Here is a 70794-nt window from a genome sequence, read left to right as displayed (position 1 = left end):
ATATACCCTCATTGTGGGATTAATAGAATTATCGAATTAACCTTGAATTGAAGTATTCTTTTCTACTGTGGTATCTTTGGCATGCTAGAAATCAAATCAGATTTGAGAGTAGGGCATTTTCAGTTCTTGGAGTTTGTCGCCTAATCTCAGGGCACATCCAAGGAGCTAGTCGACTTGCAACAGGTCATATGCATAATACAATTCAAGATCTACGTATCTTGAAAAGTTTTGGTGCTTGTTGTTGACCGCGATTGATGCGGCTGAAATAGCCTCACAATTTAACCCTGCAAAATGTAGTTGTCAGTATAGGATAAGCAGAGATCGTTCAGTCCGGGGATTGTAGGGTACACCTACAAAAAAAGGTCAATTAACAAATAAAAGAATAAAATGGGGGTTTTGGAATTTGGTTTCTAATCTACTAAAAATAAAAACAAAGCAAATAAAACTATATACAATGATCGACTTCCCTAACCTAGACCAATACCACTCGGAAATTACTAAGTGTAAAAACAGAAAATTCATTTCAACATGCTACAAAAATGTGCCCACCTTAAATGCCTAGATAAGAGCCAAAATGAAAAGCCTCAGCGGATCAATCCATTTATCTGATTCGTTCTAATGTAGGTTTGGATCGGAAAAGTCCTTACCAAGCCTAATACTACTAAATTTCGAAAACACTCAGCGTAATTCTCTTAACTAGTAGTATTATCTAACCCTCGAATCAACTCACACGTGCAAATTAACCATTACACATAGAATTTAACACGTAATTTCCAGAATCATTTAATCATTAAAGCATGATTTTTACCACTTTTTAGAACTAATTGCTACTTGTTTAACTCAGCGTCTTAACAAATAACAATTACTCTTGGCAAATTAAGCAAACACACAAAAACTCTCACCGTTATTCTAGCATGCAAACTTATGAACCTAACTCTGAAAATTACCAAAACACATAAAAGGGCACAAGATTGTAACATGCATCATAAAAGAAGTCTCAAAATTAACTCAATAATAAACTGAAAATCTCAAAAATATTAATAAAAATATTCTGAAAATTTCATGTCTCCAATTACACAACTCACAAATTGAAACACACAAAACCGAAACAAAAATTATAAGTAGAGTCATAGTTACACTTTGAAGCTTTCCTCAGCGGCTTAGCAACATGGTGATGAACTCGTCTCTGCGATGGTGGTGGAGCGTCCTTCACTCAGCGCCTTAGAGCTTTGTAGATTGATGGATGGATGGTGGTCACGGTCTTGTAAGATATGGAGGTTTGAGGAGTGAATTGGGTAGTCTTGGAATGATCTTGGCTGGGAAGTGATAGGCAAGGAATTATCTTGGCTGGGAAGTGATCTTGGCTGGGAAGTGATCTTGGCTGGGAAGTGATAGACAATGAATTATCTTGGCTGGGAAGTGATGCAAATTCAGTTCTGGACGTTGCCTATTTATAGGGGAGCATTGGTTGGCTTTCCCAACTGAAACGTCTTCTTTATGGCCTTAACTCCTCTCATAATGGGGCAATTCCTTTAATTTCCAAGCTGAAACATCTTTCTCTTATTTATTTTTCCAGCTGAAACATCTTTTTCTTTTATTCCTCAACTGAAAACGTCTTTTCTCCTTTATTCCCCAACTGAAAACGTCTTTCTCTTATTTATTTTCCAGCTGAAACATCTTTTTCTTTTATTCCTCAACTGAAAACATCTTTTCTCCTTTATTTCCCTTCTTCATTGCTTGGTCAATTATCTTAATGCTTTATTTTATGACTCCATCATTGCTGTTTCCAAGAGTTCAACCAGGCAACGTTTCCTACAACAAGCAGGAGAATATCAGAATTTTCTAGAGAAAATAAAGGGAAATTAAAATGTAAAGACCGCAAAAATAGTTGACAGTTAGGAATCCTGATCTAGCTAGGATTTTGCATGAATTTTACTTTTTCCGCCTATTTCACTCCAAACACTCAACAAGACTCTCAAAATGACTTACTGACTCAAAACACTAAACTTAAGGGAGAAACAAAGCTAAAATGGGGCAAATAATCAATAATATAGTCACACTTTTTTGCTCCTATCAACTACCCCACACTTAGCTTTTGCTAGTCCCTTAGCAAAACAAAAATACAAAACAAAACAACGACTCAACAAAAAAACAAGTAAATGACTCTACTTCCCCTAACTGTTGTCTCAGAGACTCCAAACTCATGGCTTTCACGTTAAACACTTAATCAAAATTGCATAGATAATTCCATGGTTAATAAACCTGTGACATTCATATGACTAAGCAAGATATGGAGAACTTAAGTTATACAGTGAATGATAGCATGTTTCGAACAAGTCCAATCCAAACTCACAGGGCATACTCTCGATTTTTCTCTCAGAAATGGCTATGCTTAAAAGCTTCACTCTCAAGTATATGCAAGAGAATAAATTGTAAGGCAACAAACAGCTTGCATATTTCATCAATAAATGCATTTTGTGAAGAATTATTAAAGACCTCATGAAATGACTAAGTGCACAAATGGACCTAAACCATAAGCTCGACTGCGTACCTGACTCCACTAACCAAAGACTGCCCATCTCAAGGATCAAGTCAGCACTTAAAACAGGTTGTAATGGGGCTAAGCTAGGGTTTTCGAAATGAAGATTAAGGATACAAAAATCCTAAGGACCTAGCAGAGCATATATGGACCACCTTATGTCATCATTTTTGTAGACCAAATATCATTGTTTTGGGCCAAACCTTCACTCTAACCAACATGGGAATGGACAAAGGCATAATTTTCAACTTTGAGCCTTCTACAAATTTGAAAGTCCAAAACCACAGTTCAACAATTTCCCAAGAGTTTTCTTTTCAATTTTTCTTCTATTTTGCCGCTTTTCTTTCTTTCTTTTTCATTTTCATTTTCTTTCATTTTTTTTTTTTACGGCAAATTTTTTTTTTTCTCTTCTTTTTTTCTTGGATTTTCCCCACCCCACACTTGTCTTTCATCGTCACCCCTACATACTATGTCATGCTCTACTAAGTCCCTAAGACAAGGGTAGAGATATCCTGTACTAAGCTCATGGTAGGGTAGTGAGGGTGATGAAACAAAGGTTTTCAACGTAGGCTCAAAGGGGTTCATTCTAAAGAGTCCCACGACGGGCACAATTGGGGACACATGCTTGTTTGGCTATGGTGGTTACCCTAATGCCTTCTATCCTATCCAGGATCAGTGCATATTATGGCATACAAGTTTTGACAGTCACAACAGCCGAGTTCTAGTACTCTCTAGTCCATTAAAATCTATGGCACATGATCATTGGATTTTCAAAGAATGATGAGGTTTTGCAAATACAGCCATGAAATTTTGAATTTATCAATAAGCACTCGAAAAGAAAGTATTTTAGCTCAACAGCTCACTTAGGGTAAAATGAATCAGACTTAATCCTAGCATGCTTAATGAACCAAGTTACAATCCTATCTCAAATCTTCATACAAGCATTACAATGTCGATTAACCATAGAATTCAATTAAGTCCTATTTCGATTGTGAAAACCTTCAGCCATGAATTTAGAGACATGTTCATCCTAGACGTTAGGGGCATCCTAAGACTCAAACACACAAAAAGACTCTATAAAACCAACAAATTTTTTTTTTTTTTGAATTTTATTTAAAAAAAAAACTAAAATAAAGGTGTAAACCCACCCCACACTTAGAATCTACATGGTTCTCAATGTAGGCAAAAAATATGGTATATAGACCCTAAATATGGGGGGCTACGAAAATAAGGGAAATGTAAAATAAACAAACAAACAAAGACACAAGTACAATTCAACCTAAGCAAGTGAAGGGATAGAAATGTCAAACTCTCGTTGATGGCTCCTCCACAGCTTCGGTTGAAATGGGTTGCCTCCCATGTAGCGCTTAATATTTATAGTCCTTCAGCCTGGACTCTTCTCCTTGTTCACACGTGCTCATTCCCTGGGTGCCTCCTGGAGGGGTATCTCTTCCAATGTGTGCTCCACAAAGGACTCACCAGATCAAGTGTTAGTAACATATACAAGGTTAGGAATACAAACATTATGTCTTTCCTACTTTCTAAGTTACTTTACATACTTAGGTACTGGAACAGAGGATCCAATATACCTTAAGCATGTCACACAACACGTTTTTTTTTTTTTTTTTTTAGTTTATTGTAAACATAGTTAATATCTCAATTGATTCCAAGTTGTAAGTCGAGCCCAATAGAAACCACTACTATTGGTGAGATACGATATAGAGATAGTCGCCTAGACATAAGTCTCTTTCCTTTGTTTCAGAAGGCCGAATGGCCAGATTAAGAGGTAAGTGAGAGGGAGGACTCATTTTAGTGATACTACGGAGGCTACTCCCTCATTGAGGTTTAGGCCCCTATCGGCTACTCCCACATAGTGGTTTACGCTCATTCTATAGTATCTCTGAGATCCAATTGAACCCATCACCCAGGGTCTCAACCTAAGACACCATCCGTATGCGCCCCTTACTCAGCTGGGAAATTAACTAATGTGTTAGACCGTTCTCCAAGTGCTAATAAAGGCCGCCCTCAACCTCAAGAGACCTGAGCAAGGTACTAATGAAGGGTTTAGGCCAATATTAACAAAAGGGCCCTTGTCTACTCATACGATTTTACACACTTACAACAATTAAGTATTTAGCTAAATTCATAACCTAAGTATATTAATCTAAGTGAAACACATACAATTTACAACATACTTAAAAAAAAACTTCTACAAATTGTACAACAATGATAAAAGACATGCTTAATTTTGTAACACTCATAAAACTTAAACTAAATCACAATTAAAGCTTGGCCTAACCGAAATCGCAATTTGTCACCATTCCACAAGTGTAGTACAAAAATTAGCATGCATTCTATATACAACAAAATCGATGACACTTTAAGTGCAAGGAATTTTAACAATCCCCGGCAACGGCACCAAAAATTGATGCGGCTGAAATAGCCTCACAATTTAACCCTGCAAAATGTAGTTGTCAGTATAGGATAAGCAGAGATCGTTCAGTCCGGGGATTGTAGGGTACACCTACAAAAAAAGGTCAATTAACAAATAAAAGAATAAAATGGGGGTTTTGGAATTTGGTTTCTAATCTACTAAAAATAAAAACAAAGCAAATAAAACTATATACAATGATCGACTTCCCTAACCTAGACCAATACCACTCGGAAATTACTAAGTGTAAAAACAGAAAATTCATTTCAACATGCTACAAAAATGTGCCCACCTTAAATGCCTAGATAAGAGCCAAAATGAAAAGCCTCAGCGGATCAATCCATTTATCTGATTCGTTCTAATGTAGGTTTGGATCGGAAAAGTCCTTACCAAGCCTAATACTACTAAATTTCGAAAACACTCAGCGTAATTCTCTTAACTAGTAGTATTATCTAACCCTCGAATCAACTCACACGTGCAAATTAACCATTACACATAGAATTTAACACGTAATTTCCAGAATCATTTAATCATTAAAGCATGATTTTTACCACTTTTTAGAACTAATTGCTACTTGTTTAACTCAGCGTCTTAACAAATAACAATTACTCTTGGCAAATTAAGCAAACACACAAAAACTCTCACCGTTATTCTAGCATGCAAACTTATGAACCTAACTCTGAAAATTACCAAAACACATAAAAGGGCACAAGATTGTAACATGCATCATAAAAGAAGTCTCAAAATTAACTCAATAATAAACTGAAAATCTCAAAAATATTAATAAAAATATTCTGAAAATTTCATGTCTCCAATTACACAACTCACAAATTGAAACACACAAAACCGAAACAAAAATTATAAGTAGAGTCATAGTTACACTTTGAAGCTTTCCTCAGCGGCTTAGCAACATGGTGATGAACTCGTCTCTGCGATGGTGGTGGAGCGTCCTTCACTCAGCGCCTTAGAGCTTTGTAGATTGATGGATGGATGGTGGTCACGGTCTTGTAAGATATGGAGGTTTGAGGAGTGAATTGGGTAGTCTTGGAATGATCTTGGCTGGGAAGTGATAGGCAAGGAATTATCTTGGCTGGGAAGTGATCTTGGCTGGGAAGTGATCTTGGCTGGGAAGTGATAGACAATGAATTATCTTGGCTGGGAAGTGATGCAAATTCAGTTCTGGACGTTGCCTATTTATAGGGGAGCATTGGTTGGCTTTCCCAACTGAAACGTCTTCTTTATGGCCTTAACTCCTCTCATAATGGGGCAATTCCTTTAATTTCCAAGCTGAAACATCTTTCTCTTATTTATTTTTCCAGCTGAAACATCTTTTTCTTTTATTCCTCAACTGAAAACGTCTTTTCTCCTTTATTCCCCAACTGAAAACGTCTTTCTCTTATTTATTTTCCAGCTGAAACATCTTTTTCTTTTATTCCTCAACTGAAAACATCTTTTCTCCTTTATTTCCCTTCTTCATTGCTTGGTCAAATATCTTAATGCTTTATTTTATGACTCCATCATTGCTGTTTCCAAGAGTTCAACCAGGCAACGTTTCCTACAACAAGCAGGAGAATATCAGAATTTTCTAGAGAAAATAAAGGGAAATTAAAATGTAAAGACCGCAAAAATAGTTGACAGTTAGGAATCCTGATCTAGCTAGGATTTTGCATGAATTTTACTTTTTCCGCCTATTTCACTCCAAACACTCAACAAGACTCTCAAAATGACTTACTGACTCAAAACACTAAACTTAAGGGAGAAACAAAGCTAAAATGGGGCAAATAATCAATAATATCGTCACACTTTTTTGCTCCTATCAGCGATGTCCTCCTAGAGTGGTTGAGGTTAATTGGCATCCCCTCATTATTGGGTGGATCAAGATTAGTTCTAACGGCGCTTGGAAACATGAAGAGGGTATTGGAGGTTTTGGAGCTGTCTTTCGTGATTATAAAGGTCAGTTTATTGGTGCTTTAATCTGGATATTCCTAGTTCTATTGCGGCAGAAGTAATGACAGTTATTACTGCTATTGAGATTGCTTGGCTTTGCGATTGGAAACACATATGGCTAGAGGTAGATTCCTCTACTGTTTGGATTATATTCGCTCTCCTTCTCTTGTGCCTTGGCAACTTCGAGTATGTTGGTTAAATTGCTTATATAGGATCTCACAAATGAACTTCAAATCTTCACACAAATTTAGAGAAGGGAATAAGGTAGCAGATGCTCTAGCTAATCGTGGAACATCTTTGTTGGAGCAAGTATGGTGGGGTATGCCTCCTCCATTTCTCTTGTCGTTCTATGAGAGTGATGTTTTGGGTCTTCTACAATTTAGATTTCGTTGACTTGTTTGTTTCTCTTGTTTATTCTGGAGGTTTTGGTTAGGTCCCCCTCCAGTGTCATTCACATTTTTTGACTTAATAAATTGGAGTGTTAGAGAGGTTGCTCCTCTGCTATCACTCATTGCATCAAAAAATAAATAAAAAATAGAAGAGTTTAGGAACTTTAAATCTCAATGTGATTTGTCTCTGCCATAGAGTCAGAACGTCTTGCTCTTTAATGGATCCCTTAATGGGTATATAAGCAAGGTGGGATCGTCTTCTTGGGAGTTCCGATCTCTGGGTAATGGAAACTGTCCTAGAACCCAGAGATGGCTCTTTTTCAGGATGGGAGTTCGCAAGGCTGGCTTAGAAGAGTGCAACGGTGCAACCTGTGATAGAGCACCGGCTCTCTACTTGAGGGGCCTATATATCACATGAGATTCATTTGTACAATCAACTTTGGATATAAATGGGATCATGTTTTTATCTAATAAGCAACAATTATTAATATATAACACTCTTATATGACCGTTTTCAGCTGAACTTCTGGGCTTCCGACCGTCCATGAGTCTCTTAAATACTTTAACTACTTATTACAAACAAACAGTAGTTGAAGTAGTTTGTTTTAATGAGTACGTAGTTGATGTTGTTTTTGGGAGCACGGTTGGAAACTCATAAGTTCAGGTGAAATAGGAGCAGGGTTTTATGAATAATTGGTGCTTAATAAATAAAGGGCTAAAGTCTGTTTAGTCCCTGTATTATGTCTCTTTCATCGTTTCAGTTCCTGACATTTCAATTTAATCTGAAAAGTCCCTGAGGTCTCAATTTCCGTCTAATAGGTCCTTTCCACGGGTGAAATGTCCAATATACCCCTCAGTTATTTCTTTTTTCTTTTTCCTTTTTAATTTCATTTTTCCTTTTTTCTTTTTATTTTTTCCTTTTTCCATTATAATTTCTTTTTTTTTTCCTTTTTTTTTTCTTTTTTTCTTTTTTTCTTTTTCCTTTTTAATTTCTTTTTTCCTTTTTCCTTTTTAATTTCTTTTTTTTTATTTTTAATTTCTTTTTTTTCCTTTTTTTCCTTTTTAATTTCTTTTTTTCCCTTTTTATTTTTCCTTTTTAATTTCTTTTTTGCTATTTCTTCTTGTTCCTTTTTAATTTTTTTTCCTTTTTAAGTTCTTTTTTCTTTTTCGTTTTGCCTACTTTCTACTTCCTCAACCCACCAATCCCATTCCGATCAAACTCCACAACCCATCTGTTTCCCAATCAACTCGGAAATTCGCCGCTAAACCACTCCCCTCTTGTTTTCGCAGCCTACTTCTCTCTCTCTCTCCCACTCAAATCCCACTTTCTCTCTCCACATCAAGCCTCAATTTGGAAACTTTTCACTGAAAATTACCATTTTTTAACTTTTCACTGAAAATTACCATTTTTTCAAACTCTGAGGTTTTTGGGTCTTGCCCAAAATGGTGATTTGGATTTTGGGTTTGGTTGAAATGGTGGTTTTTGATGGCCAAGTTGACAAAATCTAGAAGTGAAGAAGAAGAATAGTGATGGAAAAGAAAAATGGCCGCTAGCGTGGAGAACAAGAATTGGGGTTTCGGGTCGATCTGGATTGGTTCGCCGACGTGGCGCTACTGATGCAGCAGTATACGATGGTCATTAAAAAGGAAAAGAAAAAAAAATTAAAAAGGAAAAAAGAAAAAAAAAGGAAAAAAGAAATTAAAATGGAAAAAGGAAAAAAATAAAAATAAAAGGAAAAAGAAAAAAAGAAATTAAAAAGGAAAAAGAAAAAAGAAACAAGAAAAAAAAGAAATTAAAAAGGAAAAAGAAAAAAGAAAAAAGAAAAAAAAGAAATTAAAATGGAAAAAGGAAAAAAATAAAATACAAAAAGGAAAAATGAAATTAAAAAGGAAAAAGAAATTAAAAAGAAAAAAGAAAAAAGGAAAAAAATAAATTAAAAAGGAAAAAAAAGAAAAAAGAAATAACTGAGGGGTATATTGGACATTTCAACCACAGAAATGACATATTAGACGGAAATTGAGACCTCAGGGACTTTTCAGATTAAATTGAAATGTCAGGGACTGAAACGATGAGAGAGGCATAGTATAGGGACTAAACAGACTTTAGCCCATAAATAAATCAATCTCATTCATATGCATCCGGCCACAATTTAAATTTTCAATATGAGCCAGTTGGTGTTCCGGATCCAAATTCCTACAGCTACTGCTTCTGTAGATACAATTGGTGTTCCAAGGGAATGCTTACTGTTGAGAAATATGTTTGATCCCAAAGAAATTGAGGTTTGTGTGGTGGACGCCCTAAAAAAAAAAAATTCATCATTTTGATTCCATTAGTGGTTGTATTATATAATTGTTGGTTCCCTTTTTGAGGAGGCTAAACCAGATATTGACATAATGTCCAAGGAAGATGTTCAGGAGGAATGTTCAAAATGCGGGAAGCTGAAACATATATTTGTTGACAAGTTTTGTTTGCATTAGTGCATGTGTCCTTTTTTCCGTTTAGAGTTTTATGTCTGACTCTTGTTACACGTTTAATGAGCAGGAATACTGCTGGTTTTGTGTACTTGAGATTTGAGAACACACAAGCTGCAATACGTGCTCGACAAGTTCTCCATGGAAGATGGTTTGCTGGGAAGAAGATCACAGCCACTTTCATAGCAATTACATGTTATCACGGCTGTTAACAGAATCGTCGTGCCTTGAAGAACACGTCAAAATCCTGTAAATGATTCCAGCCTTTGGAGGCCAAGTCTACTTGCTGCCTAAGCTTAGCCTATGTAATCTCTTTGTAAATCTATGTGTTTAATACTTACCTTTTTTTTTTGTTGAGAAAGAGATGAAATTTATCCATAGCCAAAAGGCACGTACATCATATGTTGTTTTACACTAAATAAAATATAAATGATCTAAGCTACCAAGCACATGATAGATAATCCTCATTGTGAACAAAGTGAGCACAATATTTAGACCTAGTCATATGAAGGCAAATCCAACAGCTAAATGCTTGCTAGAGTAAACCCTAAACGTCTAGAGACCTCAATTGATGTACAGTTAGAGAAACTAAACTTAAACAGCAACAAACTTGAAGCGTCAAATGCTAGGTACCGAAAAAAGTAAGCAAAGAGATTTCTTTTGCCCTTATCCTTAAGGGTAACCTCCCGGGTCCCAGATCCAGATTTCTGGAGAAGTGAAGCCCAACATATGATCCCAAACTTGGGCCCAGCAGCAGCCCAACTCCTTAGCCAGGTTTGATCTGGGCACCCAGCACGCCAACTCAATGCTTCCCAGTTCCCAATGGCTGCCATCGACCGCTGCCCAACACTAACGTCGTCTGCCCGCGACACAGCCACCGCCAACTGCCTCCCTGGAATAGCAGACCAACCCAGAAACTGACCAGCCAAACCAGCGACGTCGGCGCCGTCTGCATCAAGGTCGTCTCGATCCACGCAGCCACCGGAGTTCTCCAACCCAGAAGCCAACTAGAATCCACGCCACCACCCCTGGATCCCACAAAATTCTTGGAGCAATTACACCGAACAAGACCGGCATCCACATCTCGGCAAGAATAGCCAACACCGAAATCAGATGGAAGGAGAGAAAGGAAGGGGTTGCTTTTGCCTGAAAAAGTCGAACATCTCGAAGGACAAGGAAGCCGCGAGGCCTCCTCGAACGAAGGCAAGCAAAATTGCCAGCGATGATGGAGAGTAGGGAAGCGGCGACCATGGTCCTGCTTGGTTGGCTCGACGCTCTGCATTGCGCCGCTAGGGTCAGAGGAGTTGCAGAGTTGGGAAGAAGGGAGGTATGTGTTTAATACTTTCCTTGTTACCTGTATCTGATGTTACATAAATAAGCAATACAATTGGTCCTCTCTGTTCTCTTTCTGTTATCTTTCAGTTTATAGATTGTTGATATTGCTCCATATTCTCTCTGAAAAAAATTACTTCATTCATGCAGTTGCCTCAGACCTATGAGACTAAATTCCCTGAGTGCCGGTAGGATTATATATATATGCACATTGGGAATGTGAAGAAGGCAGCTGGTATGGTATGCCTGTTAATTAGGTCCAATTTTCAGACGAGGGAGTATTTAATTGTTCTCGTGGCTGTGTAGCAAGAAAGAATGTCATGTTGAGATGGAATTTTTCAGTCAGTGCAATGTGAAATTACAGATACTGTTTGTAGACAAACTTATGCTCCCATTTGTGTCAAATTTTCGAGTTTTTCAATTATGAATGGTTGTTGCTAGATTTTATCGACTCCTCGAATCTACAGGATCACATCCAATAAATGCTCATGCTGTATTCTGGGCCTCAGTTACGCTTCAAGCGGTGTAGCATCAGGACACTCACAAAGCCAAAATGATATGTGGTTTTGTCTGCTTGATACTTGAAAGAAATAAATGTAGTCTGAATAGTCTTATCATCATTCTCGGGGTAGTATATGTCCTTTCTTTCATTTGAACTGGAATAAAACATTTACGTAAACGAATTTAGTCACTGCGTTTTGGTTTCTTAATTCTTATTTCATCACTGATGTAAGACGCCGCTTTTTGGTTTCTTAATTCAAATTTTATCTAACAGAGAAAGCGGAGAGATTCGACGCAGTTGCAAAGTACGCATTCACTTCTTTTTAAAATAATAATACTAATAAAAAAATAATTGCTGCTAACAGTTGAAAGGCACACAGATAAATAACAATGATTAGTTGCCCAGATGATTTGAGTTGTAATAAAAACAAGAAGTGCAGTCAAACACGACCACTAGTGTCTTCGTCATCCCCTTCGTCATGTAATTCTCATCGCTTAGATTTAAATACCCTATGAATCCAGAGTTGTCAGATATCTGTATATATCTTCGTATAGCTTCAGAGAACAACCGAAAACCATGCAAGTAGTAGAGGACGTCGTGATTGTAGGAGCTGGAATTTCTGGCCTCACAACCGCCCTGGGACTTCACAGGTACTCTTTCTTTCTTTCTTTCTTTCTTTTATCTCACAAACATAGTCAAGCTCACAATGTGCATGTCTGTGTTTAATGATATGAACCCGAAATACATGATGTACAATACCTAAAGTGAAATTGAACTTTTGGTGCAGGCTGGGCATTAGGAGCTTAGTGCTGGAATCGTTTCATAGCTTGAGGATAACAGGGTTTGCACTCACAACATGGACTAATGCGTGGAAGGCTTTAGATGCCATTGGTGTTGGTGATTATTTACGGCAGCAACACCTGACTCTTCTTGGGTAATTTTGACTCATTGGTTACTTCAAACTAGTTCAAAGTCATTTCATGCAGTCAAGCTTTCAATATGAGCAAGTTAATTAAAAGATGAGTGCTTGTTTAAATACATAATATGCCGTCCTTTTTAAAAACATTACATTTACGATTTGAAAAAGTTTCATGGTTCATAGGCCTAGATATAGAATCTGTTATCAACCCATATCCATAAATATATTGTCTCCACAAAATTGAAGAATTGAGATTGCAGCTCCGGGTTCTTTTAAAATATGAACATTTGGCTTTGATAGTCTAGCCAGTCCTTTTAACAATACTGCAATCAAGAGTAAACAATGACTCTTAATTTGTGAGATTTATTTATACTTACTTTACAAGAGCGTGTGGAACTAATTGCATAGTGTTGAATACAGGAATGTGGTTTTCTCGAGAATTTCAGGGCTTCAGACGTTTGAGATGTCATTTAAGGAGAAAGGAAAATAGTAAGTCTACTAGTAGTCTAGGAGCCTCACTATATAGCTGATATTCATATTCCTATACTAGTAGACTTTTCAACTGCAGATATTTCTTGTTCTGCTTTTAACCTCTTCAAAATCACTCATAACAAGTCACTTAAGTGCTAAAGAAAATAACTGTTCCTACCTTTGGTGGTGCCTAATCCAATTGTTCTCTAATAATATTAATCTGTTTCTGTTTAATTGATTTTTTCATATACTATCTGTATTTTAACATTCAGTTTAAGCATCCTAGCTCTGATAATTTAGAGTATAAACTAAATATTGTGCAGTGGAGACCATGAAAATCGTTGTGTGAAAAGGAAGTTGCTGTTGGAAGCCCTTGCAAGTGAACTTCCTAGTGGCACCATTAGGTTCTCTTCAAAGGTTGTTTCCATTGAGGAATCAGGCTACTTTAAGCTGGTGCATCTTGCTGACGGAACCATCCTCAAAGCCAAGGTATAATAACTTTGCCTTTTTATCTCCATCTTTCCTGTTCTTAAAACCATGACTAGTGTTATTAATGTAGTGTGCTCAAAACGCAACTCTATTCCTCTGTTTCATTCCCAAATGTGACAACTGCTTTTGGGGTTCTTACATTTGACCAGTGCAGTTGAACATTCTATAGTACCAGAGCAACCATAAACATACATGCAAAAAAAAAAAATTTCCAGTTATGACATCTTTTGACTGAAACATCATTTGGTCCCTCAAATCCTGAAGTTGAACAATCTTCCCAGAGTTAACATAATCATTACTTGACTCCCTGGCTCATTGGCCAGAAAGCATGGATCCTAGACTCCTCTCTTCGTACACTCTCAACACTACTGTTTTGGTTATGATCTTCCCTAATTAGTTTGGTTCCCAAGCATAGTTTCATGACAAGTATGCAATTAAGATTTCTGTTGATGATCATCATTGCTCGGCACTATATATTCTTAACTGGACCATCTTTTGATGGGTGTAAAACAACAGCATTTGCATTTTAGATGGGCATAATCATATTTATGGGTTAGAATTATCGCTCATAATGTCAACACTATGACTGAATAGATTTTGGTTGGATGTGATGGAGTAAACTCAGTGGTTGCAAAATGGCTGGGCTTCAAGCCGCCGGTCTTTACAGGAAGATCTGCCATTCGAGGTTGTGCTGAGTTCAAGAGCAGCCATGATTTTGATCCCATGTTCATGCAGTACTTTGGGAACGGTGTTAGATCTGGTGTAGTTCCTTGTGATGATAAAAATGTTTACTGGGCCATCACTTGGACTCCCTCGAGCCAAGGTAAGCCTTTCACTCAAGTGTTGGAGATTATATGCTTTCATTCGCACTGGTCCTCAAGTTTCCAGTACTAGTAACCTTACAGGCCATTTCTTCATTGCTTTAAAAATGGTGTTCATCTCTTAATTTCATAACAGATAACAAAAACCAATGACAAATTGTTTCATAGTATTTTACTTCGACAACTTCAGAAACCTTATGAATGTACGTACCATCCATATTAGTAGTTACCTAAAGCAGTGTGTGGGCATCTCATTTTTTGTCTATACTTGCATGTCTTGTAGAGAAAGAGCTAGAGGAAAACCCAGCTCAGTTGAAGCGATATATGTTAAGCAAGCTCGGAAAGGTATCAGATGAAGTCCGGGCCGTTGTGGAAAACACCGATTTGGATGCTTTTATATCCTCTCCATTGAGATGTAGGCATCCTTGGGAACTTATTTGGGGAAATATTAGTAAAGGTAATGTATGTGTGGCGGGAGACGCGCTCCACCCCATGACCCCAGATATTGGACAAGGTGGCTGTGCTGCATTAGAGGACGGTGTTGTATTAGCAAGGTGTCTTGGTGAGGCTTTGTTGAAGAATCGGAGCCAAGAAATTAGAGATGAAGGTGAACAAGGAAAAGTGGAATATAAAATGATTGAAAGAGGGTTGAATAAGTATGCCAGTGAGAGGAAATGGAGAAGTTTTGATCTTATTAGTACAGCTTATGTGGTTGGTTTTATACAGGAGGCTGATGGAAAAATAATGACTTTCTTGAGGGACAAGTTTTTCTCTCCAATCCTGGCCGGGTTGCTGTTGAAGAAGGCTGATTATGATTGTGGTAAGCTCAGAAGCTTTTAACTGCAATGAGCAATGATACATCCTCTGTATAATGTTTATCAAGATTGCAAGTATTATTATATATCTGTCATATTTGTAATTCTAATAATCCTATGTAATATGAAGAATAAATTACTATTGGAGTGCACTAGGAAAATGGTTTCTGTATAAAATCAAAACTTGTATATCTCTTATTAATTAAATGGATGTTTAAGTATGAGATATTTTGAGAGAGATTGATGAGAGAATTGTGTTTCATTATTGAGAATTGGAGTCCTTTATATAGGGATTACAAAGTGCATGTTCTAATGTTACAAGGAAATGATTAGTACTAGGAATTCTAAAACCTTGTCTCCTATCACAACCATGAAACTAATTCTAGTTTAAATAGGCACACAAAACTGATTTTCCTTTGCATCCTTTAAGAAATGATTCTGGGACATGTAACCTACATTTCAATCAAAATTTGTTCGCTTTGGGGGACATGAATGTCATTCTGGGATACATCTAAACCTTCCCAATATATCTTCCTCATTTGGACAACACAAAGTAAAAAATTGTTGTATGACATTTTGCAAGCTACACTCATATGTACAACATATACAAATAGACTGTTGTACTATAGATGAGGGAAGTTTGAGCAGAAATAGGAGGGAAATGTGCCTCTCTCTTTTTTTCCATTCACACAACAGACCTTTCTTATAAGTATTGTGCAATGAGTTTCTAACTAAGAACTTTTGAATTTTAACAACCTTATATGACGAAAGTTTCTCAAATGTGTTGTATGATTCACTTTCCTTCATCACACAAAAAAAAAAAAAAATTCGTTGTGTAAAAAGTGTTGTATATTGACGTTATTGGCCTAGTGTTGAGTTCTTTCTGAGTTTCTACTGTGCAAATGTGCAATTGTTGTGGGTTTAATTGATTATTTGATTTCAATACTTATCAAGGTCAGTGGGTTTACTTAAAGTATAACGGGATTAAGTGAATGGCAAAGGGATTCTGTCAGTGGGTTTACTTATGAATTGGAACTACGAACCGGAACACAAAGGGATTAAGTGAATGGCAAAGCTTGAGTCTACTGCTTTCCGAGGTACTTTTTTCTTTTCTTTTCATTGTGCATCAGTGCATATAAAATTGTGGCTTATATTGTGGTTTTTTTTTTTATAGATATGCATTTGAAGGGTAAGACTCACTACGACCCCCCCCGACTAGGTGCACATTTTTTTTTTAAATTAATAAAATTCTCTCGCACCGTTGAGATTCTCCATAATATATATATATATATATATATATATATTTATATAAACAACAAGTGCAGCCAACCCTGCATCACTCAAGTATGATGCTTCCAATCAGTATCTCCACCATTTTTTTAGACTGATAGGAAGACAAGGACTGATATTGATAAGCGTAGCATCTTCACCAACTCTCTCATTTTCTTGAATTGTTTAATCTCGACACAATTTGCATTCAGAGTTTCCACCTTACCAAAGGCACAGATCAACAAGTTTCACTTGTAATGAATTAACTTTTGTCTATTGCATTACTAATGTCACGCCCCTGATTTTATACACAATAAAAATCGATATATAACCCCATAATTATATATGCGTGAAACGTTCAGCCATCAATACAAAATATTTAGAAACTTATTTCATTTTAACCCAAGTACATATTGATGCCCTGAACCCACAATTTCAATATTGACTCGCTCCACAGAGTCACATAATGCACGAGTTTACGAATTAAATTGTCAATAACAAAATAAAACGTAAATGCTCCTTAGAGCTCACTACAAGCGGAAGTCTTTATAATGGTAAAGTCACAAAATTGACTTCTTACCGTTAAGCTGCAAGCACGCTACCTCAGCATCAGCCACGATCAACCTCACCTGCAGAAATAACCCCTACACCATTGGAATGGTGTACCGGGTTGCCACACAACAAACCCTGTAAGCTTTTGCAAGCCCGTATGAGTAACTCAAAACCACATAGCAAAACACATTTCTTAAGTCACCCCAACCTAAACAACGATAAGCATACATCTCACACCTACAGCCATCTGCTTCACTCTTCCATCTCATGCTTACGTAGGTCAACTCGTGACTAAACTACATGCTCAGATTCTCAACCTAGCATCTCATTACACAAATTCCCCGTCAAACAAAACCTCCTTAGATAATGTTTGAAAATCCCTTGACACACAACAGTGAGTCACAAGGATCACACTCATTTTCTTCCCACCGGAAACCTTGTCATCATCATGACATCAAGGTGAAAACAATGAATCACATTCCTATCCTCACATAGAGCACAATAGTCACCACTATAGTCTTCAAAATAAATCAAACCATCAATCAATCAAATCAAGAAGAAAACAAGGCAATCACAATTTAAAACAAACAAAACAATTCATGGTAACCCCTGCATATAATTTAGTTCAGGAGGTCACACTAAGTCAAGCAATTCAAATCATAGTACTCATTGTAATCTCACACTCTGACGTCTATAGGTAGCCCTGACCATCACAGCAGTCCTCTCGATCTTTGTTAACTTAATAACAATTAAACTCCGCTACTGAGCTGTCATCACACTGATCATCACACAGATAGCCATCATCCAACTGATCATCACACAGATAGTCATCATCCTACTGATCATCACACAGATAGTCATCATCTAACACACAGATAGCGATCATCATATAGATTCATTGCTAATCATCACACAGATAGCAATCATCACACAAATATCCTTACACAAGCTACACAGAAATTCCGATACCCACAATTTAAATTCCGGAAAATCCTCGGAAAATAAATATGAATTTCTTGGGCATCACAACTAAGGTGTGCTTATTTTGAATTTTTGAGTGATTTCGACATTCTTAATGCTTCCTTGCATAGCTACTTCCATGTGGCTTATGGATATAGCTTTTTTTTTTTTTTTTTTTTTTTTTTTTTTTTTTTTTTTAATAATAAGGGATTAGGCGATATTAGTTCCTCGGAGACAGACAATGTAGGGAACAAGTCCCACCCTCAATCCCGAAGGAGAAGGGTCTGCCACACTCTGGGAACCCACCCCCATCCCCCTATTTTATTAGAATAGAAAAAGACCAATACAAATCCGTTGGGGGAACCAAGCCAAAACCCAACCTGTAAAAACAAGGAAGAGACAAGTCCTCTTTCCTATGCATAGAAAAACAAACGCCAAAAAGAAATAAACAAAATAACAGAATTACAAAACCCATCAACGAAACCTATAGTTAATCATAGAAGACAAATCCCGCCCATAAGGCCTAGCTATAAAGGTAGGCACATCATCCCACCAACTGTAACCCTCGTTTAGCGCACCATGATTAGCAAGAGCATCCGCCACGGTGTTCCCTTCCCGAAAAGTGTGAGAGACCTTAAAATGAATCATACGAGTGAGATACAAGCAGTTATACCATGCAATCCGCAGCCTCCAGGGGATCAAGGTTGGATTCGTAAAATACTGAACAACAAGAATAGAATCTGTTTCAAGCCAGATGTGAGTCCAACTCTTAGCCCAGGCAATCCTCATAGCCTCAATAACTGCCAACACTTCTGCATCAATTGCACACGGAGCTTCCACTTTTTGGGCAAAAGCGCCTCTAAAATGACCCTCATGATCTCTGAAAATCCCCCCAAATCCTGCCATCTCAATGCTGCGAAAAGAACCATCAGTGTTAACCTTCAACCACTGAATTGGGGGAGGAATCCATTGCACTGGAACGTACTTTGGGGCCTTTACAGTAAGGGAAGAAAGGCCAAGAACAGCAAACAAGCCTTGCATGGAAGAAGCATTAGAACATGGCATAAAATGAATGGATGCAGACTCTTTCAAAGAAGTAAGAAACCAATGCTTGAACCTTGCTAAATTAAAAGTAGCCTCTTGGAACCTGATTTTATTCCTCTCTGTCCAAATACACCAAAGAGCATTGCAAAAAGCAAAGGTCCATAGAATTTTTGAAGAGCTAGCTAGCCCAATGAACGTGTCAGGGGAAATAAGATCAACTAGAGATGCACCTGGCAGCAGGCGGATTCGGAAGAAAGAGGCAAGCCAAACCCAAAATTCATGAACTAAGCTGCAATCAAAAAACAGATGATGTAAAGACTCACCTTGAGACCGGCAGATAGAACACTGAGAGCATAGATAGATTCCCCTTCTTACTAACCAATCATCTGTTAAAATCCGCTTATTTAAAACCTTCCAAGCCACCAAGCTTTTTCGCGGTTGCAAAGCTTTATTCCAAATCAACTTGCACCAGTTTACCTTCGGCTTAGGGGGTGAAATAAAATCAAAAGCTTCCTTTGAAGTTAAAACCCCAGCAGCATTATGTGGCCAAATAACCTGGTCCACCCCATTCTCCAGAGGCAATACCACTTTAGAAATTCTTGAAGCAAGGTCTGGGAAGAAAAAATTAAAGGTAGAAGAAATTGCCCATTGCTTGTCCCTAATGAAATCACTGACCTTGACAGGCATAAGGGACCGCACCACCGGCGTGATTCTATGCATGGATGAGATTGGAGTACCCAACCAATTGTCTGACCAAAAAGAAATTCTACTACCATCTCCCACCAACCATTGAACAGATGCATAGAAGGAATCCCATAATTTCTTAAAGCCTGGCCAAACAGAGGAACGCTGATAATACTGCAAAAGACACAGGTCGGAGGAAAAGAATCGCGCCCTCAGAAAGGCTGCTGAAGAGGAAGAGGAATTGACAATGTTCCAACAATTCTTTAGGAGCAGAGCACGGTTGAAATGAAATAAATTCTTTAAACCCAACCCACCTTGATCAAGTGGACGACAGCAAGTATCCCATGCAATAAGCGCTAAACCTTTCTTTAAAGGATCCCCAGACCAGAAAAAATTCCGTGTCCATTGTTGCACCTTCAAAAGAAGAGGCCGCGGCCAAGAATATACTTGAAAGCTATGCAAGAGCTGACTCTGAGTAACAGAAGAAATTAATTGAAGTCGGGCAGCCTGTGAGAGTTGCTTACCCTTCCAAGAAGAAAGGTTGCATCGCACTTTGTCTGCAATGGCTCTGAAGTAGGACGGCTTAGGGCATCCCTTAAAAATAGGGACCCCCAGATAAGTAAAAGGCAACGATCCTTCTCTGATGCCCAAAACATGCTGAATAAAAACTTTGCGGCGCTGAGCATATTTTCCCAAAAAAACAGATGACTTATTCTTATTCACTACCTGACCCGAGTTAATGGCATATTCTTCCAAAAATTTCATAAGAGCACGAAGACTACGAGGGTTACCTTGCATAAACACCATTACATCATCAGCAAAAAGGACATGGGAGGGAGGGTTAACTCGTCGAGGGGCGGCAATGGGATAGATTTTACCCTTTGAGACCATCTTAGACAAACCGCGACTTAATACCTCTTCTGCTAAACAAAAAAGTAGAGGAGAAAGGGGATCACCTTGGCGAACTCCCCGTGAGCATTGAAAAAACCCACATGAGTTACCATTGATTTGAACTGACAACCAAGCAGACTGAAGAACTCTGTGAATCCAGGAAATAAAAGTTGGAGCAAAGCCAAAAGCTTGAAGAACCCGAAGTAAAAAAGCCCAATCTAACGTATCAAAAGCCTTGCTGATGTCTAATTTGATTGCAAGATTACCCCATTTACTTTCCCTGTCAAGAAGGTTCACACATTCAGAAGTAAGGATAATAGGATCAGCAATAGAGCGACCCTTTATAAAGCCACTTTGATTGGAGGATACAATTCTGGAAGCAACCAAACCGAGCCTGTCAGCCAAGATTTTTGTGATCACCTTGAAGGTGAAATTTGCCAGTGCAATGGGACGGTAATCTGAGATACTATCAGCCTCGTCCTTCTTGGGAACAAGGATAATGAGGCTGGAATTGAAATGTGGAAGAATGAAGCCATTAACAAAAAAACTAGTTACCGCAGCAATTACATCCAAAGCAACCACTTCCCAACACTGCTGAAAAAAAATACCCCCGAAACCATCAGGACCTGGCGCACTAGAACCATCCAAATTCAAAACCGCCTCATGAATCTCCTCCACTGTGGGTCTAGTTGTTAGACTCAAATTTTCAGCCTCAGTTACTAGGGCAGGAATTGTGCGATTCACTAACCCTGTGTCAGTAATAGTAGAGTCCCTTCTGAACAAAGCCTCAAAATGGTGTACCACTTGTTGAGAAATCTGGTCCTGGCCATGAAAGACTTGAGAACCAACTTTGATTGATGTTAGAGATTTATGAACGCGACGTATCTTCACCAGATTATGCAGGAAAGCCGTATTTCTATCCCCTTCAATTAACCAACGAACACGTGCTTTGCTTCTCAGGAAAGATTCCTGCAGTGATAAGTCTGTTTGGTAGCTCAGAGTGGCCATCTCTTCACACCTAATTCTGTCCTCTGTAGGCCCCAAATCTGAAATTTCTTGCTGCACACTATCCAAAGTAGCCCTAGAAGCTTTAACTCTTTGATTAATATCACCAAAGGAAGTAATGTTCCAGGCCTTTAGCATAGCTTTCAAAGCGCGAAGCTTAGTTGCTAGAATATACATTGGGCAACCATAAACTGCAAGACTAGTCCAAAAATCCCTCACCATAGCAAGAAAACCCGGATGCTGCAGCCACATACCTTGAAATCGGAATGGAGCATGGGGAATAAAATTCAGCCGAGAACAAGAAACCATGATAGGGTGATGATCAGAAGAGGCCTTGGTAAGGGCACGACACTCAATGGTGGCCCATGCTTCAAACCAGTCTGAATTTCCAAAAGCTCTATCAAGCCTAACATCAGTTCTGCCATTCGACCAAGTATAGAAAACTCCTTTGGTGTCAATATCTAGCATGCCACAAGAAGTACACATTTGCTGGAAATCACGACAAGCTATAGCATTAGGCACATTTCCTCCCCGTTTTTCATGTGCACCAAGAACACAATTAAAATCACCAAGCATCAACCACGGCCCCTGAATTCCATTTTGATGAATAACCGACAAATCATGCCATAGCTGACGTCGACCCTGAATTGTAGTTCTGGCATAAACTGCTGTAATGGTACAAGTAATACCTTCTAGAGAGCAAGAGATTGTTATCTGCTGGTCAGTTGCAGAGAGAAGGGTGGGCCTGACATCAATAGGACATAACAACCACAGATTTGGGGATTGTGACCCCCGATCATTAGTAGCACATAAACTAAGATTTAACATTTTCCAGAGAGAGCTGGGAAGAACTTCAGGAACAACAAAAGGTTCCGAAACAAAAACTAATTTAGGCTTATAGCTACGTACCAGATTATTTAATACCCGCTGCGTGTCTTCATTTGCGAAGCCCCGGGCATTCCAGAAAACAACATTCATTTATAAAGCTTTTGCTTTGCCCCCTTGTAGAGAGGACATACTGACGTTGCTTTACCTGCCTTAGGCTTCAAGACTGCCTCATATTTCTTCAATTTTTTGTTTTTCTTGGAGATGACTGGAGTGAACTCTCCCTCTTCCACTTCCACGGCATGGACACAGGCAGAACTCACTTCATCCAAGGGAACCAACTCTTGTGATGTTCCCGGCAAAACTCTTTGAAAACCTGGAGGCACACTTAGCGAGGAGGAGGCCTGCACTTCCTCTACTCTTTGCACTTGCACGTCTACTGCCTGAGCCCTAATGGGTTCTGCAGACTGCTCAATAGTCTGTTCAGTCTGCTGTAAGGCATTGTGCTGAGAAACATGGGCAATGGTGCGCGCATCCGGCATAGAGGGTAGGGAATCAAAGCCTGGGATTACAACCTGCGTTGATGTATATATTGGGACTGCAGCAGAATCAACTGCAATATTTTTCCTTGACTCAGATGGTTGCGCCGATTGCGAACATATAGGGGCTTGGCCAGAGTCACGCTGCTTACTCTTATGTGATCTAGCTTTACGGCGCCTACGAGTAGTTCGCTCCACTGACCGTCCTCGCAGATTTGGTATATCAATACTAGCTCCCTGAATAACCTGACAAGAGGAAGCAACATGGCCTACAATCCCACACTTACTACAAACAGCCGGCACAGATTCAAAGTCAACTCCAATTATTACCACTTCACCATTCGCTCTAGTTATTCTAAGTTTATCCGGGGGCGATTGCGAGAAGTCTACATCAACGAGGATTCTGGCATACAAACCATTCGTACGATTCTTTGTACGGGGATCGAGCTTCAAAGGAGTACCAATCCCTGAAGCAATTTCGAAAAGGGTTTGCTGATCCCAGTATGCAAAACTCAAATCCCACAAGCGAATCCATACTTGGGCAAAGGAGTTTTTGTACGTTAGTGGAGAGAAGTCAGGCGACCACTTGATTAAACGAAGCATCCCAGAGCTGAGACGGACAGAACCCAAGGACCAAACTCGTTGCATGTCAATCAAAGTGCTAAACTGAAGCATGAAAAACCCACGTCCAAGCGGCGCTACAGTCCAAGGATTGAGATTAGACCAAAGCGATTTCAGTTGCTGAACCAATTCTGGAGTTTTGGTTGGTACAGTGGCGCGACTGATCAGGTTGGTCTTGCAGCGATCAAGTCCCCGGAGAAATGGCTCTTCAGAAATACGAACAGAGACCATGCCATCTTCTGTGAATGGCGCGGGCAGATCAGCTATTGCAAAAGGAAGAGGGGAATCAGCGGCTAGGGTGGCTGCATAGGAGGGCTTTGGGGTTATGGGGCTGCCGGCCGCCATGGGGAAAAGGCGGGCGACCTAGGGTTTATAACACTAATATAGCTGGTAGAAGGTAAACTCTCTTTCTATTATTACTTTCATTTTCATAGAATTTGCACACTTTGAAAGTATGACTGCATGAGTAAATATTGTAACTATTAATCTGAATCTAAATATCTTGAACACCATAACTTAATTTCCTTCATCTTTCTCCTTGTAGGTCATTGTTGCTATCCACATTACCAATACTGATAGTGGCGCTTGCTTTACTAGTGTTTGGCAGCATTGTCAACTTACACTACACCAAAAACGTTAACAAACAACACTTTTTGCACAATGAGAAAAAAAAGTGTTGCATGATGAAGAAAAGTGAATCAGAAAACATGTTTAGTAAACTTGCGTTGTATAAGGTGGTTAAAATTCTGAAGTTTTTATCTAGAAGGTCATTGCACAACCATTACAAGAATAATCCGTTGTGTGAATCAAAAAAAAAATTGTGGCAGATTTCCCTCCTAGATGGACTCAAATTTGGCTCCAAATTGTACCCTAGATGCCACTAAATTTGTACAACAGTTTAGTTACTTGTGTTGTAGGAGTATACTTGCAAATCATCATACAATGGTTTTTAATGTGTCGTTCTGCAAGTGAGTTGCAAAATTTGGAGAAGTTTCCAAAATGACATTCATTCCACCCCCAAAACAAGCAAATTAGACTTCAATGGTTTGTCATGCTTGCAACTTCCTACAACACAATGAACTATTTCTGTTGTATGAATGAGAGAAATGCCTAGCCTAAGCGCCAAAACTGGCATTTTGATTGTACAAGCGGGAAATTTTCATCTTTTATTCCCTCAGCTATGTAGCAATTCAGAAAATGTAAATGTGTATATACGTTGTCTGAGTAACTAAAAAGAAGAAAACAAAGTTATTGCTTAATGCCTGGGACAACTGAGTGCACATTTAAACAAAGTTAGTGCCTCAGCTGTTTTTCATGTCTGAGAGAAAAACTCCGAGCTTTTCTTCACTTTAAGCAAAACCTGGAGCTCTGCTTACCATCTTCTCAAAAAACTTAGCCATCACAAATCACAACCTTCTCACCATCGTTTAAGTCTGGATTAGGGGAGATGGAGAGGAGAATATTGGTTGTAGTATGAGTCTTTTTCTTTTCTTATAATTGAAAAGGAGGTTCGATTCGATTTCATAACCTCTCAAATCTCTTCTCTCAAGACTCCCAACACTCATAGCTCCTCATCTCTCTCGTGAAATCTCCGTCCTCTTCATCATTGAACTCTCACGTTCTACTCTCTCTCTCTCTCTTCAGATCGCTTCTCTCCCTGTCTCACTCTCAGTCTTCTCTCGCTCTCTTCTTCGTCCAACTCTCTTCTTTACCCAGAAATCATAGTCTTCCTCTCTCTTTCATTCTGAAATCCCAAATAGGGAAACCCCCAATCTCATATTCCCTTAAATCAACCAAATCTCTATTGGTCGAACCCTCAATCTAAAACCCAAATTTCATTGACCTAACTCTCGTCTCCCAATTAGCCAGATTTACACCACACAACCATGGGCTAGGAATTTGAAGAACAAGCAGCGCCGCCGGTCATCCTCAGATGGCAAGATTTGGGCGAGTTGCTGGAAAACGAGCTGATTATTAAGGCTCCTGAAGACAAAACCCCTCCTCGTGGTATGTAATTTCTGTTTTAATTTTAGGGTTTTCAAGCATTATATGTCATACTGGAGCGATCGTTTGATTTTGTACCTAATATTTATCTTGGGTGATTATCTAACAAGGAAAGGGAACAAAGGGAAAGTGAAAGCATAGGTAAGTGATGATAAGGAAGGATGACCATTGGCTAATTACATCAAACTAAGTGAGTATTTCCTAGCTTGTAAGATGTGTCCTAATCCAGATTTGCACCGAACTATTCAGTGCCCTAACCTCACTCCTGGTATGTTTGCTTTAAAATTTTTGTTTTAGGGTTTGTCATGAGCAAGATTATGTCAACTTTACTTGGTTTTGGTTGCTGCCTGCTCTGTTTGTGTGTGTGTTAAATAATTCTCCTTTTGATTCTACTTACTGTTGGTTTAAATTGAGTTTATTCTCCACAAATGGTTTGGTCAATGTTTGGGAATATGTGCATCGTGTTTCTTAGTTTGCTATGCAAGCTTTGCTATTTGAACAAAGTCTGTATTTCTCGGTTACCTTAATATGTTTTTTCTAGCATTGTGCTCTGCTGGGAGTTCACTTTATATATGTTTTCACAACTTCATACATGCATGTGAGTTTGTGGCAAGAAAGAATTTAGCCATTCGTACTAACACCTCAAACATCCAGTCCCTTACTTTAGTTTTGCCTATAAGTTGGGAGGTATGGTAATGATTTATTGCTACTGTCTCAGAGGCAAAATTGTGCCAAAATTTTGGGATTATTCTGATTTTTGAAGATAACTACATTAGTTAGTCATTTTAAATGCAACTATTTGTTGATTGGGTGGTTAATGTCATTCTATTTAATCTGCAGTTTTTTTTTTAGTATTATCTGTTCCTCCTGAGAATCTTTCATTAATTGGTTACAAAGTTGTATGTTGTATAAGGCAGTGAAGTATTACAATAGATAGAGTTGAAGTGTTAAGAAGCAGTTTCAATTTTTCATAGCTATACTCATTCCTCTACGCATGATTTCATTGTTATAAACGTTTGTCAGGTTACCTGTCAAGTTTGTTCCACAACAAAGAAATCCCACACCACGAATATAAGATCTACTCTTATGAAGCTCAATCTTCTGGAGGATGGAATGGTTTCTATGGTATAACTATCCACATGTTGAAATAATTTTTTAGTAAACAGTTTATTTGTCTTATCTATATAGTATTTACATGATTCTCAATGTTGAGATTGCTAAAAACCAATTTATATAAGTTGCTGGATCTCTTTGTTGTTCGCAAGTTTAACTTTAGAATCTGGGTTGGAATTTTGTTAATGATTCCATATTCACTTGGCTGTCGATTTGTTTCATATTCAATCTCTGATTAACAAGACTTTGTAGGTACGCATGAACATGATGTTAGCAGGTGGAAAAAACATTTCGTCTGACCTCATGGCACTAGTATCCCCCCTTTCCTGGTAGTTGTTCATTTTCTTCTGTGGTGCCCTACTTAGTATTTGTGTCTCATATAGACAATTACTGTTGTTCTCTGTTACCATTTTGTAGCTGAGACATACTTAGGCATTTACCTCTTTTGCATAAAGAGGCTCTGTCTTCCTCCCAGTTTTGTGTGAGGCTTTCACATACCATGGTTGTTGCTAATAAAATGGTATGATACTGTCCTTATTTAGATAAATATAGGAAAAGTCACATTGCATGCTCAGGAGTACTGTTAAGTAGAAAACATGAGTGGCTTGGGATAATGCACCATATCACATACATCCTATTCAGACTTCTCTTCCACTGATTAGGACTAATCTGCTGTCACTTTTGTACAATGAAAATTAGGTAAAGGTCGAGTGATGAACTGTTTTCATGATTCTGTGGTTAACTATTTTAGAACTTGAGCTAGGGAAGCATCTAATGTGTTCATATTATATGTTTATCATGTTTAACTGAAGTATGTTTTGTACCCTTGGGATTCCATGACATAGGCAACTGATTGAATAGTTGGGAAATATTTGAATGGGGGGAGACCGAGTCATAGGTACTCTCCTGGTCTGTAACATTTGCTTTCGCAGTTGTACCTTAAGCTATACTACTATTCTCAGGATGGTATAGTCAGACTTTCCAGCACTGAATTAATCTCTCTTTTTTTTTTAATTTTTTTTAATTTTGAGTTTAGGTCAGTTTAATAACTCCAATTCAATTCTCTTTTCCTGACTTCATTTTTTGAAAATATCAATTCTATTTTGTATACTTTTTTTGCTTAATGGCAACGTGGTTCCAAACTAACTGTTTTCAAACTTTGAGTTATTCAATGTAGGATTCTATGTTTGTTTGGATGTATTAAAAGTAATAAAAATAAAGTTGTTTACTAGTTGGTGTGTAAAATGAATGGGGCTAATCAAACAAGGTGGACTTAATTAAAGAAGTTGAGGCCTATGATATAGAAGAGAATCCAGCACCCAGATAAGCGATATCGATTCAACTCCTATGATATTTCCTGATGATTTTTATTTGAGCAGGAATATTTATGTACCTCATTCACTGCAATGTTTGGAGCTCTATGTGGTTAAATTTATTAACCAGCTTCTACTATGATATTTCCTGATGATTTTTCTTTGAGCTTAATATTTATGTACCTCATTCACCATGAACCGGTATTGGGTTTGCTTATTGCGCTATTACTAAGGCTTCCAGACTTATGGAATTACTGGTTGTCTTTTATCAATGTGGAAAAATAGATGTTGGGAGCCTTTGATGTGAAGTATCTCTATGATTTTGTGAAGTAGCATTATGTTCAATATTAGATTGCATTAGACCAAAGGCTCTATGACCATCAAACTATTGATTGCTTGGTCTGAAATTGCAGAAATAGATGTAGGGATTCACTTTCTAGATTAAGTTCTAGTGTTTCTGCTTCCATAATTCTTGAACATGTTTCTGTAATCATTAATTTCACAAGAAAAAGATATTGATTTGTTTTGGTTTTTCAACTTGGAGAGGCCTGAAATTAGAGTTGAGTTTTCAACTTACCAAATCGTAGATGTAGCTGTCATTTGCAATTCTGGAACACAGAAAGTTGTTAAGAACTGGTAGCCTCTATGTTTCTTTCTCTGGATCAATTTGTTTTTCTTATGTATAGTATACATGATCATTGATTTGATTGGGAACCAACACAGCCTTAAAAGAATGCTATTTGGCTTTTTTAGGTCCCTATCCCATTCTTGTGCTGCCTTGAAATAATTCAATGCTGAAAATGCTTTCTTGGGGATCCTCTTCAACAAGGTCAGATTTTATGATTCTACTTTTCATATTTTTTAAAGTTAGGGGTTTCAGTGATAGCTGAATATGATTTTAAAGAAGTGCATTTGCTTGTATGTACATTTATATTACTAGTGGTGACTTTGGCTAATTGTTTTTAAAGTACTCATGCATTTCACTTTTGTTTCATACATAAATGATCACTATATCGATTCGAAGTTTGTAAGTAACATTGGTTGGTTTTATATTAGCATGTATCAATCAAATCATATTAACAGTGTCGCAAATGACTAATATACAGCTCGGAGATGTATATGACTTCTATTTGGACAACTTGACTTGCAACTTTCAATAGTTAAATCATAAGCATAACAATTGGATATATGCACTTTTGGATGGCATGCAGAAGGTTGTGTTTTGATGGATAGAAAGAAATTTCAACTTTCTGATGCTTATTTGTTTGTATATAGGTTCTGGACTGGCTTTTTTGGCTGAGGTGTCTTTGGTTGGACATTTGGACAGAAATTGCAAACCACTCGCTTCAACTTTAAAGGTTTGACATCATGGCTGCCTGCACAGACTAAGTTCCTGGAATAGTGGGTAGACAAGAATTTGTATCAATATGTTGAATATTGAAACTAAGTTCCTGCACAAACTCTATATGTGGCATGTTTTACGTAGTTGTATTAGCTTTTGGGAAATGCTTTTAACATTAAGAGATATATGGAATATGTTTGATTACTCATTTGAGCATTTGCAATGTGTTTTCTTTCTAATTGATCAACGATCTAGACGTACCATTATTTAGGTAATAATGAACCATTAATTTTGCCTAATTCCGATCACACAATGATCAAGTAACAAAAATGGGACAAAAACACATTGTAATCAATCATATCACACATCGGTTTTTAACAAATCAATGTCTTTTGATTTATACTCAGACAACAGAATTAATTAAACTTTGTTGTCCTAAAAGTTAATCACACAACAGAATTAATTAAACTCTGTTGTCCTAAAGTTAATCACACAACAGATATAGTCTAAGAACTGAAGTGTGAATGTCAATCAGACAACAGACAAAATTAAAAAATGTTGTCTGATAAGCTTAACATACAACAGATTAAAACTGGCACTGTTGTCTGAAGACAGCGCCTCAACTGTTGCGCAGCTGCGCTTGGCATCTGCCAAGCCATCTGCCGAGCTATCACACAACAGTTATAACACATACATGTTGTCTGTTTGTTTCTCACACATCAGACAACGGCTCACTCTACAACGGTGGGTCTCCAAATCCCACAACGGTTTTCTGCCGTTGTCTGATAAGATTTTTGGTGTAGTGATTAGGCACTATTTGGACTGCAACAATATCCACTGCTAGTGTAGTGGTCTACCTCTGCTGCTTCGTCATGGGCTTCAGGGTAATCCCAAACATTCTTTGTGCAGAGATCTTCCCTACTCGCGTCCGTGGCCGCTGCATTGCAATTTGTGCTCTCACTTATTGGATTGGAGACATCATCATCACTTCCTCATTCCCTGTCACGCTCTCCTCCATTGGTTTTGTTGGTGTCTTTGGAACTACGTTGTCGGATGCATCATCTCCTGGATATTTGTTTACTTGAAAGTGCCCGAAACCAAGGGCATGCCTCTAGAAGTGATTTCTGAGTTCTTTGCTTCTGGAGTAAAACCAGCTTCAGATAACTAATTTCACTCCCTTGAAATTTTGGTTTAGTAACTTGTTTGTACTGAGTTGAAAACATTGTCTGAAGTTGACATACATAATTACATACATAATGTGAATGAGTTGTTTTTTTATGGAGATGGTTTCTTTGCTAGTGGCTCGTAAATAGTCAACACAATGTCAATGGGATACTATTTTCTGGTCATATGATCATATCAGTTGACTTATGTGACAATTGACTTATCTGATCATAGATCATATCAAATTATCAACCTTTCTCATCATAGTGTCTCCATATCGAATTCTTTCCCTACCATTGCCGGAAAAATTGGTCTTCAATGCACTGAGCCCCGAGATTGTTGCCCTACCAAGCTTGATACTTGCCCTACCGTTCAACTTCCTCTTCCTACAGTCACTTTCATAATGTATCTGGTAGTTGATGGTTATCACTTGTTTCTCAGAATTCAGTGGCTTTGTACTTGAATCCGTCCCCCTCGTTAATGCCGCTGCACATGCACTTTGATACCAAAGAGAGTCAATCCTCTTGAAGATTTTCCATTAGAGATCTATCAGAATAATTGCTTTCTGTATCTCATACTTGAAGATTCTCCACTATAGACTAGAAGCACTGCAATTGTGTTAAATACAAGTGCTTGCTATATTCTGTTTCATAGGTTTCTCCTATTAACCTTGAATTACTTGAGTTCCAAATTAATCAACTCTACGTACTGTGTTTATAAGAACCCTTCATGCTGATTCAAAATTAAAGTCGAGAAATAGCCAATTCAAATTGTGGAATCCAACACTCTATTCTTAAATTTGGTGAAAGAATAAATCTAACAATTGAAAAATCTGGAACATCACATATTTTCAAATTCATAAAATGAGTCATCTCGTGAATATCTATACTTTGTAAAAAAATGAGACCAATTCATTGAAAAAAAATTGTTTTATCCATTCATTCAATTGTAAACTGTGTGTTATTTACAAATTACAATATAGTAAGTTGTCAATTTTATGGATAAAAAGATCCTAAACAAAAGAAGAAGAAAAAAAGGATGAAAGCTGACAAAAATGAATAACAAAAGCATTTGATCAACATTGTATTACCCAACAATCAAAGCAAAATAATCTCTCATGTCCAATTTAGTCATTCCACAAACAAAAACACAAGCCAGTTTGAGTTTATCAAATACTTTGTCACTGCTTTTTGCTACTGACAACACTTAAAAAAAAAATAGTTTACCAAACAGTCAGCTAGCTGCTTTGCTTTTTAGCTATTTTTTCTCATAAATAAGCAAAAGCCAACTTTTCTGAAAAGCACAACCATACCAAATATAGCCTAGGAATTCTATAACTTTCTCTCCTATTACAACCATGAAACTAAATCCTAGTTTGAATAGGCACACAAAACTGATTTTCCTTCAACAATAGAAGAGTTTAGGAGCTTTAGAACTCAATGTCGTTTGCCTCTGCCATAGAGGCGAAAGCTCTTTCTCTTTAATGGATCCCTTAATGGGTATAAGCAATGTGCGATTGGCTTGGGGGTTCCGATTTCTGGGTGATGGAAACTGTCCTAGAACTCAAAGATGGCTCCTTTTCAGGCTGGGAGTTCGCAGGGCCAGCTTAGAACTGGTGCAACGTGTGAGAGAGCACCTGCCCTTTAATTGAGAGGCCTATAATTAATTAATTAATTATTACACGAGATTCATGCTTTGTCTAATCAACTTCGGATATAAATGAGATCATGTTTTCATCTAATAAGCAACAATTATATATTCATATATTAAACTCTTGTATTACTGTTTTCATGAGTAGTTGAAGTTGCTGTTGGGAGCATGGTTGAAAATCGAAAGTAGTGAGTAGTTGAAGTTAATTGCTGTTGGGAGCACGGTTCCATGAAGTAGTTGAAGTAGCTTGTTTTCATGAGTAGTTGAAGTTGCTGTTGGGAGCCTGCGCGGTTGGAAATCCAGAACTTCTAGTGAAATAGTGGAAGCGTTATATATATATATTAAAAGGTGCTTATTAGGTAAATCAATCCCATTCATATATAATTATTTATCCCATTCATGCCTCGTTATTCAACATCTCCACAGTAGTCGATCATCTTTATCCTCATTGGGTCATCGTCATCTTGATTGTCATAGCAGGATATAAATACCCAATGAATTCATGGTTCTTGGATATATCTTTGTATTGTGCTTAATTACCATGGAAGTAGTCGAAGATGTTGTGATTGTGGGAGCTGGAATTGCTGGCCTTACAACCTCCTTGGGACTTCACAGGTACTCTTATCTCTCTCAGACACAGTCAATTAAGCTCATACTGTGCATGTCTGTGACTGTAAAATACCAGTACATTTTGATATGTTTTGTGCATATTTACGTAAGCAAAGTCAAAATTTTGGTGCAGGCTGGGTATTAGAAGCTTAGTGCTGGAATCAGCTGATAGCTTGAGGGTAACAGGGTTTGCACTCGCAATATGGACTAATGCGTGGAGGGCTTTAGATGCCCTTGGTATTGGCAATGATATCCGGCAGCAACACCAGGCTCTTCATGGGTAAGATAGGATACTTCCTTGAAAATCCTATTATGCAGTCAAATTTTCAAAAAGAGCCACATTGTTTCGGTTTTCAATACATATCCTTTACAGTTTCCCTTCCCTTCTTTAGACTTTTATTTACGTTGTGATGAGAGATGTGCCCTTTAATTTGTTAGATATAAAATTACTGAGATGCACTTTTGTTGAGAAATTCATAAATTAGTCCATACGTCATGATATAGAATGTTAGAGCTAGAAAGCCTGTTATCAATCCATATGCATCAATTGCCTCCACTTTGAAGAACTGATCGAGATCGCAGTTCTTTGTTCTTTACCTATTGGTGATGGCGAATGTGGCTCATGAATATTGGGGAACAAGAAGCTTGAACAACTCAGCCACTCCGCTTCATCCCCCTGCTCGAATCATCTAGATGGATCCCTCCCCCTCCTGGGTTTGTAAAAATCCATTGTGATGCAGCATGGTCTGGTTCCTCATCTGCTTGTGGTATAGGAGTAGTGATCCGGGATCACCAGTGTAATGTGATGGGAGGCTCTGCTAGAGCAGTCTGGCTGCAGCCGCTTTCCTATTGCAGAAGCAAAGGCGATTTTGGATGGCATCAATATTGCTTTGGAGCACAATTTCTCCAAGATAATAGTGGAATCGGACTCTCTAGGAGTAATTACAGATATCAAATCAAAGAACAAGAGTAGAGATTGGGAGACTTACCCTTTAATTGAAGAGATTAGAAGGAAAAGCCTCCAGTTCTCTGGGATTGGATTCCCCGAGAAGCGAACACGTACAGTGGCTCACACTGCGGCTTCGCTTGCCAAAGGGACGGTGGGTCTAAATTAACAGATGGGCAAACATGCCACCACCATCCTTACTGATGGCCTTCCATGTTTGATTGCTTTTGTTCAGTTCACTCTCTGTTACCTAGTTTTGCATCGAATTAGGTGGAGATGTCAACTCTTTTTTCCTTGTATGTTTGTCAGTTTGGGACCTTTTCTTGGTCATTCTGGGCTCGTCCCTTAATGAAACTTCATGTTCAACCAAGCAAGTATAATATGAACAGTTGCCTTTGATACTCTACCTAGCTAGTAGTACTCTTACCAATATATATTTCACTTGACAGTGGACAGTAACTCTTAATTTGTGAGATTTGTAATTACTTTACAAGCATGCATGAAATTGAATGTATAGTTTTGAATACAGGAATGTGGCTTTCTCAAGAATTTCAGGGCTTCGGATGTTTGAGAAGTCGTATGATGTCAAAGGAAAACTGTAAGTACCAGTAGTCTAGTAGCCTCTATTTACTACATCTCATTTTGCTTACTTTTCAACCCCAAATATTATGCTCATAACAAGTCACTTATAATTTGAAGTTTCAGATTAAGGGAGTCGGTTGTTTGCTAGATTGTGTCAATTGTTGTTGTTTGATTGAGTTTATTCATATTTGTCATTGTAACATTCAGTTCAACCATTTCAGTTGATTTATAGTGCATACATGATTTGCAGTGGAGACCATGAAGTTTATTGTGTGAAAAGGAAGTTGTTGTTGGAAACCATTGCAAGGGAACTCCCTAATGGTACCATTAGGTTCTCATCAAAGGTTGTTTCCATTGAGGAATCAGGCTACTTTAAGCGGGTGCATCTTGCAGATGGAACCATCCTCAAAGCCAAGGTAGCTGGACTAGTATTTCCTTTTTTTTATCTCAATTTTCCTTCGTTAGAATTTAAAATCATGACCTTTCAAAAAAGAAGAAGTTGAAACTTGAAACCATGACTAGTGTGCATAAACGCATGGTGTTCAACCCCGACTCTATTGCCATGACATATAGCATCCCAACTCTATTTCCTTCCCCACTTCCCAAATGTGACGATAGCTTCTGAGGTTCTCCCATTTGACCAGTGTAGTTCATCAAAGAAACCTTAATCATAGGGGTGGCAAAAATCCCCATCGGGTAGGGTACTCATAGGGTATTCGATCCTAATGGGGAGAAATTTGGGGAAAATCGGGTAACGGGGATGGGGATCTCCAGTATTCGAAAATCGGGTACGGGGTGGGGATGATATTTTGATCCCCATCCCCATACCCACCCAATAAGAATTATACGAAATACATATACATATACATATATATATATATATATATATTTGTTTATTTATTATATATATTTTTTTGATATTATTTATAAATAAATATTTTTGTAAACTTCATCTTTTTGTCAATATTTAAATTCTATTAATAAATATGTTCAAAAAAAAGGAAGATTTTTTTAATAAAAGATCTTTATCAACATGTTAATTTTCCTTGATTGAAATAAGAAATTTATTTTATTTTGATGTTCAATTTTAACTTCATCTTTTTCAATCCATAATTGTTTGTATAAATTTTTATATAATAAATTGATAATATTGTTAATGGGGATTGGGGCGGGTATGGGGACCTAATCCCCAATGGGGACGGGGACGGGGAATCCCCAGTATCTTATTACGGGGATTGGGGAGGGTATGGGGATGAAGAATGAAGTCGGGTATGGGGATGGTAATTTAATCCCATTACCCTACCCTCTCCATTGCCATCCCTACTTAATCATATATACAAACTTTATTATTGACATGTTGTGACTTGCGACTGAAATACCCCACCGCTTGTAATGTGAAAACTGTGATTGAATATAGGTTTTGGTTGGTTGTGATGGAGTGAACTCAGTGGTGGCAAAATGGCTGGGCTTCAAGAAGCCAGTTTTTAAAGGGAGATCCGCCGTTAGAGGTTGTGCTGATTTCAACAGCAGTCATGGTTTTGATCCCAAGTTCATGCAGTACTTTGGGAATGGTATTAAAACTGGCACCATTCCTTGTGATGATAAAACTGTTTACTGGTTCTTCGGTTGGTATCCCTCCAGCCAAGGTAATCATTCTACGCCAGTTTTGGCACTTCATTGCTTCCATCTGGTATGATTTTATATAGTAACCTTAGAGTCCTATTCTTCCATGCTTTGAAATGGTAATTTGCTCTCAATCTCGTAACAGATAACAAACAACGATAATCAATTGATTGCTAGTATTTTACAAAGACAACATGAAAGTTTGGCTTTTCCAATACACAAACCTTATGATGTAATGTCTAGTTACCTAAAGTAGTATGTGTGGGTCTCATTTTTTGTCTATACTTGCATGTCTTGTAGAGGAAGAGCTAAAGAAAAACCCAGCTCAGTTGAAGCAATATATGTTAAGCAAGCTCGGAAAGGTATCAGATGAAGCAAGGGCTGTTGTGGAAAACACTGATTTGGATGCTTTTAGAGCCGCTCCAGTGACATACAGGCATCCTTGGGATCTTCTTTGGGGAAATATTAGTAAAGGTAATGTATGCGTTGCTGGAGACGCTCTCCACCCCATGGTCCCAGACATTGGCCAAGGCGGCTGTGCTGCATTAGAAGACGGTGTTGTATTAGCAAGGTTTCTCGGTGAGGCACTGTTGAAGAACCAGGAGCAAGAAAATAAAGATAAAGGTGAAGAAGGAAAAGAAAAATATAAGAGGATTGAAATGGGGCTGAATAAGTATGCCAGTGAGAGGAAATGGAGAAGCATAGATCTCACTAGTACATCTAGTGTGGTTAGTTATATACAGGTAACTGATGGTGGAAAAATAACTGCTTTCTTGAGGGACAAGATTTTCGCTCCATTCCTGACCTGGTTGCTGTTTAAGAAGGCTGATTATGATTGTGGGAAGCTCAGGAGCCCTTAAATGCAATGATGCATCCTCTGTATAATATATCACTAATATTTTGTAATTTCAATCATCCTGGTACTGTAATACCAAGAATATTGGAGGGCGCTGGGTTTCTGTTTTAAAAATCCTGTAATGGAAGAGAATAAAATTCATGTTAGTTGTATCTGCTTTAGAGGTGAAAGCTCTTTCTCTTAATTGGAGCCTTTACTGAGTATATAAGGCACATGTTCAGAACCTTGCCTTCTTGCGAGTTTCAATCTAATCTTACTAGAGGTGGTACTGAGTAATGGACACTGTCCTGATTTAGATGGCTTCATTTTAGGCCGCAAATTTGAAGCTTAGTGTTGGAAACATCGGATAGATTGAGCAGTATTGGATTTGGATTGACAACATGACTAATGCCGGGAAAGCCTTAGATGCCATTGATGTTGCTGATGCACTTCGGCTTAATGGATAATTACTACTCTGGCATATCACCCTTTTCTTTCTTTTCCTTTTTGCATATTTCACACCTACTCTAGCTTATCTAGCTTAGCACTTGCTAGTGTTATGAATTTCTGTTTACTGTATAATGTCATGTGGTTGGAATCTCAATCCAAGTGATTCCGACTTTTGAATGCAGGATTATCGGTTACTCAACAATTTTTGGGCTTCCAGATTTTGAGATGTTACTCAGGACCAGAGAAGAAAAGCAAGTTTAACACTAGACTAGCTAGTCCAAGTTCATCTGTAGCTTGTATTCTTCTAACTTCTCTACTGAGTCTATATAGTCTACAATTGTTTGTACAGAAAATATTCTCAAGGCCGTAAATATTTACTTTTTTTAATCACGATGAAGGCCCTAGTTTAATAAGTAATGCATAATGTTAGACTAGTATTGGAAACCATCCATATATTGATTAGCATTCAAACAATCAAGCATGCCAAGCAAAAAACCTCATGCTTCAGCTTCAAGGACTTCCCCATTGCTGATGAAAGCACCAGAATAGACTCGAATTACACCACCAGCTCCAATCTTGCCACTTTGTAAACTCTTGGCTCCATCAACATTAAGTTTATATATACCATCCGTGTCCCGTTCCCCTGGTCAGCAGCTGACCAGAGGAACATCTCTGTATACCATCCAGGGCAAGGTTTGGACCGTTAGACAGGAATGAGGAAACATACTTTCTCAACATACCAGAACCCTGAGCATTATACCAAGCTGTGGAACTGTCCACCACTACAATTCTGAACAATGGCCACATGCATGATTCGTGGGTATGGGGGTCAAAAGCCACGGTTATCTGTGTCTATAGAGCAAAGCAACGGTGAAGCCACTGTTTTTCATGTCAGTGCTATGTGGAGCAGTTGCTCTAGGCCCATATGTCACACATAATCGGCATGTGGCTCTATTCAGTTTGACTCTTGGAGGGACCTACCTCTGTGTTCGTGACAACCTTACAATATTCTATTGTCCTTTTATCCACGACTATTATATGTATCCGTGACATCTCATCTCCATTCAAACCTATTTTAGTAATTTACCAATTTTTGTTCAATTAATATGATAATTTAACAAATCTCTATTGGATTTTAACCTGCTTTGCACGGAATTGAATTGACAATGCCCAGAAAAGATGAAAATAAAATTAATAATCATTCATTGTATCAATGATTTACAGTAATTTCACTATGAGTACTATAAATCAAACCCAGTACAGCATTACATAACCCACTCCAACCCAATAGTACTGTTATCACATACAAGTTTCTAACTAGAAAGTTCTCAAGGCTAAGATACAGCTCCAGAAGAAGTTCCAAACTTAAAACTCAGTGTGCCCTGTGATTCTGGTGCAAACTTTGCCAAGGCTATGCTGCAAGTTAAAAATTCAGATTATGCAATCCTTACAGAGTCATATTGCAGTATATGCAATGACAATCTACATATGACTAAAGTACCAACAATTTAATACATTCATGAAAAAGTTTAACAGAAGAAATTAAACTTCCAATCAGATTTTATTGGAAGACAAATAATTGTAGAAGAAATAAGCTAAGAAATACTGACCCATTCAACCGTGCAAGGCAAACAATAATATTTGGAATATCTTTCACATTCACCAGACTCTTCACCCTTTGCTGGCAAGCACCTGCAATTGGTTTTAAATGTTTGAAGGCTCAATCAACTGTTTTCTATTGAGCTACGAAGCAAGAAAGTTGGGAAATCTAGCATAGTATCTGCCTGCAATTAATAAAACATACACAAATATTCAAAAGCCCAAATTGCAAAGGAAATGAGTAAGCAGTAATTATCCAAGTTGCAAAGTAAATCAGCTAGCACAAAAATTAGTCAGTTGACTTAGCTGTAAATACAAAGAAATACATCACAGTTTTCTTGTTTTTGTTAGACAGGAGTGAACTCCAATCAATGATCAAAGCCAATGGCTTTGCCTCACTTATTTGATGGAGAACACTTTCCTTCAATGCCTAAACAATCATCAAATAACCATTTTTAGCACTACAGCATGAATTACATACTATCTATAAGATAACAACGGAACAATTAATCTTGCATAGGAAATTTAGTATACCCCGGCAACTTTGGTCTTATCCTCCACCTTCTTGAATGCTTTAGCTTCAGGGTTTCTGAATTTACTATTATTTGTTTCATTCCTTGTTGAAGCAAACTGCAGGAGCAAAATAAAAAAGAAGAAGCCTTTAAAGAGATATTCATATACAGTACAGTACAACAGAAAATTCCATCATGTAAAATGGGATTCTGATCAAATAACTCTTTTTAAAGCTCGTTTGAAGTGGTACTTCATGCAACTATTCAATATTGCTAGATGCAGTAGTATTAGTAGAGATTAGCAGTACTAAGAAAGATACAAGATTGGTCTCCTCATGAAAACCCAATTCAAAGTCCGGCCATCTCAAATCAATAAAAACTCAAACCCAGAAACTATACCTGAGAGATGAGGTTGGCAGCGGGTTTTAACAGCCAAACAATACGACCTGCAAGTATCAATAATAAAAATCAAGATCAAAACCCAAAACCCAAAACAGAAATAAACCCAAAAACTCAATTCATAATCAAAACTCACGAAAGGGAAAAGAAATTTCTACCACACAAACAAAAGATACAGCGGGTTTTCAAATTTACAGCCAAATCGAAGAAATCGTAATAAGACAGAAGAAAATATAACAGTTATAAAATTGATCAGATCCAAGTGTGAACGAAAGTGCAGATAACATGAAAAAGATAGAAGGAGAGGCCATCAGTGATGGTTGGAAATCTGGTTTTTGGAGAAGGAGAGAGAGAGAGAGAGAGTGAGAAACACTAACCATTTTACCAAGACCAATGCAAAAATAGCGGACTGAAGCAATATTTTATAGAAAGGTCCCGCTTGTAGATAAATGTGGCCTGCATTATCCATAGATTCATTCATACAGTGATCGAATTGCGTTGACTGAAACTCTTTCGCACAAACACTGCAACCGTGGCTATGCCTCTTGTAGCCATTGCTCATAATTGTTGTGGTGGTCGGTTATGATCTTACTTGGCTGGGCAGGGTATTGGAAATTTTCATAAAAAAATGGAACAATTCCTCCACTTCCACAAATTACCAGGAAGTAAAGAGAAATATAGTGATCCATTGCAAGCCATCATAACAGCTCTCTTTACTACAGGCATTTGCACAGAGCTATCCACTTTAATTATCTAAATTAGTGGTCCTATATATAGATAGAGGTAGAGCACATGATCTGCTTCCAAGTAAATAAAGCTCGAGGACAATCACGCAAAAGATGTAGAAATGTCTCATTCTGTTGCATGCAAGTAGGACAAAGAGCATTAGTACAAGTGAGTCTTTTTTTTTTTTTTTTTTGACTTTGTCAAGGGGAATCCAAAGGCTTTCTAGGCTCAAGATAAATCCCTTCGGCGCATGTGAAATGCTCCAACTGTGCATTGCAGCACAATGCCTGGCTACTTTGACAGCTTCGGGGTTCGAACCTAGGTTGGGGAGCACACCCAACTAGGCAAGAACCACTAGGTCACTTGCAGTGGTTTAATACAAGTGAGTGTTCTCTTAACCCTTTCCATGTTTGTGTGCATGTTTGTGAGGGACGCTTCCCAGGAGAAATAAGAGCCATGTAAAAGTTTTGAGCTTTGGTGGAATATGTAATTTCCATAGCACCTTCCCCAGATCAGCTTGTCACTCCCACCAGCATCCTCAGACTCAGACAAGATGCTCAGCAGCAAATCAACATTCCGCCTCATTAGTTTATTATTTAATGGGGCTCCACTAATTTCAATCGCCTCCCATATTTTTGGTTTTTCAAAATTTTTGTTCCCACAAGTTGGTAAAAAAGAAAATTATCTTTGACACATCAGGTGGAGAGTCTAAATCTCTTTTTTCTTTTGGTCGAAGAAAATAAAGTTTGTATTAAATGTTTCAAATGATACACCACAATACAAGAGGTACAAAAGACCTCAGTAAATAGAGGCATGTAGGCCCAGCAAATAAGACACGTAGGCCCAGCAAATAAGAATTAAAGCCCCTGACAGGCTTGGCTCAAATACAATTTAAAAGGCCATAACTGAAAATGAAAAACCCTAGAACTAATTCTAGCAGAGTAGCAGTCACAAAGAGAATAGCAGCTCCATCCCTAGAATACTACCACCGCCACCACCATGTCGTTGCTTGAAGAGTATTAGCCACCAAAGCACCATCCTGCTTCCTTCTACACCGGTTGGGACATACACACAGGGCTCAAAGATGCCCAAGAAAAACCAAGTAACCTAGCAGAGTGTGATTGCAAAAATCGAGCCACTCGCTATTGAGGAACGAAAATTCGCCAAAGGGCGTAAGTTCGTTTAGCGGTGGTGGAGAACGAAGCAAATCCGGAAGCCCTAGCAACCAATTCCATCCAAATAGGACATGGACAGTTTCGAAGGTAGATCTGGACTAGAGGAGTAGAAAATTGGTGACAAATGAGCATAATTGGGTTGTAGGGATAGGGAAAGTAAGGGGTGGAGATGGGGTGAAGGCGGTGAAGATGAGAGTTGTTCTCATCAATAAAAATCCTGTAAGAGCAGTATGGCGTGGAGAGGTAGAGAAATGGTAGATGGGTGAAGTGAGTGGAGAAGAGAAAGGAACAAGAAGGTGATTGAAGGGGTGGAGGGGATGGACGGGATTGAGGGGGTGGGGTTGGAGATGGAGGTAGAGATGGGGGTCGGTAGACTCTCAAAATAGTGGCTTGGTTAGAGAAAATTTCTAGAGAGAAGGTAGAGCCCGGAGAGTCTAAATCTCGTATCCACTTTTTAAAGCTTAATGTTGATGTTGCTAGAAGACAAAATGGACAAATTGGTACAGAGGGGTTTTGAGGGATCTCACTGGTACTTGGATCTCAGGTTTCTCTGCTAGCTAGTCTTGGTTGTGGCTTAGTTTTAAGTCAGTTCTTTGCAGCTGCCAAATTTTGCAAGGATAGTTCTTGACCTGTGGCGTTTGACATGTTTATCGAGAAATAATTTTGGTTGTTGATGTACTTTCTAAGGATGGTGTTGGTGCTGAGCATGAAGTGCATTTCATAAAGTGACCTCCTCTGAATTTTTTCTTAGGATGGTTGATATTTGGGTTTTTGTCCATTTAACCCATTTTTAGGTTTTTTTTTCCCACAATGGGGTAAAAGTTTTTTTAATTCCCCCTTACCCAAAACACTCTAAGGAAGTCTTCTTTAATACCCCATTAAGATTTTTTTTGGTTGTTTTTTTTTTTTTTTTGTTTTTTTTTGTTTTTTTTAAGACCATTTTACTCTCACCCATTTGTTACTTAGAGACAGAGAAACTATAGCCTATAGGAGACTTCGCAGGAGCCCCGTCACTAGTCATCTGAATCCGGTCACCGGTTACCGGATTCTGGTCAACTTTCGCCAGATTCCGATCAACTTTCGCAAGATTCCGGTCGCTAGAATCCCACAACCGTCGCAAGAATCTGGTCACCGGCTCCAGCCCACCGGACTTTTCTGGAAGCCTTGTTGAAAGTTCCAAAAGTGGTCGTCGGAAAGTTTATTTCCCCCAATAGACGTGTATTGCCCCTAATAAAGGGGCAATAGATGTTTATGAAACCTCGTCGAAAGTCTCCAAAGAGGTTGTCGGAGATCTCATATCGGGCCGGAGAGGTTTGCTGTCCCCACCAATAAACATGTATTGCACCCTAATAGACGTCTATTACCCCCAATAGAACTTTCGGTCGATGGAATGAAGACTAATCTCCATAAAATTAAACAATTAAAACTTTGATTAAGGAAAAAAAAATTACATCAATTCAAAACATTTATTGTCTTCCGATAAACGTCTATTGCCCCCTAATAGCCCTGTATTGCCCCTCAATAAAACCTTTTTTTTTCCTTTTTCTTTCTGGGCTTCTGCCCCCATTTTGCCAAAACAAAAAACAAAAAAAACAAAATTGATATGGGAATGTCTTGGCGCTATAGATATTAGACCAGCACTTGATGGGTGTTATCACATGCATGACAATGAAAAATCCAACAACAATGTTTAATCGAGCCACATTATAACAAAAGCTAGCTAATCTAAAGGCAAGAATTGCAGAGAAAAAGAGTGAGTCAATTGATAGGGTATTGAAATAGAGGACATGTGGATAAAAAGAGAAAGCAATACAATGTGGGTCCAGTTGGGTATTGTTCCAGCTCCACTTGCAATCAAGAGTATCCAGCTTCACTTTGTTAGAGAGACACAAATACTTTTAGAGAGTCATAGGGAGAGAGAGAAAGAATCATAAGAGAGAGAGAGAGTCACAGAGTGATTCACCTTCGGTTTTGAGAATTGTTGGAGACCACCAAGGAGGCTTTCCAGCTGCTTGAGCTTCATCTTCGGTGTCCTCAGACGAAACACCCATAATCAAGAATCTGCGAAGGTTTTTTTCTGCTGTGTTGGATATCAAGACTCTCAAGAAACCACAGTTTGGGAGAATACCTCACTTCATATTCCTTATTGATAAACATAGGCATATATAGTCTTCACAACGAGACTGAAACCAAAGTAATGGAACCAAGTTTGCACAAACCTAAAAACTTGGAGGCCTAAGCAGGAATGTTTCAAACCCTAACTAATCAACCCTAATAACTAGGGCCTTATTAACAACATTTAATACAACTAACTTAAATGACAAGCAAACAAACCCTAACATTATCCTCCCCTAAACTGATATGCAGTGTAATCAGTTTATGTTTGGAACTTTGCATGCCCCAAGCAACTCTGTTAGCTTCACAAATGCTTCAAGCTTGAGTGGTTTAGTCATGATGTCAGCCACTTGATCAAGAGAACCACAATGAACCAGTCTCACTTTGTCATCTTTGGTAAGATCACGCAAGAAATGGAATTGGACATCGATGTGCTTACTCCGTCCATGTAGAACTGGATTTCTTGACAATTTGATGGTAAAGCTGTTGTCACATAGAATGGTGATGCACTTACCCTGACCCTGACTGAGCTTGTCTAGAATTCTCCTCAACCAAATACCTTGAGTAGCACAGAAAGTTGTAGCAACATATTCTTCCTCTGTGGTTGACAACGTAATAATTGGTTGCTTCTTGGAGCTCCAAGAAATAGCTCCTCCACTCAAAGAGAACACATATCCAGACGTGCTTTTGCTATCCTCCACATCTCTAGCATAATCGCTATCAGTATAGGGTAACAATTCTTCATCACCTCCTCGTTTGTAGAAGATTCCCAAGTCTATTGTCCTTTTCACATAGCGGAGTGCTCTCTTCACAATCTATAAGTGAAGCTCAGTGGGATTACACATAAATCTGCTTGCAAGGCACAACACTTACATCAAGTCTGGCCTTGTCACCGTCAAATACATCAAACATCCAACCATTTGTTTATACTTAGTGACATCAACTCTAACGCTTTCTTCATCTGTAGTAGGCTTCACTCCGGGAACAATGGGATTGTTCACAAAATTGCTTTTCGCCAAACCAAACCTCTCAATTACCCCTCTAGCAAACTTCTTTTGAGAGATATAAATTCCTTTAGAACACTGCAAAACCTCCACTCCCAAAAAGTATCTCATTTTTCCTAAATCACGTATGTCAAACTCACGTTTCATAGAGTCTTTAAACTGAACAAACATCTTCTCACAGTTTCCAGTAAATATCAAGTCATCCACATATAAACTAACAATCAGAAACGTACCTCCTCCTCCAGCTTTGAGAAACAAAGTGTATTCAAAGTCACACTTTTTAAACCCTTCCTTGAGGAAATAGGTCTCTATCCTACTGTACCATGCACAAGGGGCCTGTTTGAGCCCATACAAGGCCTTCTTGAGCCTATAAACCTTCTCCTCTTCTCCCTGTTTCACAAAACCTTGTGGCTGCTCTAAGTACACTGCCTCGTTTAGCTCTCCGTGCAAGAAAGCACTCTTAACATCGAGCTGGTAAATGTTCCAATTCTTCTGAGCTACCAATGCTAAAATCATACAAATGGTGTTCCATCTTGCTACTGGTGCATAAACTTCAGTGTAATCAACACCAAACTGTTGTGCATACCCTTTGGCCACAAATTAAGCCTTGCACTTATCAATTGTACCTTTCTCATTGAGCTTCATTTTGAAAACCCATTTTACTCCGATCTTCTTCATTCATGCAGGCAATATTGTGAGTTCCCACGTTTGATTCCTCTCAATAGCTTCAATCTCATTCTTCATTGCAACTCTCCATTTTGAGTACTTCATAGCTTCATCGCAAGTGACCGGATCATCACTCACTGTAAACACAGCTAGGTTATGCAAATCTTCTTCTTCACCTTCAGATAATCCCAAGCCAATTCCACTAACATAATCTTGCATCCACACAGGTTGCCTTCTGTCTCTCTCTTCTTGTAGCACTTGAGGACTTTGTTGCAACGAGTTGCTTGATAAGCTAGAGGATGAACCAAATAGCCCTTGAGTTTGAGAAACAGGTTCAGCGACATCTTCACCATCTTTAATTTCTCCTTCTGCCTCTCCTTGCTCATTCTGATGTTCTTCTTCTTCTTCCCATGCCAAAACATCTGACTTTACTTCCTCAACACTCCTTCCCCAATCCCAACATGCATCTTCTTCAAACACAACATCTTTACTGAGAATAATTTTCTTAGTGATGGGATTGTACAGATGATAGGCTTTAGACTCATCGCTAACCCCTAAGAGCACACATTTGCAGCTCTTATCATTGAGCTTGGTTCTCTTAGCATTAGGGATGTGTACATGGCCTAAACACCCAAACACTCTGAAATGATCTACTCTCGGCTTCACTCCACTCCACATTTCTTCAGGTGTAGCATCTTCCACAGCCACAATAGGACTTCGATTCAACACATAGGCTGTCCAGTTGACTGCCTCAGGCCAAAAAGTTTTCGGAACTCCCTTCTCTGAAAGCATGCTTCTCACAAGATACATTATAGTTCTATTCCTCCTTTCTGCAACCCCATTTTGTTGGGGAGTATATGCAGCAATGAGTTGCCTCTTGATGCCACTGGATTTGCAAAAGGCATTAAACTCTTGAGATGTGAACTCCCCTCCTCGATCGGTTCTCAAACAACACACAAAAGAGTCGATTTCTTTTTCTACAAGCTTCTTGAAGCATTTGAACATGGCAAAGGTCTCTGACTTCTCAGTTAGGAAATAAATCCACACTTTTCGACTAAAATCATCAATGAAACTGAGGAGGTACCTTTTGTTACTACTTGATGTGGGTGATATAGGTCCACACAGGTCAGCATGCACCAACTCTAAGGGTTGTGATGCTCTCCGCATACTCCTTTTCGGCATAGACTCCCTGCTTTGCTTTCCAATCATACAATCAGCACACACTCTTGCAGAAGCTTGAAATTGGGGTAACCCTTTCACCATCTTCCCATACTGTAAAGTCCTCAGCCCTTTGTAGCTTAAGTATCCATATCTTCGATGCCATAAATGTGCAAGATCCTGTGAGGCTGCTTGTAGACAGTTTAGGGAGTTTGGTAACACAAATGCAGCAAGAATGATGAACATTCTATTTGCAGTCATCGGAGTTTGAATTATTAACCCCTTCACTGGATAATAAACCCTACTTTCCCCATTTTGAATCAAAATAGACACAACCCTTTCTTGCAATTGGCCAATACTTAACAAGTTATTCTGTAATTCAGGAATGTAGAACACATCACTTATTACCTGTGTTCTTCCTTGAACCTCAAGCTTGATACTTCCCTTTCCTTGCACAGCCATCCTCATATCATTGCCAAGCTTTACTGAGTGTTGAAATCCCTCATCAAGTTTGAAGAACCATTTCTTGTTGCTTGTCATGTGATTGCCGCATCCACTGTCTAGGAACCACACATCCTCACGCTTTAAGTTATTCTCTTCCACATAAGCCATCAACAATAGCTCTTCTTCCTCGTCAAGTTCTACATAGTTTGTGCCCTTCTCCCAACTAGGGCACTCATATTGAAAGTGCCCTAGTTTATGGCACTTATAGCACTCAATTAAAGCCTTGTTGAACCCTAGCCTTCCTCTGCCTCTACCACTTCCATGGATACCTCCACGACTTCTACCTCTGACAACAAAACTGTTGTTGTTTCTCTCTGCAACTTGATATTCAAGAGCCACCTTCAACACCTGTTCTTCTCCACTGCCACTACTATGTCCACGCATGCGTTGCTCATGCACCAAGAGACTACTTTGCAGCTCGTCAATTGTCATGGTTGTGAGGTTGTTAGATTCCTCAATATAGGACACGACATAATCATACTTGGAAGTCATCGACCTCATTATCTTCTCAATGATCACCAATTGCTCCATTCTCTCACCATGTGCCTTCATTTTGTTGGCAATGGTGAGTGTATGAGCAAAGTACTCATTCACCTTTTCACCCTCCTTCATTCCTAGAATCTCAAACTCTCTTCTGAGTGCTTGCAATTGCACCCTTTGGACCTTCGTTGATCCCTGGTATTTCTGCCTCATGGAGTTCTAGATCCCTTTTGCAGTCTCCTTATCCAAGATGGTCTCCATAATAGTGCGGTCAATAGCTTGAAATAGGTAATTTTTGACCTTCAAATCCTTCATCTTTGCATCTTCTCGACCCATTTGTTGAGCCTCAGTCTTAATGACTCCATTTGCTGCCTCTGCAGGGATTCCATCTTCCACCAGAGACCAGCAATCCTTTGAACGAAGAAGATTTTCCATCATAACCCAATGATCATAAAAACCATCGAACTTAGGTATGGCTGGTTGAACAAATACATTGTTCTCTGTCGCCATGCCCTAATCTCTCTTCTCTCTACTTTTCTTCACTCAATTTGTATCTTTTTCTCACTCTGTCTTTCTCCTTTCAATTGTATCTCTTTCTCACTCTATCTTTCTCCTCTCAACTGTATCTCTCTCACACACACAATCAGGCCCGATAGGAGCTTTGATACCAGTTTTGTTGGATATCAAGACTCTCAAGAAAACACAGTTTGGGAGAATACTTCACTTCATATTCCTTATTGATAAACATAGGCATATGTAGCCTTTACAACGAGACTGAAACCAAAGTAATGGAACCACGTTTGCACAAACCTAAAAACGTGGATGACTGAGCAGGAATGTTTCAAACCCTAACTAATCAACCCTAATAACTAGGGCCTTATTAACAGCATTTAATACAACTAACTTAAATGACAAGCAAACAAACCCTAACATGCTGCTCCTTTTCATAACTGGGACAGGTTTGACATTTTGGGTCGATTACAGAGAGATCAGCAGATTAATACCACTAATAACAATTAAACCACATCAATTTACCAAAAGCTTTCTCTTTAAACTAAATCCAGAAACCCCAAGTTTCTTATGGAAGTCCCCTAAGCTTAAAGATCCGGAAGACCATAACAGTCACTACAGCAGCCACCAGACGCACACGGAGGTTGAGATACGACACCGTCATGAAAGACACAATGGCAAAGGTGGCGAAGGCGCAAATGAGCGAGAAGTCCACAATCTGACAGTGAGGGAGATCAGAGGGAAGGGATCTGATATGGCAGAGGCAGAGTGTGAAGCCTATGCTGACCACAAACATCGAACAGATCAACGATTGATTTCTCGTCATCCATGGCTACCGCAGAGAGAGAGAGAGAGAGAGAGAGAGAGAGAGAGAGAGAGAGAGAGAGAGAGAGAGAGAGAGAGAGATCAGAGAGATCAGAGAGATGTGAGAGAGTGGCAATTTGATGTAGTTACTTAATTAAGATGAGGGTAGATTGGTCATTATACTTTGAATTGGGCTGGTGGGAATAAAAAACTGTTGCTGGGGTAAGTGAGATAATTTTGGCCAATTTTGGTGCTTTGGGTCAAGGACCCTGGCCTTGATATTTATGAGTTTTGAAGATTTTTCTATGAATAATTGCCCCCATAATTTTTTTCTGGGATGGTTCTAGTTGGACCTCCAAAATTGATATTTGGACTCTCTAATTTTTTTCCAATTATCAATAGACTTTGTCAACTCATATGAAAAGACAACTAAAACCAAAGAGACAAAGAGAGAGAGAGAGAAAAAAAAAACTCTTCTTTCCTCCATCATTAATAGAACATTCAATAAATTATTTTTTCTACTTCAGAATTTTCTTATATTACCTATATAATTTGCCTAAAAAAATTAAACTGAACTAATAATTTCTATACGTGGCCTCATCATTTAATACAAAAGTAACTTCAAAACAATCTAATTTGAAATTTTCTTAAAGTTTATGCATATTTTGGTGTAGTTATTACTAATTAAGATCCAAGATCAACTGATTTTAATTAGATTTAATCGATATATGTTATTTATTTGAGAACAAAGTCTTTTCTAGAACCATCCGTATTGCAAAATGAACAAAAGAACTATGATAGGGAATAGCAAAAAATCTTTGTAATTGTGTACTTGTTCAACCCCTCCAAGAATCACTTTTTAGTTCCACCAATGAAAGTACACCAAAAATGTAGGCAGTTCTCTCACAAAATTCTTCGTGGTTGAATTGATATAGATAAAAAAAAAGAAGGGTTTTTGTCCATTTACCCCATTTCTAGGGATTTTTTTCCCATTTATCTTATTAAGTTTTTTTAATTCCCTCTTACCCAATACACTCTAAGGGAGTCTTCCCTAATACCCCATTAAGATTTTTTTTTTTAATAATACCATTTTACCCCTCACCCCTTTGTTACTTAGAGAGAGAGAGAGAGAAAATGGAAGAGAGAGAAACCATGGGAGACTTTGTCAGAGCCCGTCACCGGCCGCTGGAATCTGATCACAGGTCGCCGGATTCCGGTCACCGGCCGCCGCCCATCGAACCTTTCAGAAAACCTCACCGGAAATGTTTATTACCCCAATAGACATCTATTGCCCACCAATAAAGAGGCAATAGACCTCTATTGCCCCCTAACAGAACTTTTGGTCTATTGCACCCCCATAGGACTTTCAGTCATCAGAATAAGAACTAATCTTCCTAGATTTAGACAAATAAAACTTTGATTAATGAAAAAAATGAGAATATTATATCAATTCAAAACGTATATTACCCCCCAATAGACCCTTAACACACTTCTTTTGGCCCAATAAAACCTTTTTTTTCCCTTCATTTTTTCTTCCATTCTGGGCCTTCTGCCCCATTTTACCAAAAAAAGGGGAAAAAAGGCTAGAAATTCACTAAATATTCCTCTTATACAACACCACACTAAATCAAAACCCAACACACAAAGTCAAGCAAACCAATCCAAAACACCCGAAAATTCAAAAACAAATAAACACCATTATAAACGAGTACATTCTTATTCAAACCTGTCAATGGCTGAACTACTGGATTCACTCCCCTGAGCTGCAAAGTAGCTCTAAAAAAGTACATATAAGGTGTTCGACCATTTGCCGCAGAGAAGCTGTTGCTGGACTCCTCCTCTACTCCAGACATGATTTCGGAACCTGAAGAATGAAGAAGAAGAAGCTTCCTGCTGCCTAAGCTATCTGGGCCCCTCCGCCGTCTTCAATCATTTCCTGGCCGAACTGTTTCACATCTTCGCAAAGCTTCTCCACTCTCTGCCACCGGAATTCCTTAATTGCGAATCGCCGGCTGCTCTGCTTCTGCCATGGAGTCCTCCGTTTCAATTTCATCGTCGGCGAGGCATCTAGAGGCCATCGACGAAGTCGTTTGGTCGTCCTTGTCAACGCGACGGCGGTTGGATGCAACCGAGCTCATCGGAGTGCTGCAGCGGAATCTGGGCTAGATGTTGAACGGCGCTGGAGCTGGAGATCGGGGAGCAAATCAACGCCGGCTGGAGGTGAAGAGAGAGAGAGAGAGAGAGGATCGACGCCTGCCGGAGGTGGAGATTGGACTGAATCAACGCCTACTAGAGGTAGAGAGAGAGAGAGAGAGAGAGAGAGAGAGAGAGAGGATCGACGCCTGCCGAAGGTGGAGATTGGACCGAATCGACGCCGACTGGAGGTGGGGAGAGAGAGAGAGAGAGAGTTTTAGATTAGGAGGAGAGAGAGAGAGTTTTAGATCAGGAGGAGAGAGAGAGAGGAGAGAAAGTGTTTCAGATCGGGAGGAGAAAGAAAGAGAGGGGTTGATGTTGATGATGTCATTGCAATTCATTAATTAGTTTGAGGGCAAAATGGTCATTTTCTATTAATTTGGGTAGGTGGGAACAAAAATCTCTTGCTGGGGTAAGTGGGATAATTTTCCCTCATTTTGGGGCTTTGGGTCAAGGACCCAAAAAAGAACAACAAATTGTTGAAAATACAATTTTAATTGTTTTTTATTTTTTGATCTGAATACAATTTTAATTGTTCAAGGATATTTTGGTAAAATTAAAGAGGTGTACTTAGCTTTTTAAGTATAGAAAATTACACACAAGTGATCTTTTGAAACTTTAATTAGTCACAAGACCACCTTATATTTTTTGTCTTCATAAGGCCACCTAATGCTTCAATTTTTTCTCCAGTTGACAAATTTGCCCTTCCACCTTATCTAAACGAGTTGAAATAATAGGCACCATTCTGCTCCACACTTTCTCTCTCTCCCCTTCAGTCCTTCACAAATCCACACGGCATCGTTGCCTCTCTCTCTCCGCTTCACAAACCCACACGACGCCGTTGCAGACCTCAGACCTCACAGGCTTGGTTGCAAAACACCTGATCGTCTACTACAAGCAGTTCGAGCCTAACCGAAACATCTGGTTCTCCACAAGCAGGTAAACCTTCGGATCTTTGATCGCGGGTGCAGTGGATTAAGCTCAGATTGAGGTCGGGAGATCCATTGTTCTGGTTAACGGCGAGAACGAGGTCTGTTGTACTCGTGGTCGACTGGTCGAACAAGGTCGAAAGCCAGCGAGTCCAAAGCGTAGCGCAGCCATAGTCGAGAAGCTTCAGGGAGCTGAGATCTTGGATCCGGACGATGACCTTCGACGACCAGAAGCCTGGAACCTCCGGTCTCCACTCTGTAACTTGATTCGGTGAATTCTGGCACTGTTATCCTTGATCTCGTATTAACAAATCATCAGATTAGTCATGTTGTGATTGAAATTGTTCCAGTTTGAAATTGTTTCATAATTGTAGGACAGAATGAGTATTGTTGAAGTTTCTGTTAAGAAGGATTGTCATTTTGTTCTGGTATAGATGGATGAATGTGATGATTACTTTATCAAGTTCTTGAGTTGTGTTTGTTTGAAGTTGAAATCAGAGTAATTTGATTCAAGTAGTGGACATTTTCAATTTATATTTGTTTGATATTTCATAGTAGCTTCTGTATTGGTTGGGAACAGATTTCTTAGTCATTGTGAGTAGCGTTATTAGTCTTAATTTAAGGGATTAGCTTTTGTATTACTTGGTAGTAGATTTTGTTATTGGTGAGAATAGATTTTGTTGTTTGTTTGAGTAGCTTTTGACGTTATTGAGAGTAACTTTTGTTGTTGATTAAAGTAGCTTTTGTTGGTGGTGATCGTAGTTTTTGTTGTTGGTTAGAGTAGTTTTTGTTGTTGGTAAGAGTAGTTTTTTGGGTTGATAAGAGTAGTTTTAGTAGTTGGTGAGAGTAAATTTTGTTATTTGTGAGAGCAGCTTTCTGATATTGGTGATAATAGCTTTTGTTGTTGGTAAGCGTAGCTTTTCTTCTTGGTAAGAGTATATTTTGTTGTTGATGAGAGTATATTTTAGTATTGATGACAATAGCTTTTCTTACCTAGTCGAAACTCTCACTGGAGTAGCTTTTGTTGTTGTTAAGAGTATCTTTTGTGGTTGGTGAGAGTAGCTTATATTGTTGATGACAGTAGCTTTTCTTATGGAAATCTCACTAGAGTAGCTTTTGTTGCTGGTGAGAGTAACTTTTGGTGTTGGTGATAGTAGATTTTATTATCTTGCCGAAGGCTGTCGAAAATCTCAGGAGTAGCTTTTGTTGCAGGTGACAGTGGCTTTTGTGACCTATCTGGAGGTCACCGGAAATCTCAACAGAGTAGCTTTTGTTGCTAGTGATAGTACCTTTTGTTGCCAGTGATAGTAGCTTTTGTGACCTCACCGGAGGTTGTCGGAAATCTCATCAGAGTAGCTTTTGTTGCTAGCCACAGTAACTTTTGGTGTTAGTGACAGTAGATTTTGTGGTCGCCGGAGTTTGCAGGAAGTTGGCCGGAGACCTGTCAGAGTTCGCCGGAGGAGAGAGAAAATGATTGTTGACTTTTTACTGTAGTGGCATTTCGGTAAATATGTTTGTGATTTTAGTATAGTAACCTTAGAGGCCTTTTCTTCCATGCTTTGAAAATGGTGTTTTGTTCTCAATGTCATAACAGATGGCAAACGACAATGATAAATTGTTGGAAATTGTTTTTGACAGTATTTTACTTAGGCAACTCGAAAATGTGCCTTTTTAATTCAATTCAGAAACCTTTATGAATATGAACGTACCCTAAAGTAGTATATGCTGGTCTCATTTCTTGTCTATGCTTCATGTCTACAGAGAAAGAGCTAGAGAAGAACCCTGCTCAGTTGAAAAAATATATCTTACGCAAGCTCGGAAAGGTACAAGATGAAGTAAGGGCTGTTATAGAAAACACTGAATTGGATGCTTTTATATCCACTCCAGTGAGATATAGGCACCCTTGGGAACTGCTTTGGGGAAATATTAGCAAAGGTGGTGTATGTGTTGCTGGAGACGCACTCCACCCCATGACCCCAGACATCGGCCAAGGTGGCTGTGCTGCATTAGAAGACGGTGTTGTATTAGCAAGATGTCTCGGTGAGGCTTTGTTGAAGAACCGGAGGCAAGAAATTAGAGATAAAGATGAAGAACGAAAAGAGGAATGTAAGAGGATTGAAATGGGGTTGAGGAATTATGCCAGTAAGAGGAAATGGAGAAGCATTGATCTGATTATTACATCTTATGTGTTTTATTTAATACAGGAGATTGATGGAAAAGTAATGTCTTTCTTGAGGAACAAGTTTTTTTCTCCAATCCTACCCTGGCTGCTGTTGAAGAAGGCTGATTTTGATTGTGGGAAGCTGAAAAGCCCTTAAATGCAATGATACAGAGAACGTATCTAGTAATTTGTAATTTGTAACTACCAAGGATAAACTATTGGAGTGTTATTTCAAAACCAAAACTTGTATTATCTCCTATTAAGTGGAAGCTAATTAAGAGTTTACGAATATTAAAACTCATTGGCAATGGTTCACCACTTAAAACAGGTGTAGTTGCCCACCTCATTTGCTTAATCTCTGCTATAGAAGCAGTTCCTATTCTTACATGAAGCCTTTAATTGACATATAAGCCACATGTTCACAAGCTTTGTCTTGCTACAGGGTAAGGGATACTGTCCTAGTACCCAAAGATGGCAGGTTTTAAGTAGAAAAAGAAGAGGAAAAAAAAAAACATAGCTGCTTTGCTAGTAATGGAAAGCATTGGTTGCATTATTGAACAGTATTATTGCAGTCACCTAACAGGAAACCTGGGCTGCTATTGAAGAGTGGCTCTTCTCGCTTGGCAGTAGTGTGCTAGCTTGTCATCCTTATCTGTGATTATTCTGAACAAAACTAGTTGAGATTAAATTTTTCGATCAGGCTGGGGACTCGAAGTAGTGTTGGAATCATGGGATAGTTTGAGGACTACAGGGTTTGTTTTGAATACATGGACAAATGCCTGGAAAGCCTTAGAAGCCATTGGTGTTGCTGATGCTCTTCGGCTAATAAATTACAGATTTCGTGGGTAATTAACTAATTAATTACAACTCTGGAATATATCACCATTTTTTATTTTTTTTTTCCTTTTTCACATCTCACACTTACACTAGCTTAGCTTAGCACTATCACTTGCTACCGTCAATGAAATGTTGTTTTACTTGTCGAAATGCCAATCTGAATCATTCAGAAGTTTTGAATACGTACAGGAGTGTTGCTTACTCAACCATTTCTGGCCTTCCATTTTTTGGAATTTCATTTAAGGCCAAAGGAAAAGAGTAGGTTTATCACTAGCTAGACTAGTTTAAGTTCATCTGTAGTTTGTATTTTTCTTGCTTCTCTACTGAGTCTATAATATTTTATAATTTTAGTACAGAAACTATTTCTTGCGGTTAATTTAGTAATGCCTATTGTTAAGCTGGTATTGGAAGCATCCATATTGTTTGCTAGATTACCATTCAATCAATCAAGACTGTAAACATTACATGATTTGCAGAGTAGACCATGAAGTTCGTTGTGTGCAAAGGAAGCTGTTGTTGGATTCCCTTGCAAATGAACTTTCTAGTGCCACAACCAGGTTCTCATCAAAAGTTGTTTCAATCGAAGAATCAGGCTACTTTAAGCTTCTACATCTTGCTGATGGAACCATCCTTAAAGTTAAGAGAGTCCAACACAAGACCAATAGGTACTGAGTTGAGATGATCAGGATGTTTTGTTATAACATTATATGTGCATGGCTATGATTTCCAATGTGGGATTCCATTACCGTATCAAGTATCAATTCTGTGATTCAATAGGTCTTGGTTGGGTGTGATGGAGTCAACTCTGTGGTTGCAAAATGGCTAAACTTCAAGCAGCAATCATGGGTTTGATCCCAAATCCATGCGGTCGTTCTTCGGGCATGGTGTTAGATCTGGTGTCATCCCTTGTGATAAAAAAAAAGCTGTTTATCGGTACTTCACATGAACAGGTAACATAACACCAGTTCCAACTTAAGATTTTTTCTTTTTTAGGTCTGACTACTAACTTATAAGATAGATCCTTAAATTTATTGTTTACTGCTCATGTCTTAGAGAAAGGTTTGGAAGAGAATCCAGCTCAATTGAGGCAATTTGTGTTGAGCAAGCTAGGAAAGATTCCTGATGCAGTAAGGGCTACTATAGAAAACACTGAACTGGATGCTTTTATATCGTCTCCCTTGAGATATAAACCTCCTTGGGAGGTTCTTTGGGGACAGCTAATGTGGTTGGTTTTATGCAGGGGAGCTAAGGAAAGTTGATGACCTTGTTCAGACCAAAAAAAAAAAAAAAAAGTTGATGACCTTGTTGAACAGATTTCTGGGGCCTTTAATCCCCAAGTTGCTGTTGAAAAAAGCTGATTTTGATTGTGGGAAGCTCAGCACTACTTGCATTGCTTTCTATTGGTATCTTAGATATGCAATGATTCATAATTTAAAATTCTGGAATTCTTGATTTTGTAAGCCCCTTAGACATTCTCCACCAAATTTCAAAGTAATCTTAAATTCCAATAAGTTTTTATAACTTTCATAGTATGAATATTATTGGTTAAGTGGCACTTCCTCCGCCATATCATACGACACTTTCATTGAATTTTGACAAGTTGTATACAACTATGTGTTTATCTCTCTTATCACGAGTTTCACGACCATGATTGGTCAAGATAAAATTTTTCTTTTCTTTTATGTATGGAATTGGTTGTGCATGGACTCCACCAAGAGTTCTTATTTTCTGTCATTAATTGGTATCAAACCGCTAATTCAAACCAGTCTAGGCCAAACATGCATGATTTAGTAGATCCTCGATCTAACTTGATATGTATGAATGTTGATAGTTGAACCACCAGGGATGTGCGTGTCCGGAAAGATCAATAGTAAACCGCATAACAACTAAAATTATTGAACAAACTCTTTTCTGAAGTAAAGTAATGAAAAGAAAAGACCAAGTTAACTTGGCATCTTCTGTAAAGTTTGCCAATCAAGAAAATGATTATGCATTCACGCCAAAGAGGAAAATGACTTTGTTTATTGTATACCTATGAGTCCTACAAATATTATATCCGTGAGATCACAGTTGTTATTCCTTACGTTAGCTGGGTTTGGACCAGCAGGAACGCCAATCAAGCTGCTGATCATATGGCTTCTTTGGCTCGCAGGAGGATGGGCCCTTCTGATTGGGTTAATCATCCTCCTTCTACCTTCACCCGTATTCTCCTTTATGATGCTGGACATGCTCCTACTTAATAGTCTTTTGGTTTCTGGCTCCTCAGCTTTGTTGTTTTTGCTGGGGAGTTTGTCTTTCTGTTTTGCTTCTTTTTGCTTTGTTTCTTTGTTGTTGTTTGGTCCCTTTGTGGTTAATGAATGATTACTTGACAAAAAAAAAAAACATGTCTGCTATTGCTAACAAATAAAAATAAAATAATAAATGGCTTCTTCTAATACAAAGCATCTGGTACCATAATGAAATTATTGAACAAACTCTTTTCTGAAGTAAAGTAATGAAAAGAAAAGACCAAGTTAACTTGGCATCTTCTGTAAAGTTTGCCAATCAAGAAAATGATTATGCATTCACGCCAAAGAGGAAAATGACTTTGTTTATTGTATACCTATGAGTCCTACAAATATTTGGTACTCAAACATGTCTGCTATTGCTAACAAATAAAAATAAAATAATAAATGGCTTCTTCTAATACAAAGCATCTGGTACCATAATGAAGGTTTAATTAAGCTTAAACTGATCAATTAAGTTTAACTTAACCACTAGAGAAGAATAATAAATTAAGGGCATAATTCAGATGAACATTGGTTGTTGCTCTAGTAGTCACCTATGAGTGTTAATGTAGTATGCTCGTCATCCCAGTCGTCATCATAATTGTTTGTATCTACACTATCCAATTGCCGCCATCTCGTGATTGTTGTTAGGAAAAATTTCATAAATGGTCACTCAACTTTGACTCATTCGACACTTTGGTCACTGAAGTTTCAAATATATCACTTTGGTCACTCAACTATTACACTGTCAATCACTTAAGTCATTTTGTTAATTTTTTTATTAAAAAAAATTATAAAAAATACTCTTTGGGTGACTTAAGTGATTGACAGTATAATAGTTGAGTGACCAAAGTGATATATTTGAAACTTCAGTGACCAAAGTGTCGAATGAGTCATAGTTGAGTGACCATTTATGGAATTCTCTCTTGTTGTTATATATATCTTTGTTCTGTGATCGGTTTCCACATAGAAAGAACCTGTGAAGTCCTAAGGAAGTCAGCAATTCCAGCTCCAACAATCACAATTTCTTCTACTACTTCCATTGAAACTTGAATAAGCTGAGGCTTGTTTGGGTTTTCACTTTTCTGTGGAAACCGATCACAGGACAAAGATATATATAACAACAATCACGAGATGGCGGCAATTGGATAGTGTAGATACAAACAATTATGATTACGACTGGGACGACGAGCATACTACATTAACACTCATAGGTGACTACTAGACCAACAACCAATGTTCATCTCCGCCCTTAATTTATTATTCTTCTCTAGTGGTTAAGTTAAACTTAATTGATCAGTTTAAGCTTAATTAAGCCTTCATTATGGTACCAGATACTTTGTATTAGAAGAAGCCATTTATTATTTTATTTTTATTTGTTAGCAATAGCAGACACGTTTGAGTACCAAGTATTTGTAGGACTCATAGGTATACAATAAACAAAGTCATTTTCCTCTTTGGCGTGAATGCATAATCATTTTCTTGATTGGCAAACTTTACAGAAGATGCCAAGTTAACTTGGTCTTTTCTTTTCATTACTTTACTTCAGAAAAGAGTTTGTTCAATAATTTTAGTTGTTATGCGGTTTACTATTGATCTTTCCGGACATGCACATCCCCGGTGGTTCAACCATCAACATTCATACATATCATATCAAGTTAGAAGATCTACTAAATCATGCATGTTTGGCCTGAACTGGTTTGAATTAGGTTTGATACTAATTAATGACAGAAAATAAGAACTCTTGGTGGAGTCCATGCACAACCAATTCCATACATAAAAGAAAAGAAAAATTTTATCTTGACCAATCATGGTCGTGAAACTCGTGATAAAAGAGATAGACATATAGTCGTATACAACTTGTAGAAATTTAATGAAAGTGTCGTAAGATATGATGGAGGAAGTGCCACTTAACCAATAATATTCATACTATGTGTTGTAAATAGTTATGGCTAATATCATGTAAATAGATGGAGAGTCATATATGCCTTTCACTATAGATTAGTGATTGATAGGATTGTGAATAGAAGTAATTGACGTTACTATTAAACGTTGCTTATTTGTATACATCATGTACTCCTATATAAACCCCCTCATGGTGAGATGAATAAACACTCTATCTCCATGCGTCCAAACTCTCTCTTTTTCTGAAACACTTTTGCTTTCATTTTACAACACGTTATCAGCACGATACTAACCCAAGCTCTAGCCAGGAAAAAAACCCCCCCTGCCGCAGCCTCCCTACAGCCCCCACTGCCCCTGCAACATTGTCGCACGCCTACTGCCCCTGCAGCACAGTAGCACGCTAGTTCCTGTGTAGATCAGCCTGTTTGCACCAGAAGCGTTTATTCAAATCATTGCCATAATAATGTGCATCATTTCCTGTTAATGCTGTATATTACGCTCATCACCATAATGATTTCATTATTGACTTTACGATATTTATTTACTTCATTACAATTTCTTAATGCTATACATTAAGTTTATTGCCATAATGATTATGTAATATTTATGGGGTTAATGAAGTGTTAATGCCAGAAGCATTTAAGGAAAAAAAGAAGAAGACAGGTTAATGGTGAATATTAAATGAGGCTGAGTCAGAAGCTCAAATCAAACCCAAATTGGCAACAACCACTACACCAAAAACGTTAACACACAACACTTTTTGCACAACGGAAAAAAAAAAAGTGTTGTGTGATGAAGAAAAGTGAATCACACAACATGTTTAGTAAATTTATGTTGTATAAGGTGGTTAAAATTCTGATGTTTTTGTTTAGAAAGTCATTGCACAACGGTTACAAGAATAATCTGTTGTGTAAATAAAAAAAAAATTGCGGCAGATTTCCCTCCTAGATAGACTCAAATTTGGCTCCAAATTGTACCCTAGATGTCACTAAATTGTACAACAGTTTAGTTATTTGTGTTGTAGGAGTATACTTGCAAATCATCATACAATGGTTTTTAATGTGCCGTTGTGCAAGTAAGTGGCAAAATTTGGAGAAGTCTCCAAAATGACATTCATTCCCCCTCAAAACAAGCAAATTTGGCTTCAATGGTTTGTCATGCTTGCAACTTCCTACAACATAATGAACTATTTCTGTTGTGTGAATGAAAAATGCCTAGCCTGGGGCCAAAACTGGCATTTTAATTGCACAAGCGGGAAATTTTCATCTTTTGTTCCCTCAGCTATGTAGTAATTCAGACAACGTAAATGTATCTATACGTTGTCTGAGTAACTTAAAAAAAAACAAAGCTATTGCTTAATGCCTTAGACAACTGAGGGCACATTTAAACAAAGTTGCTTGGCTATTTTTCATAACCTCTCGATCTCTTCTCTCAGGACGCCTATCACTCACAGCTCCCCATCTCTCTCGTGAAATCTCTATCCTCCTCATCGTTGAACTCTCACGTTCTACTCTCTCTCTCTCTCTCTCTCTCTCTCTCTCTCTCTCTTCAGATTGCTCCTCTCTCTATCTCACTCTTAGTCTTCTCTCGCTCACTTCTTCATCCAACTCTCTTCTTTACCCAGAAATCATAGTCTTCCTCTCTCTTTCATTCTGAAATCCCAAATAGGGAAGCCCCAATCTTAGATTCCCCGAAATCAACCAAATCTCTATTGGTCGAACCCTCAATCTAAAACCCAAATTTCATTCACCTAACTCTCGTCTCCACAATTAGCCGGATTTACACCGCACAGCCATGGGCCAGGAACTTGATGAAGAACAAGCAGCGCCGCTGGTCATCCTCCGATGGCAAGATTTGGGTGAGTTGCCAGAAAAACGAGCTGATTATTAAGGCTCCCGAAAAGGCGAGAATGGGGGTGGAAGATGGTTTGCAGAAGATTGCTCAAGAACAGCGGTGAATCTAGGGTTTTGTAGAAGAATACCCGATATCCACTGCTAGTTCCAGGTGAACTCTTGGCGAGATTGCACAACTTCAAGAACTCTCACTTCTTATTTCTGGGTATGATTCTTTTTCATGTTTTTCCTAGCGACAATTGGCAATTTTTGTTCTTTTTCTATTCCGTCAAATCTCTTGGTTTGATAAGCCTTAGTGATCTAATTTCTTTTTACGAATCTCATCGATATAGATCTATTTTTCTACACTTGGTGGAAACAAAAAGGTCAAGAATTAAAGTAGAATATACAGCAAGGCTTCTTGACAAATAACAATGGCAACTTTGTTGTTCAAGATGCATGTGATGTAATACAGCAGAGTTTTTAACTGATGCATGTGATGTAATATGGCAGTTCCAATACTTTGAATATTGGAACTGGGTTAACGAGATGATTATTTTGTGGCAATTTGATCTTTGATTGTTGAGAAGAAAAAGGTGATTACTTTGTGGAAGTTGATGTGTGTGTGAAAATGGGGAGGTAAGTTACTCTGTTACTTAGGTTGGACTTGCAAGGATAGTTGTTTATTATATGTCAGAATATATAGTCACTCAATTCAGCAATTTTTTACATGCCAATGAGCAGAATTAAAAAGTTTCTTTGGCTTCTGTAGAAAACAGGGAAGGGTAGGAGATTGGGAAATGGAGGATTTCAAATATTTTTACCTAAACACTTGGTGATTTAATTTTGCTCTGCTTTTCAAGCCATTCTTTTGCATATATCAACAGAGGGAAAAAGATTTTTCTTAATGTTATTTGATTTGAATTTTTGATTACTGTCATGTCAAAAGGGTGAACTCATTGTTAAGGTGGTTGAATTTCCATAGAGATAGCTCTACGACACCCAATATGTAGACCCATAATATTATTTTCGTTTGGTGCAGAACGTCTTCAGTTTTGCTTTTGGGCCTAGAGTTAATTCAATTAAAATTATATCTTCTTATGTTTTAGAATGTTTCATAATAATCACTTTGATTTGTGTTTTGTCTAGAATCTCTTCTTTCTTGCTTCTGGGGCCTTCTTATTTGCTGATCTCGGTGAGTTGTTTGTGTTTTATTTTCTATTGAGAATGGTATTTTTTTTGTTTTGATTATGCTAAATTCAGGTCTAATCAATTATTTTTTTATATTTTGTTTCTGGTTTTGCTATTCATTCTCTTCTTACTGCTGTTGCTGCTATCCGATTTGTTGTTCCCCCTGCATGCATAAATAGGCTCTTCCTTGCTATTTCGGCGAGTTGCTTTTTATGTTGTATGTTTTTTTTTTCCTGGTCTTCATATTTTTGGTTTAAATCCTTTTGAGTTTGCTTATTTGCATAAGGAGTTTGTATTATATGCATATGGTGTATATTTGAGCCGAGAATAAATTAATCAGTTGATGCATATGGTGCAGAAATCTCAAACTGCAGAATGTCTATTTGAAATTGCAGAATGGTTGAATCATTCATAGCAAAGTCATTGAAAAGCTATATATTTCTTGGTCTAAAGGTACCTAGATGTCTATAAATGAGTTACTGGAAAAAACAATATTGGAATTACTTTTGCTTCCTGATGCTGTCATATTGTATTATTTTCATAATATTTTTCATTTCTCATCTTTTTTTGCTAAGAAATTCTAATTACCTATGTGATTTGTTTTATGACTTTGCAGCATTGTTCTTTTACATGGAACTCCAGGGACTAGAAAAATCGCTTTATGTAAAGCATTAGCTCAAAAACTATCCATCTAATTTAACTCCAGGTTCGTGGATGTATCACTTTTCTCTCCATTAAGTCATGTGTTTGTATATTTGTACAATGCCCGACTCATGGTTTTATGATTTACAGATACCTACAGTCCCAATTGCTTCAAATTAATGCACATTTTCTAGTCAGCAAATGATACTATGAAAATGGCAAGTTGCTGAAAGTGGCAAGCTTGGTGAAAATGGCAAGTTGGTATGTAGTCGACACTATCACTGAATATGACTGCTCTTTGTAAACTAAAGTTGGATTTGGACCATGTGCTCTTTGTAAACCAATCTGATAGTGATCTGATAGTTGTTTTGATTGGTGAAATCTACTGTTACTGTGATTTTGTTTTTTCATCTGGCTTGACTATAAATGTATGATGATATGCAGATGAAGTTGAAAGTCTCGCTGCTGTTAAAAAATTTGCTTGATCGAGTTTGGAACCTTCAGATTCTATTCAGGTACCATGCTCTCCCCTTTTCCTTTTGCAGGCTATTTTCTAAGCTTTTTCATCAGATGTAATACAAAAGATCAAAATTAACATTTTGCATTCAGTTGAGGGTCAAGTTCATATATTCAAGCTTTTCCTAATTCCCTTCAACCATGGCATGTGCCCACAAGCCCTTGACTAGTAGTTACAGGACAGTAGTAATGGTAGGTATCATAATGAACATAAAGTAGAAGAGTAGTAATGAGCTAGATCCCTGAGGATTCATAGAGTCCTTCCAAACTGTACCATTGAAAATAAGATGAGACAAAAAGAACAAATATAGCACTATCAAAACTGAGATTTGAGGATGGCATTGTCGAGCTATAATTCATGTTATTTCTTATCCTTCATTTGGTTTGGAAGACCTCCATCAATACTATGTTGTCCCTCACCTTTGGTTACATTCACCAAATTGTGTAAAGTGGTGAATGAGGCCGACAGATGTATGAGTTTAATTTTTGTTGCTAGAATGAGGCAAGATTAATTAGACTACAGAATACCATTTTGATTAAAGAAGCAACTGAATGTGCAGATGGACAGAAAATATGCAATAATGTCATTGTATAAGTTTCATTCTTTAGAGTATTGTTTTTGGCCATTTAGCTTTCTTTCTTATTTTGTTCAGGAAATTACTAAGGCCCTTTATGTAGTTATCTTGCTTCGATTTTTTTTTTTCTATCCCTACTTGACCAGCTTGACTTACTAAACCTAATGCTGACTATAATACTAAACAATATCCGTTTCACCGGACTGAGATTATAGATGAATAGAGGAGAAGAGAGATGCATGTATTACCTATGGATTACTGATGTAGAGATTAGTTATCAACTTTATCTGATTTGGAGAATTTCTGGTGGTTGTATATATCGATTAGTTATCAGCTTTACGAATCATATCGAATCTCATCGATATACTCATGCATTTCACTTTTGTTTCATACATAAATGATCACTATATCGATTAGAAGTTTGTAAGTAACATTGGTTGGTATATATTAGCATGTATCAATCAAATCATATTAAGAGTGTAGCAAATGACTAATATACAGCTCAGAGATGTATATGACTTCTATTTGGACAACTTGACTTGCAACTTTCAATATTTAAATCATAAGCATAAAAATTGGATATATGCACTTTTGGATGGCATGCAGAAGGTTGTGTTCAGATGGATAGAGAGCAATTTCAACTTTCTGAAGCTTATTTGTTTGTATATAGGTTCTGGAGTGGCTTTTTTGGCTGAGGTGTCTTTGGTTGGACATTTGGATAGAAATTGCAAACCACTCGCTTCAACTTTAAAGGTTTGACACCATGGTTGCACAGACTAAGTTCCTGGAATAGTGGGAAGACAAGAGTTTGTATCAATATGTTGGCTATTGAAACCAAGTTCCTGCACAAACTCTATATGTGGCATGTTTTACGTAGTTGTATCAGCTTTTGGGAAATGCTTATAACATTAAGAGATATATGGAAAAGGTTTGATTACTCATTTGAGCATTTGCAATGTGTTTTCTTTCCAATTGCTCAACGATCTAGACGTACCATTATTTAGGTAATAATGGAGCATTAATTTTGCCTAATTCTGATCACACAATGATCAGGTAACAAAAATAGGACAAAAACACATTGTAATCAATCATATCACACATCAGTTTTTAACAAATCAGTGTCTTCTAATTTATACTCAGATAACAGAATCAATTGAACTCTGTTGTCCTAAAAGTTAATCACACAACATAATCAATTGAACTCTGTTATCGTAAAAGTTAATCACACAACATAATCAATTGAACTCTGTTGTCCTAAAGTTAATCACACAACAGATATAGTCCAAGAACTTAAGTTTGAAGATCAATCAGACAACGGACAAAATAAATATATGTTGTCTGACACGCTTGACATACAACAGCTTAAAACTGACACTGTTGTCTGAAGACAGGGCCTCAACTGCTACGCAGCTGTGCTTGGCATCTGCCGATCTGCCGAGCCTTCTGTTGAGCTATCACACAATAGTTATAACACATACCTGTTGTCTGTGTGTTTATCACACAACTGTGTTCCACCGTTGTCTGATTTTTCATCAAACAACGGCTCACTTTACAACGGTGGGACTCCAAATCCTACATCAGTTTTCTGCCGTTGTCTGATAAGATTTTTGGTGTAGTACGTGAACAAATCTGAGCCAGAAGCTCAAGCCCAAGTTGCAAGACCAGAATAGAAGCTCATCACATGTTGCCATGACAAAAGTTATGAATCTTCTCAAAATAGGCTCATCTAGTTGGATGCGATGTCTAGGCAAGGTTCAGATGAGGCCGTGTACTTAAGTGAGCCTCGCTCCACCTAAACCTTATCATTCCTTACCTGGTCGTATTCAATTGGAGTTACCGAAAGGGTTGAGTTATAACTTTTTATTCCTTGGCAGACCAGTTTGAGCCGAGCAGGTCCACTCTCCCTCAGCAGGACCTAGCAGCCCAGCAGGTCTCACACACCATCTGACTTATGCAAGAAAGCCCGGGTCACAATCCCGCAGACTAAGCCCGATAGGCTTCATTATCAAGCCCACTCTTTCTTTGGTCCAGCAGAATAAAAAATAAAAGGAAAAATGATTTCATATTGTAAATAGATTCACCATATTTAATATGTATAATTAATTGCCAGAACCATTTATTCACATAATTGTGTGATAATTAATCTGTTATATTAGTAGCATGCAATTAATATCTCAATTGATTTGTGATTTTTATTTATCCAAATTTGTAAGATTATTTCAATAATTTGCTCAATTCAATATTATTGTGTTACTTGTCTAAATTTTCGCACTAGAATATATGTGTAGAAAATGTAGGTACCTAATGAACTAGAAGTTCTAAATGAACCAGTAGTACGTTCATACATAAATCGAACTTGTAGTTTCGATAATGCCATTTAAGAAACTTGAAGTTTTCTTCATAAATTCACTACACATGATAAAACCAGTAGCTTTTACATGTCTAATCCGATTTTTCATACCATGTTATAGAACCTGAAGTTCTCATTACTTGCTTATGGACGATATTACCCAAAGCACTAATATTATTTGTTCCTTTCCTATAAGAAATGTCAAATCTCAACATGTTTGACTTTGTTGCTTTGGAGGTTTCCGGAAGAAACTATCTAAAGTGGACTCAAGATGTGAAAATTCATCTGACTACAAAGAAGATGAGATCAACAATTGATACTCATGACAATGTCATCACTGAGGCTTTTAAGGCGAGTGCCATAATGTTCATTAAGAAACATATGGAGAAAGCACTCCAAGTTGAGTATCTGATGAAGAGGATTCACAGACTCTTTGGATCGCTCTGGAAGAGTACTTTAACCACCAAATGACCATTTTCTTGCCTGAAGCAAGGCATGATTAGCAAGATATTGAACAAGCCCATCTGCCCAAAAGAATACAAAGAGAGGCACTTTACTAATTCTTAGAATTGATCACTATCTTGTTGCTCACTGAAATGAACAACAACCTCCTGTTGAGGAATGATCATGCCAAGCCCATCGGTACCTAAGCAACACTTTTGCTTGAAGCAAATGATGTTACTCATCGAAAACCTAATCGCGAAAGGAGAAATTGTGGTCGTGGAAGAAAAAAAAAGTCTTATCTTTCGAGACAAGGAAAGAGAGGTGGGCCCATAAATGGCCCATGTTATAGTGCCCCTGCCCAACAAGCCAAAGTGGAAAAGAACACTGGTTCGGCCTCAACATGATCTTTGTTATCAATGTGGAGGAATTGACTACTAGTCTCGCACCTGTTGTGCGATAGCCAAAGCAGTAAATGAGTATTACGCCAGTTGCGGAACTCGAAATACCAACTTTATTGAAGGGTCATTTTCTATTGATTCCACATTAGAGATCATGGATTTTCAGCCAGTTACTGAACATACCGAGGATTAGAACTCGAAGACATGGGTATAATTGGCCCCTTGTGCCATATCTATTTCATCTTAATGAATGAGACATCTTCGGATTTTGGTGATTTATGTTTTCAATTATTTTGGATTATAGAAATGTGGTTATGTTCGAATATACATGTGATCCATTGAATTAAATTTATGAATAGGCATGTCTTGTGGGAAAGTTTGTTGTCTAGATAAAAGTGCTATTACGCACACCATACTCCCAGATCGGGGATATTTTTCAAACTTATGTCTATTCATACCTCTATGACAATCGTATTAGGCCAATCGAACCTGATAGAGGGTTATGGCAAAACCCACTGTATGTTGGCCAATGGTACTGAACCTACCATTAATGAGACCTTATAATCTCCACGTTCCAGAAGAATGTTATTGAGTATTAAGGATATTCTAACCAACAGTTACCACATTGAAACCACTGAGAAAAATGATAGTAATATCTTTGCATAACCTCCAAGTGTGTGGCTAGAAGCGTACATTGGAGAAAATTGAAATATGTTAGCTAGACGCTAACTAATTCAAGCAACTACTTGCTATGGCATGACCGTTTGGGACACCCAGGTCACAGTATGATGCACCATATCCTCAATTCATCGCAGGTGCATCACCTTTTGAATAAGGGTCTTGTATATAATGACACACTATGCCATACTCATTAAGAATATTTTATACTGGACCATCATATGCAAAGACTAGTACATACACCACCATTTTTCTGCACAGAATGCAAGGGAAATTTGTGGACATATCCAACCACCATATGGACCAGTTAAATATTAATGGTTTTGGTTGATGTATCGACACTACTAGAAATCTGTTCATATACATAGCATGTTTTAAATCGGTCATACTTGCCCACGATGTAAAAAAGTAATCTAACATCGTTTTATGAAAATACCGATTTTAATGTATGTCATTAACATCAGTCCTTAAAATGACTGGTGTTAAAAATTTAGTTCAAAAATTTGCGGGAACCTATGTTTGCAAAAAGCGCCAAGTCTTTTAAGTGAAATGAAGAAGCGGGGACTAAAACTCAAAATTTTCACACTTAGAAAAAAAATTGCGCCCGACCCCAAGACTGAAACACAAACCCTAAGCTCAGTGTCGACCTCCGTTCTCAACCCAGACTCGAGCTCCGCTTCCTCCTCCTCACCATCACAATCCTCCCTCCTCCATTCTCAAGTGGAATCTGAAGCGCCGAGATCCCGACCGAGATCTAAAATTGAAGTAACAGCTCTGAATCCTGAGCTCGGCCTCGATATGAGATTGGCAGAGTTGAAGAAATTAAAGAGGAATGGTTCTTTCCTCTGAAGCCCCACCGAAGTCGGGGTTGGAGCCCTAAACCCGAACACAGCAACCCAGCTGCACTCAACTGCGCCGTTTCTGACTCTCTTCTCCATGACTCCGTGTCTCCGTCTCCGCCGTTTCTGACTCTCCATCTCCGCCTCTCCGGTCTCCCGTCTTTGAGTCTCCGTCTCTGAGCTCTAGGTATCTCTCTCTCCCAGTCTCCCTTTCCGTCTTCTTCTACTCCTCTTCCTCTTCTTCTTCTCTTCTTATCTTCTTCTTCTTAATCTGATTGAATCATGAATCACCCATTTGAAATTGAAATTGAATTCCTCAGAGTAATGAAATTGTATGTATGAATGTATCCTGATAATCTGAATATATTGGTCTGGCCCAGATTGGAGCTACTTTCCCTCTCAACTGATTTCCCTCTCAACTCAAACCCTAGCCCCTCCTCCTCTTGTCTCACATCTCGCCTGAGGCTACTGAATGCGATCATGGCCGACGTCGCCACCTTGTCGTGTGTTCGTTGCAGCAAACCCGCCAACCTTCAGTATGTCAATTTCTCACTCCTCAATTTTTTTTTTCAATTTCGCTAATCTTTATGATTTTTTTGATTAATAAAGCTATAATCTTGATGCTACTCAATCAGAAATACTTGATTCTGAGAATTCTTGAATGTTCATGGCTTGAAAGATTGGAACTTTTGTTGAATTAAGCTTTAATTTTCCATTTGCAGGTGTCCCAAGTGTGTGGAATTGAAGCTTCCTGGTGAAGATGCCGCTTTCTGGTTCGTAATGATTTCCTTCTTTGATTTTATAGTGGATTATTAGGGTGCCCTGTAGAAATTATAGTGAGTTGAGCCTTTTGGTTTTAGCTTCATCAGGATTTAGAACACATTAGCGGTCTGATTTGACTAGAATCGATAGCGTATGTTGATAGAAGTTTGAAAATGATTTGTAAGTTTGACTGATTATGGAGATATGGACTCTTATCAGCACTCAGGATTGTTTTAAGGCTTCGTGGAGCTTGCATAAATCGGTACATTTAAAGGTGCATCAGTGACTTTCAGTTATGTATACATCTTGTAAAGATTTTGTTCCAATTGTTAATTATGTGTTTCTGCAGGGAAAGGAGTGCCTAATTTCTGGTTGTATGCTTTAAAAGGCTGTGCCACGTTAGATGCTCAGGTTGTTGTTTGTGCATAAAGTTTTTCATCATGTTTCTTATCCTGAATGTTTGTAGTTGAATCTGAATTGTTTTTGTCTTATCTCTTGGTATCAGATTACGGATCAAGATGAAGGAGCTCTCAAGCATCTTATAGACATTAAATGGTCCAGGATACAGAAAGGGTTCAAACTTGAATTCTATTTTCACACTAACCCTTTCTTTGAAAACCTTGTCTTGACCAAGACGTATCATATGAATGATGAAGATGAATTCTTTCTAGAATCTGCAATAGGGTAAGATTCTTGTTTTATACATTTGATACAAGGAAGGCAGCTGTTTGTATTTACTTTAATTTTTTGGGGCATCTGGTGCTCTGTAGGACAGAGATTGAATGGCATCCAAAAAAATGCTTGACACAGAAGCTCGATAAGATATCTGGGAAGGGATCAAAGAAAGCTAAGCCAATGACTAATAAAAGCTTCTTTGGCTTTTTCAGTCCACTTGAAATCCCAAAGAACCTGAAAGATATGAAAGATACTGTTGAGGTGAGATTTTTGTAACATGGTCATCATATTTAAATTTGTTTCCTTATTTGACTCATTGACTGTGTACACACAATTTCTTATATTTCATTTTTCTCAACAGGTCGTAAATCTGAAAGACGAGATGGAAAGGGATTGTTTCTTTGGGTGAGCTCATAACTTAGGTTTTACCCACAGGCAAATGCTTGAACTTTGTTATTAGCTACTGTATGATTGAGGTCTCAATATAGACAAATTCTCTGAACTTTGCTATTGCTCGACGTTTTTATTCTTGTGTAAGATTGATCCAGTACTATTCTCCCTTACTCTGAAATTTGTATTACTATATTGGACATTGCATTATTCAGTTTGATATGTTTCCATGATTATTATTTACAATTGAGAGACACTGCTTGGATGTCTGCACTCCAAATTAGTATGTTATGTTTTTTGTTAATAGCTAGCAACTACCTTTACAGCTTTGTTTTATTTATTGATCCATATTATAGTTCTTGTGGTGTGTTTACTGCGACTTCTTGATCATTCACGCTGTTACATTACAT

At 38.1% G+C, this 70794-nt stretch overlaps 4 protein-coding genes and 5 long non-coding RNA genes across 16 annotated transcripts in view; 7 read left to right on the top strand and 2 right to left on the bottom strand.

Moving 5' to 3' along the window:
• The first annotated feature begins 12103 nt into the window (after positions 1 to 12103).
• Positions 12104 to 15365, top strand: LOC112173356 (monooxygenase 2). Of its 2 annotated transcripts, none has more exons than XM_040507998.1 (6): positions 12104 to 12262; positions 12400 to 12546; positions 12952 to 13020; positions 13326 to 13491; positions 14143 to 14314; positions 14596 to 15365. In XM_040507998.1, exons 1-6 carry the CDS (start codon positions 12189 to 12191, stop codon positions 15150 to 15152), a joined length of 1185 nt encoding a protein of 394 aa, XP_040363932.1. In that variant the 5' UTR covers positions 12104 to 12188; the 3' UTR covers positions 15153 to 15365. The 2 variants fall into 2 exon arrangements, with proteins under 2 accessions (XP_040363932.1, XP_024166737.1); XM_024310969.2 differs by having other exon boundaries at positions 14086 to 14314.
• Positions 15366 to 18382: 3017 nt separating this feature from the next.
• Positions 18383 to 23748, bottom strand: LOC112171359. Its single transcript, XM_040508548.1, has 4 exons — positions 22566 to 23748; positions 19332 to 22383; positions 19183 to 19241; positions 18383 to 19071 (listed from the first exon to the last, which is right to left on the bottom strand). The coding sequence occupies exons 1-4, from the start codon at positions 23746 to 23748 to the stop codon at positions 18383 to 18385; spliced, it is 4983 nt and encodes a 1660-aa protein (XP_040364482.1).
• Positions 23749 to 28443: 4695 nt separating this feature from the next.
• On the top strand, positions 28444 to 29358 carry LOC112169147. The gene is made up of 3 exons (XR_002924577.2): positions 28444 to 28583; positions 28701 to 28776; positions 29223 to 29358. It is a non-coding gene; the product is annotated as an uncharacterized LOC112169147 (long non-coding RNA).
• A 3144-nt stretch (positions 29359 to 32502) lies between these two features.
• On the top strand, positions 32503 to 36947 carry LOC112173270 (monooxygenase 3). Its single transcript, XM_024310872.2, has 6 exons — positions 32503 to 32718; positions 32846 to 32992; positions 34188 to 34256; positions 34491 to 34656; positions 35658 to 35886; positions 36164 to 36947. Exons 1-6 carry the CDS (start codon positions 32606 to 32608, stop codon positions 36721 to 36723), a joined length of 1284 nt encoding a protein of 427 aa, XP_024166640.1. The 5' UTR covers positions 32503 to 32605; the 3' UTR covers positions 36724 to 36947.
• Positions 36948 to 38315: 1368 nt separating this feature from the next.
• LOC112173271 lies at positions 38316 to 40493 on the bottom strand. Of its 4 annotated transcripts, none has more exons than XR_002925512.2 (5): positions 40036 to 40493; positions 39659 to 39705; positions 39282 to 39377; positions 38759 to 38932; positions 38316 to 38564 (listed from the first exon to the last, which is right to left on the bottom strand). It is a non-coding gene; the product is annotated as an uncharacterized LOC112173271 (long non-coding RNA). The 4 variants fall into 4 exon arrangements; XR_005801076.1 differs by lacking the exon at positions 40036 to 40493 and adding an exon at positions 39817 to 40028; XR_005801075.1 differs by lacking the exon at positions 40036 to 40493 and having other exon boundaries at positions 39659 to 40028.
• Positions 40494 to 52135: 11642 nt separating this feature from the next.
• LOC112171357 (monooxygenase 3) lies at positions 52136 to 54240 on the top strand. The gene is made up of 4 exons (XM_024308554.2): positions 52136 to 52180; positions 52297 to 52350; positions 53135 to 53207; positions 53684 to 54240. The coding sequence occupies exons 1-4, from the start codon at positions 52136 to 52138 to the stop codon at positions 54238 to 54240; spliced, it is 729 nt and encodes a 242-aa protein (XP_024164322.2).
• A 6229-nt stretch (positions 54241 to 60469) lies between these two features.
• On the top strand, positions 60470 to 64789 carry LOC112169706. 4 transcript variants are annotated; one of them, XR_005802227.1, is made up of 7 exons: positions 60470 to 61150; positions 62074 to 62119; positions 62511 to 62568; positions 62732 to 62821; positions 62908 to 63018; positions 63202 to 63272; positions 64519 to 64789. It is a non-coding gene; the product is annotated as an uncharacterized LOC112169706 (long non-coding RNA). The 4 variants fall into 4 exon arrangements; XR_002924844.2 differs by having other exon boundaries at positions 62474 to 62568; XR_002924845.2 differs by lacking the exon at positions 62074 to 62119 and having other exon boundaries at positions 62474 to 62568.
• Positions 64790 to 69231: 4442 nt separating this feature from the next.
• LOC121050167 lies at positions 69232 to 69725 on the top strand. The gene is made up of 3 exons (XR_005802228.1): positions 69232 to 69330; positions 69539 to 69593; positions 69669 to 69725. It is a non-coding gene; the product is annotated as an uncharacterized LOC121050167 (long non-coding RNA).
• Positions 69726 to 69745: 20 nt separating this feature from the next.
• Positions 69746 to 70794, top strand: part of LOC112169704 — a 2409-nt gene continuing 1360 nt past the window's right edge. The window contains exons 1-3 of the long non-coding RNA XR_002924839.2: positions 69746 to 70003; positions 70090 to 70255; positions 70356 to 70794. The exon at positions 70356 to 70794 is cut by the window's right edge and continues 148 nt beyond it. This is a non-coding gene — a long non-coding RNA (uncharacterized LOC112169704). The remainder of the gene's footprint in view (positions 70004 to 70089; positions 70256 to 70355) is intronic.

This window comes from Rosa chinensis, chromosome 6 (genome assembly GCF_002994745.2).
Source record: "Rosa chinensis cultivar Old Blush chromosome 6, RchiOBHm-V2, whole genome shotgun sequence".
Taxonomy (NCBI): Eukaryota; Viridiplantae; Streptophyta; class Magnoliopsida; order Rosales; family Rosaceae; genus Rosa; species Rosa chinensis.
This window is presented reverse-complemented; position numbering and strand designations above follow the sequence as displayed.

Excerpts from the sequence above, each read along its gene's own strand:
- LOC112173356 (XM_024310969.2), top strand. The coding sequence starts at position 12,189 with ATGCAAGTAGTAGAGGACGTCGTGATTGTAGGAGCTGGAATTTCTGGC. Across the intron at positions 13,021-13,325 it reads TTTAAGGAGAAAGGAAAATA|TGGAGACCATGAAAATCGTT; the intron begins GTAAGTCTACTA and ends AATATTGTGCAG. Across the intron at positions 14,315-14,595 it reads TTGGACTCCCTCGAGCCAAG|AGAAAGAGCTAGAGGAAAAC; the intron begins GTAAGCCTTTCA and ends CATGTCTTGTAG.
- LOC112171359 (XM_040508548.1), bottom strand. The coding sequence starts at position 23,748 with ATGGTCTCTGTTCGTATTTCTGAAGAGCCATTTCTCCGGGGACTTGAT. Across the intron at positions 19,242-19,331 it reads CGGATTTTAACAGATGATTG|CTTAGTTCATGAATTTTGGG; the intron begins GTTAGTAAGAAG and ends TTTTGATTGCAG. Across the intron at positions 19,072-19,182 it reads CCGAATCCGCCTGCTGCCAG|AGAGGAATAAAATCAGGTTC; the intron begins GTGCATCTCTAG and ends GTATTTGGACAG.
- LOC112173270 (XM_024310872.2), top strand. The coding sequence starts at position 32,606 with ATGGTTCTTGGATATATCTTTGTATTGTGCTTAATTACCATGGAAGTA. Across the intron at positions 34,257-34,490 it reads TATGATGTCAAAGGAAAACT|TGGAGACCATGAAGTTTATT; the intron begins GTAAGTACCAGT and ends CATGATTTGCAG. Across the intron at positions 34,657-35,657 it reads GAACCATCCTCAAAGCCAAG|GTTTTGGTTGGTTGTGATGG; the intron begins GTAGCTGGACTA and ends GATTGAATATAG.
- LOC112171357 (XM_024308554.2), top strand. The coding sequence starts at position 52,136 with ATGACCTTCGACGACCAGAAGCCTGGAACCTCCGGTCTCCACTCT. Across the intron at positions 52,351-53,134 it reads AGGATTGTCATTTTGTTCTG|GTGACAGTGGCTTTTGTGAC; the intron begins GTATAGATGGAT and ends CTTTTGTTGCAG. Across the intron at positions 53,208-53,683 it reads AGCTTTTGTTGCTAGTGATA|AGAAAGAGCTAGAGAAGAAC; the intron begins GTACCTTTTGTT and ends TCATGTCTACAG.